At 37.1% G+C, this 72,089-nt stretch overlaps 2 protein-coding genes across 2 annotated transcripts; one reads left to right on the top strand and one right to left on the bottom strand.

The window, feature by feature from the left end:
• Positions 1-17,412: 17,412 nt before the first annotated feature.
• LOC114363163 (lysine-specific histone demethylase 1A-like) lies at positions 17,413-41,357 on the bottom strand. The gene is made up of 5 exons (XM_028318805.1): positions 41,213-41,357; positions 41,001-41,059; positions 40,442-40,666; positions 39,834-39,982; positions 17,413-17,486 (listed from the first exon to the last, which is right to left on the bottom strand). Exons 3-5 carry the CDS (start codon positions 40,663-40,665, stop codon positions 17,428-17,430), a joined length of 432 nt encoding a protein of 143 aa, XP_028174606.1. The 5' UTR covers position 40,666; positions 41,001-41,059; positions 41,213-41,357; the 3' UTR covers positions 17,413-17,427.
• A 1,351-nt stretch (positions 41,358-42,708) lies between these two features.
• LOC114363170 (uncharacterized) lies at positions 42,709-43,772 on the top strand. Its single transcript, XM_028318818.1, has 2 exons — positions 42,709-42,998; positions 43,237-43,772. Exons 1-2 carry the CDS (start codon positions 42,887-42,889, stop codon positions 43,695-43,697), a joined length of 573 nt encoding a protein of 190 aa, XP_028174619.1. The 5' UTR covers positions 42,709-42,886; the 3' UTR covers positions 43,698-43,772.
• Positions 43,773-72,089: the final 28,317 nt, after the last annotated feature.

Here is a 72,089-nt window from a genome sequence, read left to right on the forward strand (position 1 = left end):
GTTCGGAATCAATTTACGTTACATAACGATTAATGATTCGCAACTCTTAAATCCAGATGATGAACGATATCGCTTATTTGTACCCATCGGAAAGTAACTAGCGGAATGATTCAACGAAACGTATTTTAAAACGATAAAATATTAGGTGCGCCTTATTTATATGTTGGCTCGTTAAGTTAGATCGCCGAGGGGAGTGTCCATTTGTATCCCGTTGTGGATCCGTGTGTTTTTACACGGCAACGCGTGTTACAACAAATTCAACAAACGACCGGGCGTCATCTATCAAAAACGTTAACGAGCTGATGGCCGCGGCTATTTACAATCACTGCGCCCCAATAATACGCGATGATGCTGATGAAATAACGAAACCAGCCTCTAATTTAAACATGAGAGCGACATCAAAACACTGTCGCTTTATGCCGCAATTTGTCCAAGTATGGAAGCAATTTATTACTAACGTAAACAAATTATACTTCACAACACCGCACCTAGATAATTATGTATAAAAAATCTTGATCTCAGCTGCTAGTAGTGGTAATGTAACTATGTTTAGCCATTTATGCGAGCTCTACGGCCATTACGAATTACTATTTGCTAAACACATGAAGTTCCCAATGTGCCACTTAATCTTTAGCAAACTGACGAGGTAATTTGTAATTTCTTACTACAACAGGATTTCGTATAAGCTTTTTATGACAATTTTGAAATAAGTAATAATAAATTACATTACAGAATTAAATAACTGTTCGAATGCCTGCGTTATTGATTTTGTTAGTGAACTAATATTTCTTATTTAAAAAAGTTAAAAAACGCAAAGGACGGTAGAAAGCTTCTTCACATTTAATTATCCACATGACACGCATGTGTATATTCGACTTTTACTACAAAAAAATAATTACCGATACGCAGCTCTATTGAAAGGACACCATATGCTTCAGTCATTATTTGCCTTGAATGGAGAATTCGGTTTTGTAAAGGAAATTAAATTATTTGGCTGCCTCTGCAAGGGACTGTTAACTTTTTCCATTACTTTTTTAACACCTCACCCTCTCTTGGAGAGTTGGTAATTTTTTCATTTGCAGTTTACTCAACGGTACCACGAACACCCCCACTTTTTACGACTTTAGTTTTTATAAGTATAAAAAATTAATATCGTCAGTTTTTATTATGGCGCACTTTACGGTCCAATTTTTGTTGCTGCTTTCCTTAACGGAATTTTTAATTAACAAAAACAACGTGAATGAAAATAAAGGTATAATCGTATAATGGAAGTTCTTCTTCCTTTCTAGGTGTATGGAATTAAAATTGGAAGGATAAGTATGGAAGAACGCGGTACGAGTTGTGATGCGCAACTAGCTAAGGCTGTTTGGCGTGGAACAAACGAGTGTATCCGAGGAATCCAGCTAGTTAATTACGAACGGACAAGCGAATGGTAAGGATATTCTTTCTCATTACCGCAGCGGCGGCTCTCATTAAGCGCGTATATGTCACCGCGGCGTTTGTTGCGTCGGTGGGCGCTCGTTTGTCCCGCGTCGCCGCCTGCGCCCGACGTTTTTCAACGTGACGTAATATGTAGGTACGCGTCAACGCACCTGCTTTTGCGCTCATTGACAAATCACTAAAGCTAGTTATTGCAATGCGATTTTTATTTGCTAGCTTTGTAGCTGTCAGCTGGGGGCGCGGATTAATTGAATAAGTTTTGTCATTAGAACTCTATCCAACTATGTATAAAGGATGTCAAGAGATGATTAAAGCACAAATATAATATAACATTATATGGTTTGTAATACGAAACAACTCTCAATACTCGATTCAAGCTCAATTATAGATTGTATCCTCGGATTGTTCCAAATATTGAAAATTAACCAAAGCCTCAATACTTACATATGCTTGAAATCGAACGTTTAGAATATCTTTCGATGATAAAATTTACCTCGGTAGGTAGTCAGTATGAAATTTTTCTAGCAAGATGATAAATTATGGAGCTTACTGACAATGTTTTTATTTCCATAACAATACTTTAAAATCATTCATGTTTACAAGCAAAGTAACTTTTATTATTTACGAGAATACTTATTTCTAATCTACTTATTTCTAATCTGAAAGATGTCTCATGAAACAACTTAACCTCATTTGTACCCTTAGCTCAAAGTACACTTGGCGCTTCGTAACATAATTACATTGAACTGCTTTGAAAATATCATTACTCAAACGTCTCAAACACCGAAATTAGGAATATGAAGGGATTTCCTGTGATAATACTATGTAACTGTATTGACAGGGGCTTAAGTTTGTCTCCTCGCAAACTCTCGAAGCGTATCAAATTTCAATTTGCATAATGACATAAAAGCTCATACGTCGATGCCGGCTGAAGCATAGCCACATTAACAAGATTAAAGGTGCGTTCATACAACTGGATAGTCCTTGCTGTGGCATGAACATACAATACCATATAACAGCATTTTTGGTGTACATAATTACGAGTAGGTACAATAATATTGGTGGACGATTTTCAGTCCTCTAACTCCAACTGAAATGTCATGTAAAAAATGTAGAGCAGTATAATATAAATATGCTGAAAAAGTTCAAAACTAAAGTTAAAAGCTGCTCGAAAGTTATCAATTTACTCTTGCCTTAACCCGGCAAGTGCCATCAAAACCAGATAAACAAGACATTTTTTTTTTTTCAGGATTTGTCAGTCGCCTCTATCGATATGCTTGGTCTTTAAAATATAAACTTGCAAGACATCTGAAGCAGTCCTCGAAATGTGGCAGAAGTCAAAACACATAACAATGGAACCAATAGCAATAAATAAGGTTTACACTAAAATTAGGTACTATACTCCATGCCTACCCGCGGAATGTGTGCACGCGCCCTAAACCAACATTACGTGACGTATCTACGGCAAACTGTTTGCCGTTTGTCAAACCACGGCTATAGCGAGCATCGGTTGTTGCAGTAAATCCACTATTATCACTGAATATCTCACGTATAATGCACTGTTGTTTATAGACCACGGATTAGTTAGTAGCAGTTCTTGTCATTGTGCCAATAGGCCGAATTATTGAACTTGTACTTGTACTTGTACGTCCGTACATAATATTAAATCAATATGAATATCACGTTACAAAGAAATAACTTTTTTGCATAACAAATCGATACGATTTATAATAATATTATTTTTGCGAGCTAGTTATGATCACGTGGGTTTAAGCAATGCGAATTTTGATATGTCGCAGAGCATTGCGGGTGCCATTGAGTGAAGGTGAATAATACACCAATAAGTTGTGAGCTAGTGTTTTATAACAAAAGCACTCACGTCTGGGCGTACGAACGCGGGTGGTCTCAGCGGGGGCCCACTCCTCCGCTTACAATGCCCATAACTCAATGATTCGCGCGAATGTTAACTAACATCGCTTATCTGACGCGACATCCAATACCTCACCGGGAACGAGGAAGCACTAAAACAATCATAGTCAATTTTATCACTACATTATTTATACCGAGAAATATTAAATCTCACAATCAGATGCTAAACGCAAATGCACTTACGGATTATGTTAGTGTTAAGAATAATTTCACTATAATCAGAAGGCTCGAGATTGCGTGACGGCGAATTAAATGACTTTGCGGTTAGTTTCAATTTGCGGCCGCGTTGCTTGTTAGGAGCTGCCATAAAAACAGTTTATGACCAGACGCTTGTAAAATGACATAAAAATATATGATGACTAATAAATACTCTTGATTAAAGGCAGGCGAGTAGCGATGGTAAAAGTTGTCACATAAAACAGGGAAATAATTGTAAATTGATTTATGAAAAGGTGACAGCGCAATTAGTGCTTATAATGGAGTCACTTGTTGCATGTTAACTTAATGAGAACAGTAGGAAAGGCCGTTGGCCACCTACGGTGTGCGGGAGTTGACATAAGGAGTTAACGCCACTGTCTTTACGAGTTTTACGACACATCAATATTGCCCATTACGCACATATTTGTTATCATGATATTCAAATTCTTTTTACAGCTTGCTTGTGTATATTCCAATCATTCCCAAATAGTTATTTGAATTTTAGGGGCAAGTCAATGTGAACAAAATCGAAATATGTACTCATAAAGTACTTAAATAATAAATATAATTTAATAAACAAGTACCGTCGAAAGTCTCGAAAGGGTTAAACCAAATATTCACTAATGACTTCCCGTAGGGGAATTAATTTTAATAATGAGATTAGCGCCCATGTCCTGAGTGAATTACTCTAAATGTCCGATTAACCCGGAGCGGGCCGGCGCGTCCCTAAGCACTAACCGCAATGTAAGGGTTGAACCACTGGAAAACCTTACGCTAGGGATGCGACGAGGCTCCGTAAACGAAGCTGGAAACCATTTAAAATCTATATGATTGTGCCAAGGCACTAAATCTATGACCTGAAGGAGTGGTCTTCAAGGAGGACAAAAATAAATAACGGATAAGTTAAAAGCAAAGCTACGAGTAAACTAACCTGAATGAGCTTTTTTTTTATAACAAAAAAGTGCTTGATGACGGTAAGCTAAAATCTCAACAAGTAATATTGTTATAGTGGTCACTTCAAATATGTTTTGTTACCATTTCTTGACTGTGTAATGTTAATCCGCAAGTTCCTTTCATCATAAATAACTTTTGTCATTTAACCTTTCATTTTATTCCATTCCTAAACCGTATCCGTAACCTGATTAGATTCCAGCTCTACTTTATACTTGGCCATGACTTAGTCCTGTCCCTTTCTCTATAATCCCATAGAGGGCCGTAAATTTCAAGTACAAAACCTGATTTAAACTATACGTATGTTTGCTAACTACACGCATTGCGCTAGAGACATGGCCAAGTTACTAAAACTACGACCTAATAATTAATTTAAATCTGGGTACCGTGTAATTAAGGGCTTTAGAGTTGGGAGTCGATGCCGGGAGGTAGTTAAGTTACCCGTTTAATAAAGGATACAAGTCAAACTAGCTCCGAAGGCAGCCATCAGAGACTACCTCGGAAGCACAAAAGCACTTCGGTAGAAGCAGAGCGCCTACTCGCTAAGTAGTTGAGCTCATTCCGATGTGTAGTGCTGGCAGGTAATACACTTAGTGAGCGTGTTTGTTTAGAAGCAAATGCAGTTGTTGCGGCTCTTAGTGCCGCGGCTGCAACTATAACATCGGATTAAGAGGTTTATAAACTTGGATCGTGTGGCGTACACGGGAGAAACTGGGCGCAATAAGAAAGTCAATTTAGTTCGCTAACGAGATTGGATGAAAGGCGAGGAGGTTGATTAAGCTCTATTAGGAGTGGAGCGCGGCGACATTCCGCGGCGATCCGCGTCAGACCGCAGCGTCACGCGGAAACTGCCGATTGCCCGTTACTCCACCTCGACACTCGATTAACATTTACTAACGCTTATCCATACTGGGCCGATATCGATATTATAAAGAAGTAGACATTATGTAGTGCGTTTGTAATATTAAAACTGATTTTGTTTACAATGTTCTTGGTCTTTGATTCTGATTTGTTCTAGATTAATTACAAGTCAGTAAGGGAGAGTCCGCTAATTTGGACCAGTTTTTTTCAATCCCATTTTACACATAGTTTTCTTTTGGTTTTGCTAATGTTCATGGTATATAATTAAAGAGAAATTATTCAACTTACTATTTCGTAGGTATTAATCAACATAATTGTTGTATATTTAGCACAAATCAACAAAATACGAGTTCAGAGCTTCGGTCCAATTTAGCCAACCGGTTCGATAATTTGTACCACAGGGTTACTAAATTGGATTTCAATAAATTTCAAGCCTATAAAAAAACTATGGCAAAATATTATACGATACATTCTTAAAAAATTAGGTAACGAAAAGGAACAGTAGTTAATAACATAGACAATTGATATTGTTTTACACGTTATCACGATTTTGAGTAAAAGTTTTGTAATTCCAATTATCGTAACGCACACTTGTATCTAATCTACTTTGCCAGTCTTTTGCTTTCATTTATTGTTAGTCAAACATAACTACGCTATTATAACTTCAAAATATGATTTACTAAAAAAAATTTCAAAATCCTTTGGTAAAGTTCCATACAACTTGGTGTGGTACAATTTAGCCGACTAGGTGTTAGTGCTTTTAAAAAATCGGTAAAAAATATAGCTTATAAATACCGAAAAATGTTTCAAATAATTGTAATCCATACTAATTTACGCTTCTAAATAATATATTAGAAACACCCTGTGATTAAATTTAACAAAATTACAAACTAAACATGCATTGTCAAAAGTTACTTGAAAACAATGAAAAAATAATTTTCAAAATAAAACACACGTGTTCGTTGTCACGGCAAAAACCACATGGCCGATATTATTTGAATTTAGTTGTGTATCGCTGAGTGTTGCAATTACAGACATTCAATAAATACTTTACGAAATATGAGGGTGGTACAATTTACCCGACGGTACAATATACCGAACTCTCCCCTATATTATGAGCCGTCTAACAGAAAAATATGAAAGTAAAAAAATCTTATCGTATATTATAGATAATTTTGATTCAGCTCATATTTTATATTTTCATTACGATACAACATCAATGGAGAAACGATTAACGATAAAAACCACACGTTACATGAGGTTTCAAGTATTAACCCTATAGTGATGTCAGTAATAATCAAAATAAAAATAAACCATTCAATAACTTACAACGATACAAATATTACCAATGTAATACACCATTAAATTTAATTTAATTCANAAACATTATGTAGTGTGTTTGTAAAAATATTAAAACTGATTTTGTTTACAATGTTCTTGGTCTTTGATTCTGATTTGTTCTACATTAACTACAAGTCAGTATATTATGAGCAGTATAACAGAAAAATATGAAAGTAGTGCTAAAAAAATAGTATCGTATATTATAGATAATATTTTGATTCAGCTCATATTTTCATTACGATACAACACCAATGGAGATAATGATTAACGATAAAAACCATTTAATTCAATGCATTAAGTGCAGTATATCTTGTGTAAGATATTATCGCAGCTGACTAGCATATGCCATACAAGAATCCGAAAAACAAAACTTGTTATTACCATATGAAAATAAATTGCATTAAAAAGAGGTCCACAGCAGCCCGTTATCTCGGCATCAATATATTTACATCAATAGTGGTACTTAATTTAAATACACAAACTATGTAAAACACTGCATTTCATCAGCGTGCGAACGACTCCTGCGGCAATGATGGTCACGCAATCGGCAGGCGGCAATACAGCAGGGCAACCCCGAAACGCTATTCACATAGTCTCGAATCTATCTGTCACCGTCGCTCATGCTGGCATCTCGCTTTGCGTGAGAGTGATGGCAATATTCGAAACTTCGGATAACGTTTTTCGGAGTAACCCCGCTGATGCGTGGGGAACGGAGTTGCCATAAATAGGTGAGAAATTACTACTATGAATAAAATATTACATAATTTGTATATTTTTTCTTTATTATTAGAAGAGACTGCAAAATATTGTATGACAGCCATTAATTGAGTAATAATCATAATTTTTTATGAATGGCCTTTATTGTTATATAAGCAGAGCCAATCCTATTTAATAAATAGTAATAGTAATAGATACCTATAAGACGCTGGGGGCAGGTGTTATATTACTACGTTATGCCATATTATATTATTATGAAGCTAAACTTGTTACTATTCATATTTTGTTGTTATTAATTTCTAAATTTATTTTACTATAGTATTTAATTTAGTGCTCAACGATGCCGAGTACACAATAATATTGATAAATATTAACTTTTAATAATATAGGCATGTGAAGTCCCATATAAAAAAAACTCAACCGTCATAATGGTAACTCAATTGTAGGAGTATACATAATATTCAGATGTTAACCTGAAAATGTTAGATTTTATGTCGTGGTACTTTAATCCCAACCGCTGTGATAGTTTTCAGGTTGTTTCTAGATCGTGTAAATTATGGAAAAATGCTTTAAAAATTGACACTTATCAGGGCGTGGTGGTAGATGCCCACGGCAAAAATAAGTTGTCTGGTTCAGGTGTCGATGTTCCTCACTTCGAAACCATGTTTTGGTATGTTGTTTGCCGAATATTCATAATATTTATTTATTATTAAATGCGATATAATGCTAATAAAATATAAGCGAAGTTTGCGAAAAAAGAAAAAAGGCAAAACATGCCTTATTTATTATGTATCTCGAAGTTCATAATGTTAACAAACCTCGAGGATGTTTTACGCATAAAAAAACTTGAAAAGCTACGAAAATTGTAACAAAACGGTTGAACAGACGCATCGGGTGCTCGGGTGTACGAGATCGGCGTGTATTATAATTGTTTAATTTGCATCCATAATGGCGGCTAACAAGCGCCGATTGCGATCGGCTAGTTCGCGCCGCAACGACAAGTTGATTCGAACCGATCCGAATAGTGGCGCGACGCGGTATTGGTATCGATAAGGACAGCGATTATGATCATAATCGGTGAAGGAACGCGTGAATTAAGATTGCGATGAGTAAAACATGCGTTTTTTAATGAGCCGTTAGTTGGAAATATTATTATGTATGTGTAAATATTTTTATGCAGATTGTTATGTTAAATAGTGTGATGTTATCTTTTGTGCTTGTTTAATTCAACTTCCAGGTTTCACTGTTTTATATCATGAAGTCCATGAATAAATACCGGGGCTTTATACAGGGTGTATGTATAAAAGAGCCATGAACAGTACATGTAAATTTTCATCTAATATCAACGATATTATATTATTCGATCGATATTTATAGTCAATTTTACAGTGGACAGTAGAAATATATTTTATTATTGATATGCTTATCCAATAAACAGTTAGATTAGTTTTATTTTGAAGTAATGTAGAAATAACAAATCCCATGAACATCTTTAAAATTCAACTAGATCTTGATTTGTAATCTTTGTTTTGAGCAGAGAAAGGCCATAATAATATTTTAAATCAAAAGCTAATTGTCTATATGCATCACCACACGTGACACGAACTCAACCTGTTTTTGAGCTTTAATTGGAACTCTGTACTGTACCTACCTAAATAAATACTTTTACAATTACATCTGCAACAAACAACCCTCGTTTTATACAGTATTATTAATAACAAGTAACAACGTCGAAAGGAATAGATCATCGCGTAATGACTGATGACCAAAGGCATTTGCCATTTATCGATATCATATTTTAATTGGAAGATCGAGAGGCCAGCACTAATTGTAGCATCCAACGGGATGGCTGAGTTAATTACTGTTATTAGAGAAGTTGCTGAGCCCAGGAGCACGGACACCGATCTGGGACCACCACGCGAATCGCGCGACGTTATTCATTGCAACTTGTACGTACAAGAAACGTTTGAATACACATGAATAACGACGTCCAACAGCAATTAAACAGGGTTTATTCATAATTCATGTGTCGCATTTAATTTGCCGGTTAAGTCCACTAGGATTCCCAGCGATCTGATATCCCGCCGCGAGAGCCAAAAGAAATTGCGAGACAATAAGAGAAACGGTAATTATTCACATCTGCAAGTGCTATTTTAGTAGTAAACCTGTTGTGAATATGACACCTTGTTCGCTTGAGTTATAATGAGCAATGTTTATAAATAACAGAGACCAAGCAGTTTCATTTCTGTGTTAATAATTTTCACAATCGTAAACATACAGGATATGACAGAGTAAATCGAAATACAATGTGTAAATTTTGAAAAAACTTTCTATACTTAGTTTAACACTAGATTTTTTGTGCGATTGTTGTTTTTAATTTTAATTTGTATTTTATTAGATTGGCGGATATTTTTGAAATGGTGTTCTACTGTGACAATACAAAAGAGTCCACCAATGCCGTTAGCTTGCCCGGCTAAAGCTAACCACGTAGCTACTATGCCCTTTTGATTCCCGGGTGTAGGTTTTAACTTTAAAGAAACAACTATGTTCATTTTGATCAAAGAAATACATATAAGTAGGTATTTCGATATCGTTGAACAAGAATGTAATGTGAAATCTGTTGTTAACATTATTTAAAAACCATTTTCCAGCCGTTGTACTCATGATTTTTTCACGTGTAATATCATGTTTAACAATTAAAATATTCATTCTCTACGTAAGTTCTCACCTATAATATCTAAAATAATACAGTGAGTCATAAATAAATTAAGCGCTTAAAAGCGTTTCCTTGAACTATGTTTCAGAGCAGACTGTCGGGATACAATTCACAATGGTCCCTGGGATCAGGCTAACTACAATAACACCTACGTCCCACAGAACTTGGCGTATTCAAACACCGACCGAATAACTCCTTATTCCTCGTTTGTTAGAACTTATACTAATTTATTCACACGCTCAACTATACGTCTCTACTCTTTATAGCTGTCACAATATTGCATATTGGGATGACAGTTACACAATTTCCACAATGCGATTGGGACTGAATCGCTAAACGATTGTGCTTGTGCAGTGCAACATCCATTGGCTTCTTGTATGTCATTCTACATTTGTGACAACTTCTTCTTACTTATGTTATTTGTGTAAATTTTAACAGAACACCAAATTGTTACTTCGTATTATAACAATAAAAAATACTGTGGCTGTTAAAAGCTAAAATACTTATAATACAATTGCGCAACAGCTACGAAACAAAAGGTCCCGCGTGCGATACAAAAACCCTATGAAATGTTTTGCTGAAAATATGAAAACACGCATCGAGAGATACAATTGCACGTGTAGCAGATGTGTTTAATTACTGACCCGACAAAATCTCCGAAAGAGTTGAGCTTCATTACGTACACAATGGGCTCGGGCCGCCGGCGATAAAGTAAATAAAATATCAACACGGTGCTAACACCCGCACATAAAATGATAGGAGCCACGCTAATATTTGCTTTAATAAAGTTCGGACATTTTATAAAAACCCCCACAAAAATTAACTGCCAGCGTTAGGCCATTTAGCACCGCGGCAAGCGGTACCTCGCCGTAATATTATCCAAACAAGATCCCCAGAGTGAGAGGGTTAAAAAATACCGTAACACATGGCGACGTTAATTTTAAATTAAAGTAAGATTATTGCGCGGACCTCCGGTTATAATTAACCTAAATAATTCAAGCTGGGTGCTATACACTGCTACAAAATTACAACCGAGTTTTAATTCTGCAGCGCCGTAAAACCGCTTCAATTTAAAATCGCAGACCATTATCACCTGCAGAAAGCGATGTATTAACGGGATGATTTCGAAAAACGATACTTAAATGACCGGGTCGATTGTGGAGTGCGCATTAAGAATTGGTGTAACTTAATACGGGCGTGTTGGAAGAGATAAGGCAAGTGTTCGGGGAAGGTTACATGGAAGGTGCGAGCGAAAATTTTGAGAAACGTACGCGCCCGCGTGTCCCACGCGCGCCGCGTGGGCGAGTACGAATATTGATGCACCTCCGCGGGACCGCCTCGTTACGCCAAATCTAAAAGTTTGATTGAATTAACATATCGTTATTTTTATACATTGTATCGCAATGGCGTGATATTAAACGTTTCGCCGATAATGAGAAGACTCGTTGAATAAATTAAGTAAGTGAGTGACGGCGCACTAACAAGATGCTGATTTGACAAACCATTGTTATAAGTATGAATTATTATTTAGATATTCCGTTTGTGACTTTGATATATTGGAAGGGGAGCTCGCATGAATTAATATTCGTCGTATTGAGGCCGCAACTCGGTCCGTAGCATGGTCCTGAGCCCGGCAGTGCTGAAACTGTGTTCATGTTCGTCCGTGGAGATTTACGATGCGTGTGCGCACCGAACACGCACAGCGACATCGGCTCACTAGCATGCGTGTCGCGTTATCGCCGTAACGCGACCGCTCGCCAAATTAACCCACCTTATGAAGACATACTACGTCCTGTACACATTTGAAAGACGATTTATTGCATTCTGCCCAAAGATACTAAATATTCGTAACATTCATTAGCTGGTTCGAGAGAGGAAGGGATATTGACATTTTAATCCAAAATATGCAAGTTCCAGATATTAAAAGCACGTGTTTTAGTATTGGCGGTTCATAAATTCCAGTTGGTTCTGCGAAGAGACATCTCGAGTCCCGGACTCGACGTGATCCATTTCAACGCACAATGAATACGAAATAAGAAATCAGCGCAACCGCACTTTCCCTAAGCAATTTTCTTTCATAGCCAATATTTTAGCGGCTCCGCGAAAGAGGCGCTCCGTCTGAAATATGGACCGGCGCGTCGTTGAATTTTTGTTTAGTGTGCAATTTTGAACCCAACCAGACGTATATCACGTTTTTCGCAACTGGAAAGCAACCAAAATGGTGTAATAAATCTGAAAGTCTATTTTCATATAAAAGAAAACCGATTAAGGAGCTTTCCCGATAGCGATCGGTTGAATGAAGCTACATATATATTTTCATGATCGAGCGAATCCAAGATCACGGACGTCTGACGGCCGGTGCGTAAGGAAATTGAAAAAGGAACATTTCTTTTAATAGATGTCTCCCTGAATACATAATTGTTTATTTGAATTTTCCAGAAAGCTTTCAGCTCTGAGTGACAGCTCACCTATCCGCTAATCAAACTAACATGTTAATTCATTTATTCTGTGTGTAACGTAACGAATAAGCCCATCTTAATCGATGTTGACCCCAACTGCAATAAAATGAACAAATAAAATATAAATAAAGGCAATTATGTTTATGTTGGTGTGATTTTAAACTCCCCAACATTTTCATTGCTTTTATTGCAAGATCCGAGTAACTAGAAACTAGACATAGTATAAATCTGTTTCAACACCGTTTTCGCTGTGATAGTTCTAACGAAATCGCAATTTAATCTTATAACTGAAAAAGCTGTAGAAATCTAAATTCTACGAAGCAAATTCAGAATGTATAAAATTTTATTATCTACAGCTATTCCGTGTTGTAAAAGAATTCGATTCGATGGAAGGGAATAAATCGAGCTCGTAAATACCTCGTCAATCTATTTTGAAAGCTGTTGTTATGAGCGGATCAACAGGATATTCAGATGCAAAGATACTAACTAGGGGCGTATCGCAACTACGTTGAATCGTTTGTAGAGCAAATTGAACTGCAGCAAAGCTTACATCGTTGACTTTGCCAATAGCGAGACGTACTTTGATCAAACATCATCCGGTAAGGCTGTATTTAGACGCTCACTCGCACGGGAATCTGAGGGCAATACTGGGAATTTCTCTGAAGTTGAAAGTCTCAGATGTTGAATTAAGTGACGCGTCTGAGTTTTAAAGTGGATAAAAACATAAATGTTATTTAAAAAAGATTAGTCACACTATTTTAAATTATAAAATTCTAAATTTAAATTTTAAATAATAATAAACTATACAGTTATACTATTTTTTGACTGCAGCTGCGCCCGCGTTAACTTTGGTCAATAACATACGCGCGTCTACCCCTCTTGAAACTACCATAATATGTTTTTCCCTGATTCTCAAACTATTTAATTTTGTATTCTTAAATATTGCATCTACTTATATCAATATCATAAGAAGGCTCAAGGTCACCCTAAGGGCGATGGAGCGGGCTATGCTCGGAGTTTCCCTGCGTGATCGAATCAGAAATGAGGAGATCCGCAGGAGAACCAAAGTAACCGACATAGCTCGCAGAATTGCTAAAATCAAGTGGCAGTGGGCGGGGCACATAGCTCGTAGAGACGATGGCCGTTGGGGCAGGAAAGTTCTCGAGTGGCGACCACGGGCTGGAAGACGTAGCATGGGCAGGCCTCCTACTAGGTGGAACGACGATCTGGTAAAGGTCGCGGGAAGAGCCTGGATGCGGGCAGCGCAGGACCGTTCATTGTGGAAAACCTTGGGGGAGGCCTTTGTCCAGCAGTGGACGTCATTTGGCTGAAACGAGACTTATATCAGTTCCATGTAAACATTTTCAGCGTTGTGATTTTAAATTTTTTTGTGTACATTATTATACCACCGAAATATACATAATATCTACTCTCTCTCTCTCTCGTAGCATACACGGATATCTATAAGGTATTCTATCTATAGGCTAATTACCTGGTAACTTCAATAATCTTTAAAACATTATTTAAATTAAAATTAGTCCACCCACCACCGTACATCTAAACTCACCCTTAAAACAGCCTGCGGCAGACTATAATGAGCGATTAGGTTATACACGCTTTGTGCATATCATATTGCAATAACAAAGCTCGATATTTGCTATTTAATTAGTTGAAATAATCATTACTTAGGTAAATGAATTCTAATTTATACAATTCATATACCCACGCACTGTTTACCGAAATTAACATTTGCATAATAACTGTTTGAGAACCTGTTAACCTTATGTTTTAAGTTAAAACAGAGATGAACTGAATATTATTTGAATAGACGTAATATAAAGTCAGGTATCGCAACTAATAGTTTCGGTTTTATTGGTAGAGTCAAACTACCGTGAAAATTACAGGGTGAACTAACACCTTTTCGTGTTTTAGTTGGGCTGCACCCAGTGGTAGATAGTCAGTGATTGACGGACAATTTGTTTGTCACTCATCCCCGCGGTTATCCGACAGCATCGGGAGCGCGGCGTGCCTAACAAGCGTGCGGTTTTTAAACCGCGCGACAACCGTGCGACGGCGCCGTGCGTTTATCAGCTACCAATTGTGTGAAAGCACTCCTCAAAACATGAAGCCATCAACAATTTCCGAGAAAACGAAACGACCGGACGCAGTGACATGCGTCAACATGACAAAGAACGTCCAACCATACGAATAAAGCAATTTTGAGTTAAACGCAAAGAAATGCTTATTACTTAACAACATTTATTAATTTAGCGCAAAACACAAAGGCGATTATCTACAAAATGGCAGGCCAGTTTAAAACAGTTCTCACATGTCGAGTAATATCATGAAGTACCTAGGTGCAGTTTTCTGTTACCGTAGTGTAAATTAAATATATGAACTCATCGATTGTATCCTACATATCATATTAAGGGTAGAAAAAACAGAATAATTTATTGGACAAAAAACAACATACAATATCACACGAGTCGTTACACATTGATTGCGTAGATTAAACAAAGATGAAATTGACAAGCGAACGGACAGGGAGGCAATAAACGAGATTCCCGAAATATTTTGCTTCCATAAATACTCAATAAAGGCCCTTTTCCCACGCCAGTTTCGCGATCGACTCCGGGCTTGATCCGCGTTGCGCCACATTAAATTCTTCACGTTTAATCAATTCCGGAGGGCGGTAGTAAAAAATATCGGAGTGAAGTGTTTCCTTCCGTATCGACGGCGCCGAGAGAGACGCAGACGGCAAATATATCGTTGGCGAGGATTCAAAAAGCACCAAATCTCGGGGCAATTCCGCGGACACGCCTTTTATCTGTACGTCTGTCAAGAGACTTAGCGTCCCCCGAGCACGCAAATAAAAAGTAGTAAGAGAATAAATAATAAGCCACGAGAAACGAAAGGCGCGTGTTACGGTGAGAGATTAAAAAGTACGTACGCTCCGGATTCGGCTGACCTACTTCCGACGACCGACCACGACCATCATTACGATAAAAGCTCGCTTAATAAATTATCGCATGCCTAATGAATTATCATGGCAGAAATGATTACAATTAATGTGTAATATCTTTATCGGATAAAACGAATATTACAAAAGATCACAGACATAAATTAAATTGACAAACACGAATAATGCAGAAGTACCTCTACTCTTCTTTGATGTGAGCTTTATTAAAAAAGCTTTTTGCGTTTTCCTTAAGTTATATTCAGTTACCCGGCGCAAATTGTAGCGAATCAGCGAATATAACTTAGTTTACTGACGGCAAAGAGAGTTGTGAAGCACCACATAGTTCATCAAGTTGCACCGATAATGGCTTCGCGCTCCGAGCGCCAACTTACTTCACGGAGTGCATAAACATACTTAATAAAATCAAATGTTGAGTACCTATTTATACGAATCATAATACGTTTTTCGTCAGGCAAAATACGAGTGAACAAATGGGACGTGTTGACTCACGACTAATGATTCAAATTCAAAAGTCCATATCTCAAACTGTCTAAAAAATGAACGTCAAAGTTAACACATGGGCAGCACGCGCCCGCTCACTGGGCACGCTAACAAGAGGGATTAATAACTGAAACTCTCAATTAAAACGCACATACGTTATCCGCACAAAGCTGATCAAAAAAGTTTTGCAACAGCGTCATTCCTACAGCTAGCGAAATCGAAATTAAAGGGTTTTAAACAAACCATATTATCAAATTAGCCTTAAATGATAACTGTACAATCTGTAACATAAAGAGTAATCCGAGCGCTCTGTAAAAAAATTTGCAAGAGTAAATATGGCGGTCACGACGTCCGGCGTAGTAGTGCGAGGGGTGTTCGTTACGCTACTTTATGCAGGACGGTTGCAGCTATCGCCTCACAACAATGTGCCGGCGGAATCATAAATTCGAAACAATTAGACGATAAATTCCCACTTGAATTAGTATTTTTATTTGCACGTCACGTGCGCACGCCGGTCTTTCTAGCAATTTATGTAGGGAGGCGTCAAATTTAACAGCTCAAAGAAACTGATGGCGCAATCTCTACCTTCGGCGCGTACTCGTGATGCCCCGTAATTATGTGCACAATTTATTGCTGGCTAAACAATCAGCAATCGCTAAGTGGGATATTTCAGATAAACATACTGAAAAACCACGTTATTTACGAAATACTTGCTACAATTTTGTAACTCGTATGGAGAATGTGGACCTATTAGTGAGTAGCGTGTATGAAAGTAGCCGTATTCTAGAGACCCTAGCTGGGCCGATTTGCAACCATTACCGGCCACTGCACTGATCGGCGCCCTGATTAAGAAAAACGAATAAGAGCGAAAGCGTGACACAAAAGCAGAACGATAACAGAGGAGAAACGAGCAGCGAATCGCCTCCAAGCAGACGGTATCTTGGCCCGCCCGGGAGTTATTAAATATTAAAATAAACTCGCATTCCGACACGAGTCCTACGCGATACGCAAGATTATGGCCAACACAATGAGAGTACCGGCTCCGATCGCTCCCTCGCCTTATCATATCAAAGCACGAGCTTACATAATTCAGCTAAGGACGATATTCCCTGGAGCGATCCCTCGATGCTGATGAAAATTTAGCGCCTGTGTAAACAGACAACACTGAAAAAATCTTCGTGAGTAAAAACGAATCGAAACCTACTATAGCTATTGCTATTGATCACATTTTATATAACCTTTGACTGGCACTTTTAAAGGGCAAACATACACCGGTCGCGCCGGTTGTGAGACATCGGAGTCGATTCGACGATCCTAATGGCATAACTCACGAAGAAGGATTGCTTCATCGCGTCTCAAAAGTGTATCGGTGGTCGCATCACTGACTTGCTCAAGCTCCGCCACGCCCACTTACCTGAAACAATGCATCATTACAATATCACTTACTGAGGAGCAAGTAACATATTTACATCATATGCTAAATGACTTACAAGCAACAATCGCGTGATATAGGTCTAACTGTCTTAATCAAATTTATTCCTCTCGTTATTTTACTTAAGTTATTTGTAATAACATAAATACAAGAATAATGAGAGCATTTATTTCAAATGCATCATCATAATTTGCTGAAATGTCGGCAGTTATTAGACAAACGTTACGTTTGACATAGAAAGAAGCAATCGATCGTATTCGACTCGTGAATCCGATCAGCGGCACGCGGATGCCCTACTCGCAACCCTACAATCGTCCGTACTATGAATCGAAATGACATTTTACAAAGTTCATCTGGAATTTCATTAAATAATCTGTACCTGAGATTGGTCTAAATATGCAAACAATCATAGGCTTGTATCTACGTCCACCATCACACTTGAGCATGATGCAAGTTTTGAATGTTGATACTGTTTTCATTAAATTCAAGCTTGAGTGTTGATTCACACTTGACCGTGTTTTCAAAATACAAGCCTCAGTGCCAATAATTAAATCATTCACCTTCATTCGCTCTATCGACGTAGTTTATCGGTTCTCCCGTTTAGTTAAACTGTTGTTATTATTAACTTAGTTGGTGTTTACGCGGGAGAAGTTTGCCGATTGCTTCGTTCTACCACATCTCTTAATGTCAGCGTATTTTAATGTGTCTTAATGCTAGTGTTAATGCTTATGCTATGTCCTTATACGAGTATGGTTCATTCAGTATAGTTGTAAATACGTAACTAATTCACTCAATGGGCTTCGTTGGTTTGTTTGAAACCGCAGCACGCCAAAATGAATGATCTAATTCCAATTGAATTTGGAATGCAAATAATGGACGTAGAGTGAAAAAATGGTGAAAGAATATCAAGCTCTATCTATAGGATAGTAATAGAGTTACGAGTAGATAGCAAGTAGATATGAGTAAGTCGTGCAAAAACCGTATCATTGGCACGTTCTCGGTGAAAAAGCGAAGGAAATGCCTCACGTATTTAACTACCAAGTAAGCNTCTGTGGTTCTACCACATCTCTTAATGTCAGCGTAGTTTAATGTGTCTTTTCTCTAGTTAATGCTATGTCCTTATACGAGTATGGTTCAGTATAGTTGTAAATACGTAACTAATTCACTCAATGGGCATCGTTGGTTTGTAACCGCAACACGCCAAAACGAATGATCTAACTAATTTCGATTGAATTTGGAATGCAAATAACGGACGTAGAGTGAACAAATGGTGAAATAATATCACGCTCTATCTATAGGATAGTAGAGTTACGAGTAGATAGCAACAAGATACGAGTGAGTCGTGCAAAAACCGTATCATTGGCACGTTCTCGGTGAAAAAGCGAAGGAAATGCCACACGTTTTTAACTACTAAGTAAGCCCGTGAGAATATCGCATTCCATATAGCTAAGTACCTAGGTACACGCAGGTACATAAGGTGCAGGAGATGATAAAATTGTAGTTAAGCACATTAGCATTCGTGGCGACTTATCGAGTCGCCTCGCAGTAGTCGTACGCGCACCTGTAAACTTGCAGTGTTTGGAAAAGTGCTTTTAAATTCACTCTACGATTCCTTCATTCACATGTAAACAGCAAAGGTTAAGGAATTAAATTCGCATCGTCAACAATAGTTTAAAAGATATGGTCATAAGGAAGAATAATTGCAGTGGTACCTACTAACATCGGTTCTATGGTTTTTAATGGTAGCAGTTCCTGCAAAAAACTCAACTATACGTAATAGTACCACGGGAAACGTATGTTTACTTTGTTCATCACCTTCGTTCGTTATAGTTGATTTATGCTTCAACCACACCAATGCGTGCAGATCGCCATCGCCAACGCGATCACGGCGCGATCAAAGGCCAATGACAGGTCGCGTGAACTGTCACAGGTCTCGCGATCTGTCATCGCCGGCGATGGCGATATTCACGCGTTGGTGTGGTTGTAGCTTTACGAACACATAAAGATTCACCCTGTATCTACAGCCGGGGATGTTATTGATTAGTTCATTGCTGTAAGACTAAAGCGCATAACAATATGCAAAGCTGCAACCTTGCATCTAAATCCTAAACCGCTCGGGGCTTAGGGAAGATTGTTAACGAACCGTACTCACGCAGATATCTTCCGCGAGATCTCACATCGTGTGGAGGCGGCGGTGTCCACTGTTCTAGCTAATGTTGCTTAATTAACTCGTATTCATTATCAGGGAACACGGCCAATAGGCGCGTGCGTCGACGCAGGTGCAAGACCACCGCAACTTGTTATTTCAATAATTGTGTTCAACTTGCTATTTTGTATGTTAAATTAAGCGTGAAGCCACTATTTAAGCATCTCACCTACGAATTATTTTGGTATTTAATGAAAAGCATTCGAGCTGCCAAAGGTACTCGTTTTAAGTATGTAACATACTATTAAAGGCAAGCTGTTTTCATAAGATGGGTAGGTTTTTACCAATATTACAAAAATTTTATGTACTAATAATATTGTAATAAAGTGTATTATTTCTTGCAATATATTTATCGAAATTCGTTTATCTTGAATTTTATTTTACAAATGTAGTATCCTCCTAAAAACAAATCCATTGTTAGTTTGCATAACTACTTTCAAAGAGAAATTGTTAAAAGAAATGTGATCAGCATCAAAACAAATATTTACGAAATTAATGTAATGGATAAATAAACAAATGGTAGCTCTACATCTGACTAGACGTGAATTTACTAAAAATATTATATACTTACAAATACACTCATAAACGAAATTTGTTCTGAAACACACCTATGTCATATTTCCTAACAAAGTTTTCCGGTAAATAAACCACTCTCTTCCCCAAACAAAGTTTTCTGTATTGATATAACACAATGCCATCCATTTCAAAGGTATTACTCGTATACCTACATTGTACGTACACAATGCCATAGACTTTGTATATCCGTACATCGCCTTTAAGTTACGTAGTATTATTAATCCAGGCGTCAAGCAAGTTTCGTGTCGTCGGGTCGGTACAGTCGGAGAAATATTAGGGCTATTAATATTCGGAGGTTGCACACACGAGATAGCTTGCGCAGAGAGGTCAGGTGACCGTAATGCATGGCTCCGTACGCCTTGACGTATAGACCCATGGATGCAACGCAAACATTTAAATTATCATAATGACTTGACTTCACTAGCGTTACACGGATAACTAAGTGCGATTAGCAAGTTAATAACAGAACCGCACACCCACCCAGAGTCACATTCCGAGACTGAATCATGAAATGTGGTAATCTCAGAATACTTTGTAATCTAATAGGTATAGAAGTAGAGTCAAAACCAACCTAACCTACCCTATGTTTAAGTATAATTTTGAGTTGCAACATTTATACTCCTACCGACACGTTGACGATCGCGAAATGATATGGATAAAATTAGTTTAACGTAAATTAGGAAATTATTTTCGATCCAATTAGTGGCATGCACAAAACAACCTTAGGCGGGCAATCCACTAGAGCTGCTGCAGTAACGTCGCCCAAAGCGAGCGGCAGCGTCACGCAGACTCGCGCCGCCATTATGCAAAACACACACCGGATACGCGCGTGAGTTATCATTAAATACATAATAAGTTCTCATCTTGCTACTTATCGCCAGCCATTCCAGTGAGAACAAATTCACTCAAAGGCCCTTAGAATTTGCTCTACAGATAAATATGCAAATACTTCACAATTACATACCTTCTGTAAAGATATTACAGGCCGAACAGCGCCGAGTATCGAGTTCAAGCGCAGCGTTCGCGTGCTTTATGATTGTGGAGGACAAAATAAATTCTCATTACAAGCCCGTGGAAATAGAATGCTGCAGTGTGGTAATGAGATTACATTTACAGTTATTGCTACCATTAGGCAGTCTGTAGGTGTTCACCACAAATAGGAATAACAGAGACCTTGTACCATAAATTAGCTTACACAGCGAATAAAAATACGAATGTAGATGATGCCTTACATCACGAGAACCTTATCTTTTATTAATGTAAAATGTAAGGCTGTCGGGGAGCGGATTATGAAGTAAATGATTATCAGCATTTGTCGTAGATCAAGATTTGGATCTTTTATCTACATCTTTTAATGTCACAATTCTGAACGAACTCGAGACTGTATTAAAATTCAATTGTATTTATATAAATAAGGTAATCGAATTAAATCGACAAGGTTTGTTATATGCAAACAACGAATTTAAATCAGTCGTAAATGGCAAATAGGTGGTCGTAAAATTGAGTGCGGCGACAATAATAGTAGGGACTGACGCGAGCCTCTTCGCGCCGGCTCGTCGCGTTATCGCACGCCGCACTATGGAGCGAAATTGCGATTTATGGACATAGCGATTTTTTTCACAATTTCTATTAGAAAAAAATACCTATCGATAGGTTACGTTATTCTGATGAATAAATGATACACAAGTTTTTCTCTAAAACCAATAGTTTGACTGGAAAAAAATATTTTCCATTTTCGTTGTATGGAATGAAACATAAAGTGGTCGATTTCGACTAAGCCTTGACAGATTAATAAATCCCCCAATAATATAAATTCCTTTGTTTTTGGTGCAAATTTTAGTGTTTCGTAGCAGGTTTTTAAAATTTCTAAAGCTTATTGTATATCATCTAACAATGGATACTTTAGATAATACGTTTTCCTACATTCTGAATTATAATAACTATATCGAAGATGATGTGGTTCGCGCATTTCATGAAAAGTTACTTCGGTGCACATCATTTAGACCGCGTGAGCTAGAATTATTTCAACACCCTGAACTGATTGAACCTGTACCTAAAAATGAGACGCACCTTCAAGTAATTTATGACGGTGACGTGGGATTAGTGGGGCACTGGAGTTGTATTTATTACATTAATGGAATACTGCGTGTGTACGATAGTCTTGTTGGTGTTCTAGGAAAATCGCAAAAAATATATGTAAAAGCCTTGTTTCCGTATCTATCGGAGTCATGTATTCAGTTTCCAAGTGTTCAGCGACAACCGAATACTATTGATTGTGGTTTGTTTGCCATTGCTTTTGCCACCTCTTTAGCTCGGAATATTTATAAATACATATATAAAATTAATATTCATACATAAAAGTACAAGGCAAAATATCGGGAGAGTTTAGGCTCCATTCACCAGGTGTATAAATTGACATAATAAGTTTATTATATTTGCTGCTACGGAACCCTTTGTGCGCGAGCCCGACTCGCACTTGGCCGGTTTTTTAATGTAAAATGTAAGGCTGTCGGGGAGCGGATTATGAAGTAAATGATTATTATCACCATTTGTCGTAGATCAAGATTTGGATCTTTTATCTACATCTTTTAATGTCACAATTCTGAAACTCGAAAACTGTATTAAAATTCAATTGTATTTATATAAATAAGGTAATCGAATTAAATCGACAAGGCTTGTTATATGCAAACAACGAATTTAAATCAGTCGTAAATGGCAAATAGGTGGTCGTAAAATTGAGTGCGGCGACAATAATAGGGACTGACGCGAGCCACTTCTCGCCGGCTCGTCGCGTTATCGCACGCCGTGCCGAGATAAAGATCTCGGATGTAGTTTTGTGAGGAAATTTACAAGTTTGCTGGCTAATAACCGTATACATGCCAGCGATATGTCCGTCCGAGCGGCGACAACCGTCCGGACGCTTATGACCCCACTAGAGCTTCGATTTATGATCGCCTCATTTCGGACAAGGGTACATTTTACAACTTAATTTAAAGCAGGACGCTTTTTCTTATCGCGTAGGAGGCTGTTCTTTGCGTTGAATGAAACACTTATTATAAAAAATATTTTAGTCGGATAGTTTTATAGTCTCTCACTACGGATAATTTCATTGTATAGTGACTTAAACACGGAAACACCAATTTTATTAGCTAGTGAAAATAAACAATTGAAGTAACAATACATACTACACAATATTTAAATTTCCGTTAAAGTTAAAGGACGATCTTACAACGAAATGCCAGTCTATTAGAAAATTGTAATAACTATGCACAATGCTGTAACGCCTGACTGTGACATAAGAAGCATCAATCGTGACGTCTCAATATCTCGCGATCTTTTAACACGGAAAAGCTCAATTGAATAGGCGATAGGACACGTCGCGAGAGCAAAACGTCAATCACGAGTTGCGTAAGCGCAGAGAAAGTTGCACTCGACAAATGTCACGTGCACACGACTATGTCACTTACAGAATTTGTGTACCTACGTTTGAGATGCAGATTGTATTGATTATTGTTTATACCAAATTGGATGAGTCATCATCATCATAGAATCGATGATCAGTTCAATGTTATTAACTTTAAAGACGCTCTGCATGATGAGTAAGGATAAACCCATTAGCATACATATTCTGCAACACCTTATAAAAGCAATTTCAAAACTCACGCGACACACATTGTATATCGAAGCACGTACGTAACAGAGATGAATCAAAGCTGATGAACTTTATAAAGTACTTTAGATAGATTACTGTGATACGTCTTACAATATACGCATTGCTACACGTTGATCGACAGTATATGACTTTATTATTAGAATGTGGTATCTGATTACATAAAGGTCAAAGCGATAGACATCAGATAGGTAGGCCTTATAGCGCTCGGCTGTAAATATTCATAGGGCGAGATTGTCGTGGCTGCGTAGGCCCATACACGGGGGCGCGACGTGGCCGGGACACGCATTACAGACAATGAGATTTGCATAGCTGGGCGTTTTGCCTGTCAACCAGAACATTCACATTAACTAATCCGGACGCACTAATATATGCGAGAACGTTCCATAAGGCACACGCCGTTCAATTAATATACGAACCAGTATTGAAACATCATACAGCGACACTTGCAAATTGCACGGTGAACAAAATGCTGTCCTTATACGCCCTAGCCCTATATCACACACGATGAAATAACCCAAAATGGCTTTGATGGCTTAAATGACTGAAGGAAATTGTCTTAAGGAGCACTTCTGAAATCTACATCTTTATAACGCTTGCCCGTACCCGCGGTAACCCACTCTCTCGTATGGTAATTCCCTTCGAGGAAAGTGGGCCGCTTTTTCCAAATAAGGCTCAAAGAGCGGTGTTCATTTCGACTAGAAAAGCACTTATTCCATGAATACGTCCGCCCAGCAGCTTAGGGGGCATTGTACATTCGAGGAGCGTCGCTTCCTCACCACCAAACACCCGACGCCCCAACGCGCTTCGCAATAATGCGCTTACCACACTCAGTGGTTAGACGCCCTCATAATGCCACACTCCGCACAGCTCGACTTATACCTTAAGTCGAAACCCATGTTCCCCGTGACACTCCTATTACAATAGGTAGCTGACAATATATTCTTATCCCTTTCATAACGGAATTAGAACGTTAAAGTGCACATTTCTTCGCTCCTTTTCGATATGGAAAATTCTATATTCGGAGAACTTTATTCATGTCTTCAATAGCACCACATGCATCAACGAATTGTATTAAAAGCACAAGCCAGAGATGAGAAACGAAAGGAGGAACGTCTCTATTAGGTGCACAATAGCGTCAGTAAATCAGTTCCCGACACGGATAGTTTAGCAATTAAGGGAAGAATCCGACGGGCGCTATCTTTTCTACCATACCAACTAATGAGTGGAGACGACCGGCGGACGACGCCGCACACTCACAGACACTTATCTCCCTGATAAACAAGTACAAATGGGTTACACGTTGCTTCCAACCCCTAAGCGCTACGCCCCTCTATTTCTTCTTTAACGTCTTAAGTAACACCGTTGAACTTTTATCAGACAGACAAAGAGTTCGCTCCAAACTCATTAACTTAATGTGTTACCAATGAAACAAAGCACATTACGGAACAGTTTGGTGCTAGTGGGATTGGTTGAAAATAAAACAAAATTAATAAGGATAGAGGAAACAAAGGCAAAAGTCGTAAAGGGTGAGGGGAGAGCGGTTTATTGCACCTAATTGTCTGAAGGCTCGTGAAGACGACAAATTCTCAAGATGTTTATGAAGGTCCAGGGCTCGACCGAGATTTGGTACATAACAGGACGGTCGCAACACGTGGCCCTCTGACAATAAACGCTCCGTACAGCTTTTATTGCTACATATTTTAGAAATGCGTGGAAACGATGGTACGTTTACGATACATGGAAATAACATTGGGCTTTTTCTCAGAATCGTTAATGGAGTATAAAACTGTTAAACCTTGCATTGAATAATCGATAGTTTCAAGAGAAAACAGTATAAAATAAATAAAACAATCTTGGTTTAATCTCGCAGGTGTCGTACTCGTAAAAACGGAAATGGAAACTATAGGAACAGAACATTAAAGTAATGTATCAAAAGGGGTATTTGTTTACAAAATATCTTTAAATCAACTATCAATTGTTGAAGGACTCGTTCCTATCGATTTATAACCATAGAGTTTAATGCTTTAACCAGGCCTGTTCATCTCCGCGAGTTTACATCGAAAACAAAACATGCACGATGGCCCACCTACAGGATACTATTCGACAAGGCCTCACATACGAGCGAACATTGACTCACGCACGCACGCGTATTCTTGTGTATGATGGAAGAAAATAAAGAAAATTAACTGCCTAAATAATAATAAAACACAGAATGTACTTTTTTAAGTTGCCTAAAGACACTGAGAGGTAAATAAGTAGTTAATATTATTCATGTTAATTCATGCTAAATCATGTATTTCCTCCGCCATTTTCCGCAGTTTGGCACCTCACGTCACATCATTTTACCGAAGTCAGCCCTATAGCTTCGGCGCAGTGCCGATCACTGACGTTTGTCAACAAAATGGTGCTTGACTCTTGAGACAGGCTAAATTACACCATATTGTTAATGAAATTGAGCATACATTTTTTTAAATACCTTCGCGAAGTAAAACTTCTGTACGTAGTACTTATTATTATTCTGTGCTTTAACTCAGTAAAGCGCATTCTCTGAAGAATTTTGCGCACTAAGTGCAGCTCAAGACCTCATTATCCGAGGTGTTAAAATGCAAAAGCGGCGGAACCCCGGGGCAGCCGTCCGCCGCGGAAGCCCTTCCAGCACCACAATTCAATACGGCAGGAAAACCGCCGCTGCTATGCTGCGAAATGAGAAAGGGGTTTAATGAGACCCCTCATTAGATCCACTCTATTCTCTTACGTTAATCATACACGTATAGATAACACAGTATGTACCATATTTAAGGTAAGTAACAAAATTTGTGTCTAAAAGATATTTGACTAAAAAAGAACATCTGTCTTCCGACCTCTGCCTCCAAATTTTTGGGATACCCTATCCATTAATTGAGATTTTCAGCTCGACCGTGCTCATCTTCTGCTTAAATATGAACTTTAGAAACCGAAGCCACAATAAGTTTGCTGATCATCTCTGTAGGCACATATTTAAGTTTCTAATAGACCATTATTTAATGACTGGAGTCCACTTTGATAATAATAGTTATGTTGACGATAGTGTGATACCAGCCTTACAATACAATCCAACGGACGCAGTACTGAGAATCAGATTTTGCATAACCTATAAAAATATAGCGCAGTATACTTTACAACCGACGTAATTTAAACTCTATTGCATTTAGGCCTCTTATAGCACCCGCAATGGTATTTCCCTTTATGAAAAATACGACCACAGGCGGATAGCTTGTTATGTACGTATAGTATAGGAGCATAAATTCTCAGTTACGTGTAGGATATTATGTACATTTAAATTGGATATCGATAGTCACAGTAGCTGAAATAAAAAAGATTGATCTTTCATGTTATTTGCCAAGAAAGTTCAACGTCTAGATTCGTCAAAAGGACAATTGATACACTTACTAGCAAGCTATATCTCTGTCTATACTACAATACACGTAACAACGACCGTATACTGACATGACGAATCTGCTCAATAACACATTCCGGAGGCGGCGCGTAGAGCGATCGCCGCAGGTTCATTTTCACGCTCCAATAAAACTCCAAGTTTATCTGCTCGAGCATCGAAACTTTGACGCCTCGACTCGAAAAACAGGTTAACATGTAGCACCTCAATGAAATGTGAAAATAATGTGTGATATTATCGGTAGGTGGCGGCACACGGGTGTATTACTCTAAGTCGTGCGTTTCATTAACCGCCAATCCGGTTAATGATCGCCGAACTTTTTCGCTTAAATAAACATTAAGAAGAGAATGGACGGCGCTCCCGTCGAACCTTTTACCGGAATTACGCCGTGGTTAAGTGCTCGCTTTTAGGAATACACGCCGGAATGACGTTGCATACGTGGAAATGCGCCGATTGAGACTGTTGTCCGTATATGAAGCTGCTAGTGGTACTCGTCCGTTCTTAACACGTATCGTGCTTTTAATCTGAACGCAATGAGGCGCACAGTTCATCTACTCCACAGCATCTACTAAACTAGATAGCGCAGGTTATTAGTCTACATGCTTGGATACACTAGTAGCTAGTTGTTCCTACCACGGGCACAGTCATGATATGATCCGTCTTGTCCGTGTTTCTATTTTCACATAAAGTTGGGGTCTAAAATTCAAAAGCGTACATTTGCATTTGGTAAATCACATTCTTCTTCTTCTTAGTCATTACAATCTTAACAACCGGTTACCTACTACTAGGGATAAGTACATTTGATTTCTATTGCACTTTCAAACGGACAGTTTAGCCATAGCACAGCCATAGTCTGGTTTAGCGCAGGGTGCGTTTATCTCTACATACAAAATATATGTACTTTTAACTTTCTACAGTATGTTTTCCCTAGTAATGTATATTTGAAAATACTTGATAGCGTTATTAAAATTTCTTTAGCGATTAGAGTCGCTTCTCAATCTGTTCAAGTTGTTTATTTAAAACTTGGTAGCGTAAGTTTAAACAATAAAAGCTGTTAATATTTAAGCTAACGAATTAAGCACATTAAGGCGGTTGCAAAGGTATTCTGGTGAAGTAAATCCTACGTAAAGTAACTTACAGTCACGAAACAATGATAAAGCGAGTCAGTGCAAACTTTTAAAAGCGTAATTAAAACGTATTTTGAGTCACACAAGGTGTACTGTATCCACAAGCCGGGACGAGATTAAAACTTTACCACTTGAAAGTGCACTGGCCGCACAGTTGAAGAGAGAAATTTACTCGGAGCAAAAGTTAATATAAGCGAAATTTGTCCTGTGGCGAGCGGTTTGTGGGGTGCCCATCAACTCGCTGCCTCAGAACTAAGTCCAGCCGACCTGCCACCTGTGCTTGCTACTTTAACTCTTCCAGGTCTCTCACTTGTTTTATTATGATAAAACAAGATACAACTACTTCAGCCACTATCAAAATAAACGGTCTGACGTCTAATTAATGTTTGAAATAAGATTAAGTATCGTTTTAGCGGCTCACATGTGATGCTATCTCAACGTAGCAAGTATGAGGTAAAAAATTCTGAATTTAATTAAAAGTTACCCCGCGAGTTTTTTTAGTTTTCTTATCAGATGCGCGTCCAGACAAGCATCAGATGTAATTGCATCGCGAAGCTTTAAAATGTGCCGCCAAACGGACGTATGACTTGTCAGTACGCAATCAAATGAAAATTAGTCACATACTTAAGCATTCACTTAGCCGCAACATAATTAATTATTTCAGTCCGCGCCAAAAGTAATTATTTGATGAATAACTTAAGCTTCGATTAAACTAAATACATAAAGTTACCAAACAAACAAAAACTAAAAGTGTTTGCCAAACAGCCTATGTTTACCATTGCTAAAATACTATTCCCAGAATTTACTGGTGAATTGGTAAAAGTATAATAAAGATCCTCCAAAACAATGCAAGTCAAAAAATCCCTTTATAATTTAGTTACAAAGATAGACGTGTATAATTTCATAGTGATAAGAACACGGATAAGTGATAGTGTCCTAGAAATATTCTTAGAGTACCTAAAGCCATATATGAGAGAGCAGACATAATCGTAAACATTCGTTCAGTGCGACATAAAGTTTGTTTTAAAATGCAGAGAACAGCTTGTTCGCGCTCTCCGTAAACAGTAACAAAGCTGTGGTTGCAAATGAGGTCGGAGAGATAGTAAGCTCGGAAGTTAGTGTAAGCATAAATTAAAACAAGCGTTTCCATAAAAAGTTGATAAATGGCCTTCCACAGGCGGCACGACAAAAAAGGGAGCTGACGTCAGCCGAAGCGCTAACGTGTTTCATTTTGCGCTCCAGCAACATCTGGCCGCCCCAGCACGGGCGAGCAAGCATCAGCTGGACATACATTGTTCGCAAATCGCTAATTAAGCACTGGCCACCTCGATACAATGGTATCAATGCACGACACCACGATAGACAGATCGCTCACCTATTCTAGATTCAAACAATAGATAACCCAAACTAAGGAACCAGGTAATATAGCATGACAATATTGTATAATTAATTAATTATTGGCCCCGCTTGATAAAAGGTACCATTTTGTATGATGAAGACTCGAGTCTCAAAAGCACATCAGACTTATTTAATATCTTTGGTACAAAACAGCATCTATTACAACTATTCAAGATTTACGCATAGTTTACTTGTAGCAATAGCCTCTGTGGATAGTAAGAAAGAAAAATCAAGGGAATTAATCAAATTCAATCCAAAATTTAGATTTTTTGTTGGTTTCGATCAATTTCGTTGAAGCTTACGTAATGTAAAATGATAATACCATTAATAATGATAAGGTCTTAAAAGAGATAAAACAAAAATTAGTGTAGATACCTTTACATTGCAGATAGTTTGATTGAACCTATTTTTACCAAATCTCTAACCGCGCACTGCCACTTCCCATTACAGCAATGAAAATGTTTAAATTCCCAGACAGAATCTCGTTCATTTGCTTGCAGTCATCACTTTGCTTTGAAATCATTATTTTGCGCTTAGTGACAATTTGTTTTGTTGCGTCTGTCCGGTGAACAAAAAAGGGAATTAGAGCGAGCGGATGCTAGCAAAACTGGAATAGGGTTTCCGCAATTCACGCTGCACTGACTGCCAGGAGTGGCCTGCCCGACCGCACGAGGCGCGTCCCTAACGCCTCTGTGCACATGCCTACTCTATTCGCTGTTCGCACTCCCAACTCCTAACGAAATGCAAGCGAGAGATGCATGTTCTTTGTTCATTTGAAAATCCTTTGAATAATTTGCTAAGCCGGTCGTTCAACAAGCTAAGTTGTATAGTAGCATCAATTTGACCCAGTTTTCACAATAACTCCAGTGTGATTCTAAATAAAATAATATTTATGGATGAAATCTAAGTTACAATGAATACGAGACACATTTCTAATTCAGAACTTTAAGGCTGGGTTGCATCAACTTACTTTAACTTTGACAAACGTCAAAAATCTGTCAAACTCCATACAAAAAACACCGGTTAACATTATAGTTACGGTCAAAGATAGGTGGTGTAACTCAGCCTTAATTGTCAAATGTTTGAAATCTATAAATTCAACTGATTTGGCAAAAAGTGACTATCATAGCTTGTCTTTTGCTATACAAAAACTACGGGAGAGTCATGTTTTCACAGCTCATAAAAGTACATAATAATATTATGTCAATTGACTAGTGTCGACTGTCGACTATTGCTATTCTATTATCAAATTACATATTTTTCTCAAGATCAAGATTCCAAATAAGCGGATTTAGTAATGATTTAAGTACTTACTGAAACTAACATAAAACAAACAGTAGTAATAAATATTAGCGTGTGTTGTACAAGATGTTCCGGAATGTAGTATACAAGGCAACAACGTTAATAAAACCGCAATACGCCACCATTAGAGGCGACCGAGTCCGCGGGTGGAATGTTAAGCCATCTCCAAGGCACAATAAAGGGCCGTATGCACTACCGCACACAAGCGAATGTAAACACTAAACACCCTCTGTGTAGCCCACGCTTATATTACACCAAATATATCACACATCCAATCCTCACCCTGTTTAATTATAACCGATTCGGATGACAATAGGCACTTCGGCGTACTATTTCCATAAAGGATTAGATAAACGTTTAATTTCCCGTGTAGGCACAGGCAAAACCCACTAACTATTCGTGTACCGAAAGTTGAATAATCCACAAACGTTCCCTTTAATTGGTTTACCACAGACCTCTATTAACGAAATAAGATGGGAAATCAGAGTATTAGCATAACAGTGAATTCAATTAGGGTTCACAAAGAGGATTACAACTTTTACTATGAAAGGAAAGTTTAAGCGGAGGCCCGATTCGAACTAACACGGAATAATCAAAATTTAAATGAATATGATTTACTTAGTTGAAATTTAATTCGTATTCAACCTCATTCATTCTCTGAATTCTAATCCCCAGAACTATAATAGTACAGTGCTTTGCGTGGGTCTCGAGTGGTACATTGTCATGGATGATCTACGAAGCAGCAAATAATCTGACAGGATTTTTAGATTGCCTTTATAACTCACCAGAGCTGGCATTCAACCAGCAGTTTACTGTTTACCTAGTTTCTGAACATCAAACATGGACAGTGAATAGCAAAAATATGGCGAGATAACTCCGAAGAAACAATATATTAAACAGCATGACGGCTGAACGTGCAAATGCACCCCGATAATGGCCAATTGTTGGTAATAAAACTACTACTGTACACGATGCAAATTATATTATAGAGCCCAGTCGCCCAGAGGGCCCAACACTAATGCAAGGAACCAGATTAACGCAATTATCAAAAACAAGTTATCTCCAGACTACAAATAAGACTAGCACTCTTACATATTGCTTAATGGGATTTATTGGCGCAGTTATAAATAGCTTGCAATAGATAACTTGCTTGCCTTTCGATGAATATTAACTTGCATTACCGAAGCATCGGTACGGTGTCTGCGGCAAATGTAAGGAATGGAGACAATGAGTACACAGTCCTTGTTGGAATCAATACATAGCGAGTTGAAATTCGATGGTATCGCATCGAATCGAAACATGGTTTACAGTGTTTACTTACAACACCTTCGTTATCGTCGTTGTCAACAGACCCGGTAGTGATCCCAAAGATAGTTACATTTCTCATGTTGTCGCTGTCTGGCTCAGCATTGTAGCTACTACTGCGTTATGACTCATAGAGACACACTAATTCTAAATTAATTTCGCTAAATTATCTCTAATTTACAGTTTGTAATACCTATGTTAGGAGTCCATACTAAACACATACATAGGCAAATTCCCATGCATAGTTAATTCGGTTAACCGACCAATGGCAATAGTAATGCGTAATTTGAAAACATAAAAGTTTGTCATGCCATGGATATTTGAATTAATGATTACGACGTAATAAAAGTAGTAGTTCACAGTCTGTGTGTGCTATCTTATTTGCTCTCCGGGTATAATATGGAGTATTAAAGCATTAGTTCAGGGTGCCCCGACTTGTTAGCTAGGTGTGACGCTGGATCGCTTCCGAACACTTGTCAATTAGAAGCACAAAGTGCCGCCCAGCAACATAGCACCACATAAATCGTGCGACGACGGCCAACCCAGCAAAACAGTGTTGCGAGCACCTATCGCGATGAACTACTTCTACTATCGCTGTTAACCGTTATTTATTGTCCTAGCCGGCAATATTTTGTAATAATACCCATCTGTAGCACACGATGGACGATGCTTCACAAGAACTGACATTGACACATGCATTTTCACTTTCATATTTGTTGTTAATCAAACAACTCCGAACTATACTACGACAATCGGCCTACTAAAATTCTAGAGTTTTTCTTTTGCCTTTTTTACGTCAGGAAATCTAATGGTGGAAGAGCAGTGTGATGTTGGCCCCATTCTCGACAGTTTCTAGAGTAAGAGTATAAACTAGCTAAAAATTAGAGATGAAACGGATATCCGGTAACTATCCGGTAGGCCGGATATCCGGCCTAAATTTACTATCCGGCCGGATACCGGATAGTAACTCACTATCCGGCCGGATACCGGATATTAAAAAAACTACGACAATTTCCTATTAATAAAATGAAATACACTAATATTTGAGGTAAACATCAATAGAATGAATAGAATAGAATGGCTTATAATAATGACGGCTTTTATTTAAATTAAAAAAAAAAAAACATATGAAGGCCTTTAAAAAAACTAATTTCTTTTTCTGGGATAGCCCAGAGTGAATAGTCACTCTAATGACGAATACATCTGACGAATGTCTGTTAAGCCGAAATATTGCCAAATAAAATAGGCGATCTTTTTTTCACTGATGGTCTAATGTCATGATGCAGTTCAGTCAGATTACGCAGCAAGTAAACTAATTTAAGGCATCGTCCATTTTGATCCAAAATCAAAAGTGCCGGCCAAAAAATAAAAGTGCTGTATCCTGATAGAACACGCCCCGCCTTAGCATTTGTTACTATGGCCACAGAATAATAATAAGTACTACGTACAGAAGTTTAACTTCGCGAAGGTATTTAAAAAAATGTATGCTCAATGTCATTAACAATATGGTGTAATTTAGCCTGTCTCAAGAGTCAAGCACCATTTTGTTGACAAACGTCAGTGATCGGCACTGCGCCGAAGCTATAGGGCTGACTTCGGTAAAATGATGTGACGTGAGGTGCCAAACTGCGCAAAATAGCGGAGGAAATACATGATTTAGCATGAATTATCATGAATAATATTAACTATTTATTTACCTCTCAGTGTCTTGAGGCAACTTAAAAAAGTACATTCTGTGTTTTTATTATTATTTAGGCAGTTAAATACTGCACAGTATTTAGTACACCATTTTCTTTATTTTCTTCCATCATACACAAGAATACGCGTGCGCGTGCGTGAGTCAATGTTCGCTCGTATGTGAAGCCTTGTCGAATAGTATCCTGTAGGTGGGCCATCGCGCGTGTTTTGTTTTCGATGTAAACTCGCGGAGATGAACAGGCCTGCTATGGCACCAAAGCTGTAGCATAGCACGACTGTGCGTGCATCGTAGTATTCGAGTTCTAAAAGTCTGTCTTTTTAACATTTACAATTAAACTCCTACTAAAACAAATGAAGTATTGAGTGAATCTTGCCAAACATGGCATTTTTAAATGGCTTGGCATGGCTTTGGTTAGTGACAAATGCTAAGGCAAACGTGTTCTGTCAAAATACAGCATTATTTTTGTTGGCCGGCACTTTTGATTTTGGACCAAAAATATATGAAACGTGGATGACTTTAAGATCTCAAATACTACGACGCTCAGTAGTGCTACAGCTTTGGTGCCATAGTAACAAATGTTAAAGCGGACGTGTTCTGTCAGAATACGTCACTTTTTTTTGTTAGCCGGCACTTTTGATTTTGGACCAAAAATGTATGGATCGTGGATGATGTCCTTTTCGCTATTCAATCACACACTCATGATGGCAACCTAAATCGCCCGAATTGATCTGCCTCCTAGAAAAGTGGCAAAATCTGACATTCTATTCGGACTGAATCTATTTTCGAAAAATTTGACTAGTCTAGTCTACTAATAGACCCACTGATCGCGTTCGAAGCACCTAAATTCGTCACGACATGCAACGAGACAATGGGCCAACTATCCGGCCGCCGGATATCCGGCTATCCGGCCTAGCAGCTGGCCGGATATCCGGTATCCGGTATCCGGCCAAACAACTATCCGTTTCATCTCTACTAAAAATGCTACCGATGGTCACAGGCAGGATTTAAAAACAAACACTGTAAGCAGATTGCATATTACTTTAAAAAAAACATGCCTACAATACAACATATCTTTGAGCATAAATAAATTTCCACCAGTAATGCGGATAAAATTGTTTTATTGAATAAACAAGAATAGTCGACATTCCGAACACATTCACACGATGAGAAAATTTTGCTGCGAGTGTTTGTGTGCATTCGTGCTCTTTAAGGTTCGATAAATGCAAATTGCACTACATCTAACACCGAAAGCATTTAGGTCGTAAGCGTTTGTGACGTCATCGGCTCGTAGTGAAAGCCAAGAGACGCGAACAATACGTGTCTCTTGCGCAAGTCGAACGATCGCGGGGAACAATGGCGGGTTAATAGAGCCATTCGTCGGCTCATTGCTTATTCATCCACGCCCTCGGCACCTCCGCAGCGACGCCACCGTCGCGATTGATGTCCTGTGACTCAGGACACTCATCCAGCCGCGCCGGCACCCCGCCAAGCTGAGCGGAAATCTTAACGCGCCCGAAAACCTTTCCATAAAAACATCACGTCATATTTGAGTTATCTGACCCCCGATTTATTTTGGCGACCATCTCGTAACTTTGATCAAAAGATTATTTTGATCAAAATATCTTAAAAAGCATTCACGCCGCTCTTTGACCCCTCGAGATCTTTAAGTTAAGCAGTATTTTTACAGCTTTTCGTTATCCAACTCATTTGAAACAGACAATTTATGCACAAGATGCCGAAAAAAACAATGCCATTGCCACTATCTTCTCTATTAAAGCTAAGTCTTTATAGCGCTACAAACTTTTATTGGCTACCTTTAAACTTTAAATGGAGATTGACACCGAGATTGAAGTTTATGATGATATAAAATTTATTGCACTAGTTTTCTAAATGGATTTTTGTAAAGGCTGCGAGAAAATACCCAGCAGTACTGTCGCATCGGCCACAGCCAGAGCGGAGGTGAATACCTGCCGAGAGCAGAACCATTACTGGGGTTTAAGATTGCGATCGCAGCGGACCGCGAGTTCCCGGCACGACCAGGCTATCCCAAAGGCAGCGCGGCGAGATATTTTATTCATAGTCCGCGTGATAAATGAGGAAGGCCGTAGTTGTATCACATTCATTATTGCTTCACGCCACGCATGGCGTTATCAAAAACTTGTTGCCGCCCGCCTAGAGAACGATCGGTCGGCCCGGACGCCACCTCGGGGACTTGTTTCAGATGCCATTTGTTGTTAGTAAACAGCAAAACAGCTTATAATTTATCATGACCGTGGCTTTGTTACTTTTTATTTATGATATATGAATGCCTCGTAAGAGATAAATTATGGCTGTTGTAATTATTAACAGAATGTAATATCTGATAGTATATTCCTGCCTGTATTCCTGAACAAAACGCTCACGTTTCCAGTTTCTTATGTAAGTATCTAATACTCATCATGATATACGCCTACACTTTGTAAACTAAAGGTTCAGTAGATTTTATTAGTGTAGCCCGATAGAATTGACCCGAATACAATATAGGGGCGTTCCAGATAAAGTCCATTGTTTCAAGCACCCTGGGACCCCAGCAGAAAATGTATAACAGTCAAAATACGCAAGACATTTCACTTCTTACGTAAAGTACCGTATTCTAACAAAATACGTCTGTTCGGTAAATACAATAATTCCGTGACAAGTCACGATAGCAGCATTTTCATGGAACGGTTAACAATCGTTCAATTTGTAGGGCCGCGGGCCGCGAGGCAACAATGGCGGTGCACGCGACGACTCCGAGTCGACATTCTCATGAGTAGAATAACGCACAACAATCAAGATGTCATTTTTCAACTACCCACGCCGCGAACACTGAGCGAACGAACAGCGAGAAATATGGCCGGCAACGCACGCACTGCCCGAACGTACAAAAGAGGCGTCTTGGGGATGTCGCGATCCATATCTCCTGACTGAATAACAGCGCAACAGTTTCAACTCTTCACTTTTTATGCGTAACCGACGATATAAAGCAACAATAAATTCAACCGTGTTAAGAAATTGAAAGTTACATTGCATCTGCCAACGTTTGCTTGTACGTATACAGTTGGATGAATTTATAAAGCACGATAATTTGTGAATTATACTTCTAGACTTACCATAAAGTAACATCACAACAACGAACACAATGCACACATATCATTTTACAATGAAGAACGTACGGTTGAAATGGGTGCTGTCACAGAGATGGTTAACGACACTCCCACTTCATAATTAACTTCAAAGATGCGCTCAGCATCGTACACGATGTTAGTTCTACACGTGTGTAAAGTAGCTAAGTGCAGGGCTCGCGATTTCTGCCACGCTCATTATTACGATTCACAGAAGTCGGTGGGTAATTTATCGTCTGTAGAAGTTGGAAATTTGTAGGAAGAAATGATAGTAATTATTGACACGAACCACCGCTCGGGGCTGGAGTCCGCCATCCGCTGCGAAGATCACCACAACCGGCCACTAACTCGAAAATTCCACATACATAACGGAGCGAGCCCTAGGGCGTGAACGGAGGCTGCCCACAACCTCAATTCGCAAATCGCAATTGATGTCCACCGAGCGCCCGCGCAGTCGGCCCACCGAAATCAGAACTGTAGTACCGTTGGCAATTACTTGACACTATTATCCAATAATTTCATGATTCTTTAAATATTTTAATACTAGATTTCCGCCCGCGGCTTCGCCCGCGTGGAATTTTGTCTGTCACAGAAAAACTTTATCGCGCGCGTCCCTGTTTCAAAAACCGGGATAAAAACTATCCTATGTTCTTTCCCGGGACTCAAACTATCTCTATGCCAAATTTCATCAAAATCGGTTGCGAGGTTTAAGCGGGAAAGCGTAACAGACAGACAGACAGACAGACAGACAGAGTTACTTTCGCATTTATAATATTAGTTGGGATAGCTACTAGCCCTGAAAATCAAGTTGGTTTTCAATTTTCTGTGCATAATTCGATTTTTAATAGCTATACTAAATTATAAAGCTGAAGAGTTTGTTTGGGTGAACGCCCTAATCTCGGTAACTACCGACTCCGATTTGAATAATTATTTTTGTGCTAGATAGCCTTATTTATCAAGAAAGGCTATCACATTACGACCAATAGACCAGAGAATCAATGAAAAATGTTAACGGGAAAAACTATTCAAACTATTTTCATTCACGCGTACGAAATCGCAGGATATAGTTGTTGTATTAGAGCAGTAGAATAATCCTTTTGATCACTCAACAATGGGTCACCCTGTATATTCACATAACCAGATGCTAATATTTTAGTATTATGTTATCTGTGCTAATATGTAGTGATTGGGGCATGGATTTACGAAGAAAGTTTAAAGAAAATTAGTACTTTTAACATTTAAATCGAACTTTACGGAACTATTTTCACCCGACCCCAAGCACCGCTTCTACTTGACTGACAAAAACCTAACCAGTAAAAGCTAAGTTTGTGCCAGGGTAGAGGCGCAGACAGCCGGTTATTTGCATAATTCCTCTCCTACACTATACTATACCGACTATTTGCAATTTATACCGCTCCTACACTGTATTTTTAAAAAATCGTTTTCTGATCATTAGAAACGCCTGTCAAAATGGCAACGGCAATTAACATGTAATTGGAATTATTGCCTTTCTATACGTATATCTACGCGCGACTAGTGACGTGACAGGAACCGATCTAATGGAGCCTGCCGAATACTGCCGATACCAACCGTTTTGTCATCGATCAAGTGTGTCGTCAGCGATTGGTTGATGATTGATGACGCTCATGACGGACGAGCCATTTGCTCGCGTCGAAATGTCACAGGTAATTATAGGTGACGCCAGCATCCCACCGCATTGACTATAATAACTAGCTAATCGTACTCACATCTGTAATATTCACGTACTTTCATCATCATACTGTGATAAGATACAATAACATATCACAACAAGAGACGTATACATGGTTCGGCAATTTAAGCGATAAACGTTACAAGCAAACTGAGTACGTTCGTATTCGATAACGATGGTATAGATCTATAAACAAAACGTAACGTAGGTGGACTGACGATCTGTTGAAGGACGCGAGAAGCATCTGCATGCGAGCACCGCATGACCGTTCGATGTGGAAACCCTTGCAAAGCATTTTTCAGCACGTGTTGACGGACATTTGGGCGAACCATCATTTTCCTTTGGAATAGAACAACAACCATGAGCTGTCAAACGAAACCGATTTTGGATGATACTGGATGTCATTTGTGTGTCAGGATTATTACACTGTTTAACTGTTTTGTACAATAAATCAATCACTGAACCAGTAACCACGTTTCTGTAGCACTATTTCTCATAAACATCCACGATTTCACTCACGTAAAGTCTGAAAATATCTCAGAGATTAAATTTTCAGCGTGCCAATAAGTGCTAACGAGTTGTTGCAAAAAACGCTTCTGTTTGATGTGATGGTGACAGCATCACGCATCTCTTTTTATCACACAGTGTTGCTGCTAGTGACATATCTCGCTCACATACTTCTTTGTTGCTCTATTCCGCTAAATATATTAACTAACTTTATGGGGCGAACGGAACAAAAGTTTTAGAAAAACTTACCTGTCAAATGGTTGCCAGTGAACTCGAAGTCGTCGTCCTGGTCCCAATGTTTCAACGAGAGCGTGTTCAGTGGCGTTGCGTTTGCAAATTCCAAGTTGGCAAAGTGCCAATCCAAGATCTGTCTGTCTCTGACTGAGAGGTACACCGAGCTACAAAAACAAAATTGAACTTTAACAATATTCCCAAATAAAGTCAAACAAAACAAGTCAAAATTCACCTTTCAAGATAAACTGTAACATAATGATGTCACACTAAAAATTTGATTTACCATAAAGTCGATTCGTCACACATTTGTAGGTTAATGCTCATGGACGTACCCAGGGGGTTGGGGGGGCACGTCTTAAAATAAATAAATGGCTGACGAATTTGTTTTTTTTCTATAACGATTCTTCACTTTGCGTTTAACTTTACTAGAAGTGTTTCAGTAAGTAAATTGAAAAAATTTACTTTTAGTAAAAAAAAATTAAAAAAGTATAAAATTTTATTCTGGCGATCTCTGCACTAAGCAAGAAAGCTTGTATCGCAGCGGCCAATACGAACCATTACCTTAAATAATGACATCGGTCTCGATAGGCTTTAATTAAACCAAAATCATGCTAATAACGTACCTAGGTGGGTTAGTCTCAAGCTGCGTCAATTTCTCTTCAATGCCAGTATTCTGGGCGACCAAAGTGTCATACTCGTTGCACAGTAGGTTCATTTCTCTATTCAAGCGACGCAAATTGAACTCTTGCAAGACGCTTGCGTCTCCCGTTGCACCTTTCTGTCTATCCGCGATCAAAGACTCTTTCTCTGCTTTCATGGACCTTAATAACTCTTGGATGTCAGACATTCTGTTGACAACATAATAGTATTTATTTTTACAACAACTTCATTATAAATACCTATATGTATAAAAAATAGAGCAGTAGTCTCGTAACGCATGTAAAACATGATTACTATTGTACTGACAAAAAAGCCTAATACGCTTTGAGACAGACTATTGAAATTTCAGTGATTTTTTAAATTATCTTTCTCTTAGTCAATTTCCTGATAAATATTTATATATTTATTGTAGAGATGTAACGATACGATCCCTAATTCATTCCTTATCTTGAATTAAAATACTTAAATGTGTATTATTGTGTATCTAAAGGTTTATGTGTTAAAATAAATGCCAGTACTTACTTATTTACGTTCGTTTTGAGTTTTTCTTGCAAAGTAATCACAGCTTTTAGATGTTGAATCTGGAAGAAAAGCCTTTTAGTCCTCCCGAAAAATAAAAACAGTAACTTTGTACTGGTTGATGGATATACCAATAATATGTAATGAATATATTTTATATTTAAAACAATCACACAGGTACTAATTTTTATCACACTGCTCAAAAATAATTTCACCTGTTTATGCTTGACATTTTTCTGCTGAAGTTTAATGACCCACTCCAAAGCCTGGCCCAGAGAGACGGGTGTGTCGTTGTAATAGTTAAAGTCCACTTGGTGCGACAGATAAGAAGTAGCGTCCAGCAAGCGGTTGAATTCGCGCTCCACCTGGAAAGAGAGAAAAAAAAGTAAGTAGTCAATCTATTGACAACTCTAGTTGTAATTATATATAATTTACCATCACACAATAAGCCTAGGCGCAGACCATCGATTTTTCGTCAGCCGATAGTTTAGTCGGGCAGTTGATCAAATCCCACCACCACCCATGGCCATACCAACCTCGCGGTTATTGTGGCCGAATCTTGAGAGATGCGCGCGGAATTGCGGCTGCCTACGGCAGATTGCACTCCACCGCGCGCAATTCTTGNAAATAACAAAGACTACCAGCATAATGTTTGTTTAAATTCACAAAATGTCAAGATTCCTGATGTACTAGGTGACAAAAATGAAGAAAATGTTGGTTTACAAACTGGAGTATTAAAACCAGAAAACAGTTATACAGGGTGTTTCTTGTAAGGTGTCAAGCCGAAGGCAGGTGATAGGTGAGGACTAGACCTATCGATTTCACCCCCATGTATGTTTTACGAATTTTCATAGTTTAGAAGTTATCGTTAATTTTGTGATTTTTTCAAATTGTATGACCNTATGTCAAGGTAAAAAAAACATTGATCAAAAGACATCAAATAAGAAGAATTTGGATAACCTTGACGAAAGATATCTCAGATGTATATTTGGATGAGGAACAGAATTTACAGTTTAACACTGCAGTACACGCGCCCCTTTTTTTACACCAATACACGCGCGGCCTACTCTGGCCTAAGCTAATTTAAAATCACTTTAAATCAGTTTGTAAACAATTTATGAATAAAATTATTATGTAAATGATAAAAGTGTTTATTATAGTTCTTTTATAATCAAAGTTTCTTTGTATAACTATTTGGGATAAAACATTATAAACAGATTAAAAAGTTGTAAATTTTTTGGACCAAAATTGCACTCTGAGATCCATGTTAGCAAAAAAAAAAAATACTGAAAAATATGATTTGTTTTTTATCTGTCATAGTATTCAAGACTTTCTACTGCCTGGTACATAGGGTAAATCCATTTTTTGCAAGTCTTCCATAATTTTTTTCGTGAGTGATTTCGGGCTTTTGAGTAGACCCGCAGTTTTGACGGCCAATTTTAGAAAAGTGCGTAGACGCCTAGCGACCCAAGCTTTACTGGCTTATTGACAATTTAGTCAACGAGGCTTTCTTGGAATGCCAGCTCTCTGGCGCAAGTTCTTAAAAAGTTATAGCGTAAAATGTTACCCTGGTCTACTCTAGTAGGCCACGCGTGTACTCTAGTGTTAATGATTTTTACTTAGAAGAAATTTCTGAGGAAAGGAATAACACTGAACCTATGCCCAGCGGTTCGAATAAAACATTAGAGGAATTATTGGAAATATTGCTTGAGAGTAAACAAACTAAATCTGAAACTCAGAATTTAGGGAAAATTGCAAGAGACTTTACCATTGAAAAGTTCACTGGCAGAAACTTAAATCCCTACCAGTGGATTAAGAATTTTAATAAAGAATGTGAACGGTTTCAAATAAAAGAGGATAGGAAAAAGATTGAGATATTGAAGAATTTTATGGAAAATTCCAGCATAGATTGGTATAGCTGCATGATTATGAAATTTACAGTGGAATCAGAATGGGAACAATGGGAGAGAAATTTTTGTGAAACTTTTGCAAACAAAGGATATTCGCCTTTGTCTAAGTAGTGTAGTGTCGAAGTAAAGTCATGTCGATATTCAGTAGTGTCGGAGTAACGTAATGTCGAAATAACGTTTGTCGGAGTTCAGTTTTTGAGCCAGTAAAAATAGTATAGTCTATGGCAGCTATACTCAACCTGCGGCCCGCGGGCCGCATGTGGCCCGCCGGGCCTTTATCAGTGGCCCGCGTACACTCAGAGATAATTGTATAGGTACTATNCAAGGATGGTCACCCATTAGATATGCTTTCGCGTTTAAGTATCAAGCAGGTTCATTGCTTGATTATGCCTTGAAAAAAGAAAAACTGATACTGGAAGTAAGGAAAACTATTGATACTGGAACACTTATAGATCTTATAGCATTTGGTTTACCCAGTTATGTGGCGGACAAAATTGATAGAGGAACTTTAGTAAGTACGGAGGATCTTTACAATAATATTGGACAGTTGGAACATCTTGTCGGGAGAAATAAATTCGACAAAAAAAATACTACACAATATTCTGATACAAAACAAAGAAAAACTGAAGAGAAAAAACCATGCTCAATTTGTGTGAAAGAAAAGAAAGGGAAACGTTATCACTCTGAGGAAAATTGTTGGTTTAAGAATAAAAACCAAACATCAGTTGTGAAGACTGTAAATAACTCGGAATTAGAAGTAGAACTGAACGAGGAGAATCAAAAAAACTAGAGGTGCCACCATTAATAAAAGTAAAGTTACTATTAAATGACACTTTAAATGTTTCTGGAATCTATGACTCGGGTTCAAATGTGTCATTAACCCATTAACGCCCAAATGAAAACTACGCTTAATTTCACATAGCCAATGTTTATTTTCTTTATAAAAATACTTCAGAAATAATACTAAACAGAAAGAAAACCAAAAACAAAATCAGAAGTTAGGTTTTCAGGGGTGTACAAAGTTTAGTACAATGGGCGCTTATGAGTCATGTTGAGCAAAGCCTTCTCCATACTGGCTCAGTGTTTTCAGGCACTTGCCATAAGATGTTTTGACTCAATTGAAACACACAGTAATTTTAAGCTGTCAAATCAGCTTGTTTGCTGGTTTATTTTGATTATAATCATTATTTCATATTTCTTCTTCATCAACTAGAGCAAGATTACCTACAATTATTTATCTTTTATAGGTCAAATATGTGCGCTACTATAATATTTGCGGAATGCTAGCTGATCTAAGCGACTATATGAGTTTACTATGCAGTGCAGTCTGCATGCATTTGAAATTGTCATGTCCACCATATAAGCGAACAAGACCCATCCACCGCTTTTTTCCTTTTACCTCAGTTTGGTAAAGTTCCATAGACTGTCCATCTGATCTAACCCACTAATCTTTTTATTATACTGGAGCTGGACACCCAGTGGTGCCTAACTCTACTTTTTTTATCAAGAGACCCCATATAATGACCTTTCCCAATGGTTCTAAACCATCAAAATTTGTTCCAATAGTACCCACATTATTATCTTTCAATCAATACTAATAAAATTATGTTTGCCTTGTCGAATCTGTCTCTAGGCTTTTTGTGAAAATCTTTGTAAGTAATCAAAGGATACCATTTGGTTCTATTGTCACATATGGTTCCAAAAACTATGTAACTAAGTCTCTTTAGGTCTACAAGTCGTAATTGGGAAAACAAAATGTTTCTTTTTGTTGTCTGTAACCCCATAAATAAAGAGCCATGTTATTGGAAAAAGATAACATTGATTACATATAAGAACTATGAAGAAATAAGTAAACACTCTAATAATAATGCCATTATTTTACTATTTTACGTAACATGTCAAGCGCCCATTGTACTAAAGTTAGTACAGCATCACTTTGGGAGTTATAGCATAAAAAACTTTCCATGAAATGAATTTTTTTATGTATTTTATATTAGGATATGTTGCTAGCTAATACACTAACAACTTATTCGGTATTTTGTGTAACTTCAACCTTGTATAAAAAATTGTCAACTATCCACTAGGAGATACGAAAAAATTACTGAAACGAAATCGCAAAATACCCCCTTAAGATTTTATAATTATGTTCTGTTTCATCTCAGGATGTAATGCATAGACCTTTGTTTACCGATTGGAATTATTTCCAGAGTTAAAATACCCACTAAATCAGATTTATCGTAACTTAAAGTTGTGTACAATTTATAGTACGGCGGGCGTTAATGGGTTAAANACGAACTCTCTGGTTTTGCGGTAAATTTTATTGATGACATTTTGATTTTTTCTAAAACATTTGAAGATCACATACAGCATATATCAAGACTACTCGAGGCAATACTGAAGGAAGGCTTTAGATTGAAATTTTCTAAATGTACTTTTGCAAAAACACACGCAAAATATTTGGGTCACATAGTAGAAAACAATTCGGTCAGACCATTGAAAGATTATTTATCAGCTGTTAAGGACTTTCCAGTTCCTAAAACAAGGAAAAATGTGCGTCAGTTCCTGGGGAAAGTAAATTTTCATCATAAATTCATACCACGCAGTGCAATCATCTTGGACCCGTTACACAATTTGCTACGAAAAGACGTAAAATTCATATGGACGGCAGAATGCCAGAAATCATTTGATAAAATAAAAGAAATGCTATGTTCAAAACCAGTTCTAAATATCTTTGACCCTGAACTACCGATAAATATTTACACGGATGCTAGTATCGAGGGCGTAGGAGCGGTGTTGAAACAGAAGGATAAAAACGGGGATATGAAGCCAGTAGCTTATTTTTCAAAAAAATTAACAGAGTCCCAAAAAAGGAAGAAGGCAATATACCTGGAGTGTCTGGCAATAAAAGAAGCCCTAAAATACTGGCAGCACTGGCTTATGGGAAAAGAATTTATAGTATACTCAGATCATAAACCACTAGAAAATATGAATATCAAAGCAAGGACTGATGAAGAACTAGGGGATTTGATGTACTATTTATCCCAATATGATTTCAAAATAAAATATAATCCAGGGAAATCGAATCAGGAGGCAGACTGCTTGAGCAGACACCCAGTTCTAGAACCTTTTGAGAACACTGATGATTGTTTAAAAATAGTGAATTTAATAAATTTACAAGATATAAAAGATGACCAACACAGAAATCAAGAATTACAAAAAGGAGAAGTTATTAAAGAAAAAGGAATTTACTACAAAAAGACTAGAAAATGGAAAAAGATTATACTGTCGGAGGAACTAAGTAAAAATTTAATAAGGGATGTTCATGACTCTTATTGTCACATTGGCAGAACTCAGATGATAAATAAAATAACTAAATTTTACACAGCAAAGAATATCATCACAAATATAAAACGAATTTGTGATGAATGTGAGATATGTATTAAGAATAAATCAAGGAGAAAACCAAAATACGGTTTAATGTCTCATTTAGGTCCCGCAACACGACCATTTGAAATTGTATCTATTGATACTATTGGAGGCTTTGGAGGATCACGGTCAACAAAAAAATATCTACATCTTCTAGTAGATCACTATACAAGATATGCTTATATTTCTACATCAAAGAGTCAAAGCTCCGGTGATTTTATTAAGCTAATGAAGAAGGTAACACAAAGTTACAACATACATATGGTATTAACGGATCAATATCCTGGTATAAATTCCAAAGAATTTAAGGAATTTCTTAGGAAGGAAAATATAAAACTGATTTTTACGGCTGTGGACACACCATTTTCAAATGGACTCAATGAACGACTTAATCAAACTTTAGTCAATAAAATAAGATGTAAAATAAATGAAGGTGAGAAAATAGCATGGAGTACTATCGCACAAAAATGTGTGGATAAATACAATGAGACAGAACATACTGTCACAAGATTTGCTCCAAAATACCTTTTGGAAGGGGATAATGTGAACATTTTGCCTATGGAATTGAAATCGAAATGTACTAAAGAAGACCTGGAAAGAGATAGGAAGATAGCTCTGGAAAACACAATAAAATCTCACAATTATAATAAGAAGATATTCGACCAGCGTAGAGAAGACTATAAATTGGAAGAGGGAGATAGAGTCTACGTAGAGAACGGAAATCGATTGAATAGGAAGAAGATGGATGAATTGAGAATTGGTCCATACAAAATTTTAAAGAAGATATCAAATACAATCTATGAAGTAGATACCGGCCACCAGAAATCGGAATCAAATTTCTATCACATTACAAAACTATACCCAATGCATAATGAATGAACAATTACTTAAAATAATTGTTCTCTCCTAGGGGGGGAGATGTAAAGAAAACCTATTTTGAGGTTGTCTTTGGTTTATTTTTTCTTTAAGAGTAAAATGTCATGTCACACGAGCATGTCATGTGTCATGGAGATGTATTTTATAAATTACCGATAAAATGTTAATATTGTTTTAAATCGGTTAATGAGACGGAATAAGAGCTTTGAATGTTAATTCTGTTATTTATTTTCAGGTGAGCTAACATTTTATTTAATAGAAAATTGAATTTTGTTTTGAAAACTGTAAAGTTAGGTTTTGAGCAATAAATCTGTTATTTATTTTCAGAAACGCATAAATGCTTTTATTTCGAACAATATCATTATATATATAGTCATAAATTACCTTTAATTTACTTGGAGTGTTGTCTGCACTTCGTGATTTCATTGAGCTATCACCCAAAGCAGTATCTTTTCATGCACCCCACGAGCTATAAATTTACATGAACAACGAATTAATTACTGTGCTAATGACACGTGCCATCAATTGCTTCAGAAACAACTAGACCGCATTACCCGATTGACTTGTATAAACTTGGAAGATCCATTCTCAAGTCGGAGTAAATAGTTGTTGAATAACGTATGAGTCGACCGATGCTGCTCGGTCACATCCGATTCCGAGGGCAGGGATGTCAAAACGGGAATGTCGATTTGTTTTGAAGAAGCATTTTTGGCATTGTCGAACGAAAGTCGCGTAACAAAGTGCACTTTTATGCAGCACGACTGTGCAATAGCATTGTTTGTCAGAATTTCAGCTTTGAATTTTTAACGGCGCTCCGTTTTAGATCCTATTTCGGCCGGTATTAAATCATGCTCTGGGACTCTGCGCCCTGGAGTGGCTTTAAATCGAATTTTCTGTCGAAAATTGTCCTCTCTTCAAATCTAATACATAACTGGACACTTTTAAGTATTGATAAGAGGTACAGTTACACATGATCATAAAATGACATACTTATAAGCATGTTTGAAACAAGCGTGCTCGAACAATCCGGAATGAGCATGCTTATGTTCACACATGCTACTATAGTACATAATGCTTAATATTGGCATGCTTTCGTGCTGGTAATGAGCATGACGTGTATTAATTACCTTAAGAATTAAAGGCTTAAGGAACGTCAGCTGTGGTTGAATTAACTTCAAAATAAAAGTAGGGTTGATTAAGTTTACAGGCGAATGACAATAAAATGAACTGGAATCCTTAATAAATCACGCCACTCAGCTCTGGGCGATTGACTTAATTAGCATTTAACGGTGAATTTCAAGGCGGAATTGAAAATCTAAATTTTAATGGGGATATTGGGGAGGGTTAGCGCCACAATTCAATCACCAGTAACAGGCATTTCGCGCCTTAATTTACTTCGGAATTAACTACACTGGCTCATCCAGATTATCTGAAGCGACATCTATCTATTTAGGTGGGCATTTGAGCTTAAGCGACACAATATCAGCATAGCATTCTGGTACACTATTTCTTCTTTTTAAGTAGGAATAAATAAACATTTCTTAAAAACAATTAACATTTCTTACTTTAATATCAAAAAAGTATAATGTAGTTTTATCTAAAAAAAACTTTATTTATAAATTGGTATTTAATATTTAGTGAAAATTTTAAACAAAAAATACATTACAGGTATCATAATAATGTTAATTAAAATATAGTAAAGACCTACGACCCTAAAAAAAGCCTCACACTTCAAGAGTCAAGTCACAACGTAATTAATTATTTATTATCTTAATAATAACATATTAAATACATAACCTAGTTTAGTCTTACTAAATCAAGTACTTAATCGTTAACATCCAACACAAAGAAAATGCCAATTAAGTTTAATTTGAGCATAGCTGGTGCAGCACTAGTCAGTTAATACTCAGCGCTGTCGTTATGAAAACTTCCCGAAGTCAATCTGCATAAAAAATGAGGTGACAGCCCTCGGCCCGGCCCATTTTAGGGTCCCACAGACTAAATAATACCCTGTTGTGGCATCTGTCAAACATGCGTATACAATCGCATCATGAATAGCGTCTCTATCTATTCGTAATACTAATTAAATTAAAAGGTACCTACCTCAAATAATACCTTCTCACGTTCAGATTACGATACCGATTTTTGTTACTAAGAAAATAATATTTGATTTATGGAACCCTCCAACTAAGCTAAAATACTTAGGCAAGTAGGTATTTGTGTTAGGAGTGGATTCATATTGGCAGTTGTCTATTTCTCTAAATACCGTGATGTCAAATCGAATTTTAGTCGTCAATTAGATATTTTTTCATCAAAGCTATACTTAGCAGGTTAATTAGTACGTAACATTTACTACTTTTATTCAAATACGGAACCCGAGTATCGCAAACCCTAGCTCTGCATGACCAGTTTTTGAGTGGTTAATCCGCTTTACATGATAAATGCTGGAACGTAGCTGTTAACATTTCAACGGCAAATACGAGTATCTACCTAGCTTCGGAAGCCGCTGGTACGATTATACGTAATTAAATATTGTTAATCAGGTAAAGCTTTTGCATTGAACAAATATTTTGGAGAGCCAAAACAAAATTAAATGTCTGCGGTATCCAGTCGCAGCAATTCAAAAATTCAAAAAATATATTTGAACACTGGTGGACGGAGGCCTCCACCATAATCTTACTATAACTCTTGTTTTGCCCTGCCCGCATCTAGATGCATCTCTTGACATTCACTAGTTCGTCGGTCCACCGTCAGGCCTCTCAGGCCTACAGACACTAGTCCTTAACATTATTCAAACATAATAATATGTTTATTTACAACGTCTACAAGCAACTAACAAGCTATTTAAAGGCAAAGAATTTCGTCAAAGCTATCTTGATCAAACATGCCCGTCTAGAAATAAATTCCACTCGTCGCGATTCGCGAAGGCTAGACCTAAATTTGATCTAGGTCAAAGTCTGATTGGGTTTAAAATAAATATTATAGGTCATCTTTCTATAGCCTTACGACATTCACGAGTAGAAGATTCGAAAGAGATCTTTAAATATAATCGAATCTAGGCAGTTGGGGCAGCAAGGTGGAGGCCACACACCTACCGGAAAACGCAGCGTGGGACGTCCACTCACAAGGTGGACCGACGACTTCATAAAGGCAGCAGGAAGGCGTTGGATGCGGACCGCTACCAACCGGGCGATATGGAAAATGGAAATCATTGGGGGAGGCGTATATTCAGCAGTGGACGTCCTGTGTCTGAAATGATGATGATGATGAATCGAATCTATTATAATTATCTCACAGATAGTCTCTTAAAATTCCTAGTATCATTTAAGACAGTTTTATAAAGTATTATATTGATTAAATAATTCAAAAGACAGTTTCATCATACTTATTTACTCTTCTCTTATCATCGCAATTGTAAATAAATAAATATTTGCAACTAAGCTTTATAGCAATAAAGATGTGAATTTTAAAATCTTTGCACAGCAAAGCACTCGTTGCATCTCGGAAACTTCTTTATGCTTATTAATATTTCTATCATTTCAAATGCAATTGATATCGAGAACATTTTCCTCGTTTTCCGTATCTTTTCATTTTTGTCTCTTTATTTACGTTTCCCTGAATATAATTATTGTGCTTCTTTTGATGAAAAGATAATAAAATGCGGTTGCCTCTTTGTAATCATCATTCATTTAGGAAAAATATCTTACATGATACGCATTAACTAATACAAAGCATAATAAAGTAATGAGAAAGAATTTGTTTCAGAGTTATATACTCGAATTTTGTTTATTTTAAAAAAATATAACAATGAATTACTGGAGTGCACGCACAATACACTCTCGAGTAACTTTATCTGCTTTAATTCTTATAAATTGTAATAAATAAGAGGGTGACAAGCCGACTTTTTTCAGCCATTTGTTTTCTCAGCACTCAAGGTTCGGACAAACCAACGCGTGCAGCGATGACGATGGCGATGGCGACCACTGCGCGTGCAAAAGTTGTTTCACACTGCCGCGACCGCGATGGCGATTACTNGCTTTTATTTCGAACAATATCATTATATACATAATACAAATTAAAACATTTTACTTTCCACCTTTTGCAGGAAAAAAATACCAATTGATTGGACTATTAAGTTTAAAAAAATATGTCATAGCATGAAAAATGAGAAAACATCAATTAAATTAGCCTTTTTTTGACAAAACTCATTAAGTAGGTAGTCGTAGGGCGGCATAATCGGTTTTGCACGCGGGCGACGAAACAGCTAGCGGCGGGCCTGCTGGCACAGAACCGAAATACCTGTAAAATGCCTCCGTCGTTACCGGCATTAGTCATGACGTGTTCTTTCATCGTCGCTAACGAGCTGTCCCAACGCTGAACTAATTTGAAAATTTGAAGACCGTGTGAGGCCGTGACGACACAACGAAGCTTGGTTCAGTAGCTTAGCTTTATGTAAACTTTAGGGCCTAAAGGTTTTGTAGACTTTAGCCGAAACTTTAGGCTGAAGTCTATAAACCCAGTGTTTTCAGCATCGGACTATCGAGTCCAGAGAGCGCTAGTTCGAGCCCCTAATTTCTTGACTATTGGTGAAACCACTTTTATTTAACAAAAGCATATTTTAGCTTGGATAGAAGAAACATTAAATGCTATCAAAGACAGAAACGAAGTTGCAGGCGTAGAAGAAGCATGTAAATATAATAACCCTCCTTTTGCTTTGCCGTACCTAGTCGGGTAAAAATTGGAACTGTGGGGTTACTGTATCATTGTATTTTATAACGCGGAAGAGTTCACGTTTTTAAAATAGAGTTCTGGGTAGTAAAATATCAATTATTTCCACAAAGGGCTAAATAAACGTCTAAATTAGCGTTTAAGTAAATAATTGAACAAAGGGCAAGGAAGATAAAGTAAAGTAAAATCTTCTTGTTTTCTTCTCTCTTAACTTTACAAAGATACTTTTTACTGAAATTTCATCTGGCAGAAAAAAAAAAAGTTTATTTCAAAAGGTTTTATTTCCAAGGAGTTTACTTTAAACACGTCGCTACCGTAATATGTGACATTGTTTATGATACGGTTCAAATAACCCATACAAAACTCAAACAAATAGCAATATGATACCTTAAATTTCTTTCCACAACAATAAATAGGTAGTTGTGTGTTAACAAAAAAGTATCACTTTACTCCAGTATTTTAGCAGTTGGAAGTAGTTCAGCATACAATAGCAAACGTTGTAGCATAGAGCGCTGGTTCAAAGGAATACTTCCCGAGGTTCCATATTAAGACGTATCACGAGAGCACTAGGGTTGCCAGTATCTATTACTTAAGCACTATTTTCTTTATACCATGTTCTTACGCAAATAAAGTGTTAAATTAACCCTTCAAGTACCAGCAAATCGAGACATTATGAAATTGTATATTATGGATCATTATAAGCGCGAAAGTTTGAGATGTTTGTTGTTCCTTCATGCAAAAACTGCTGAAAAAAACAGATTTAAATAAAAGTTTCCAATTTTGTAGATAGCTCTAACTAGTTAAACTGTTACTGTACTGTTATTGTAACTAATTAACTATCTGTACCTGTATGTATTATAGATTTTTCTTAAAAGAATGAATGACCTGAAAATAAAGCTTTTTGAGTGAAGCCTATCATTTGCCTTGTTATTTGACAAAAACATTGAATAAATTATTTTTTACTACTGAGGAGGGAAGGAATTTTGTTGCTGTCCTAATAAGTTTGGTGTCGGTAATTAGATGTCAAGTAATTATTTTTGTTTCTTTCTTAAATACTAACCCCTTGGGCGGCCTTGGGGCAACCCTAACGCCGGTGACTCACGCGCAAAGGTGGGAGCGAAAAGCGCGCAGCTCGCGCACCGGTATTGTTTTGTTTTGCCGTTGAATGGTTACTCGATGATATCATGCTCTTGAGGGGTTAATTTATATTTTATAGGGAAAAGCAGGGTTTTAGAGATATAAGTCAATAATTATAATTTAATCAGAAAAAAATTACTTGGAAGATGTTTGTTGGAGGACTGCAAAAGAGCATTTCTGGAATTTTATGGACATGATAAAGAAAGAAAATCACTAGTGTTTTTTTCTATATGTATTCAGAAAATTTAAATGAACAGTAGTAAGTAACTATTATAATAGGTAAAGTGATTAAAAACCTGGATAAAGTAACATTCGTGAACGAAAAACTTTATGGAACGAAGTGACATCCAAAAAAATGCCGCTGCGAAGCGATTTCGGAATTACAACTGACAAGATCGCAACTTTGTCTAGGATCGTCTTTACATTATTGAAAATTTCAAGAAAAACTTACTTAATTAAGTTATCATCATGTAACGTCAAGCGTCTCTACATATCCCTAAACAACTATAAAACATGTTACAATGTATTGATTGCCCCCTAATAGAATTGTAGCCGATAACTAATTACCATATCAAATCAAATGGCTCTATGTCCCAGCCAGGGCCGTAACTAGCAATATGTGTATCACATTGTTTAACAATATGTGTATCACATTGTTTAACAACCTTCCAGACAATTTAAAAACTTTGGACTGTAAGCTATTTAAAATAAAATTGAATGAATGGTTATTTGAGTACTGTTTTTACAGCGTGAATGAATTTATGGATTATAAAAATATGACAATGTAAATGTAGATAAATAATAAATTGACTAAAGTAATGTAATGATATAATTGAATGTAATGTTAATAAGAGTGATCCTACTGACTTACCACTTGACAAAATGTATTTGCACACCTGCATGCAGGTTGAATACTTGTACTAAAAATTTTTTGTAAGAACCTTATAACCTGTATTCTGGCAAATAAACGCTTCTTATTCTTATTCTTAGGAGCATTGTGGATTTGAACCAAACCTAAATAAATAAAAAAAGACATTTGACATTTGTGGTGACATTTAATGTTAAGGTAGGGCAATTAAAAGACATTTAATTGCCCTACCTTAACATCTATGTATTTTTTTATACATATTAACTACTGATTGTTTTTACGATTTTTTAATATAATTGAAAAAAAGCAACTTCATGTAATCTTTATGTACAAATGGCGCACAATTAAGTAGGTACAATTTTTTTTTCTACTTCCCCTATCGGGTAAGTACCGCTGACCTACCTCAAAATCTGGGTTATTCCATGGGTTATCTCTGGCTCCGGCCCTGAACCCCGGCTGATGTGCAAGCGCATAGAGAAAGCGCCCGAGGGGTGTGCTCCGTGACATTTGTCTGACAGGTCGGAAAGCGCGGGAAAACGCGCCACGAAGCGATCGTTACATGCAGATTTTGAAGATAACACCGGCGCCGCTTTAAACTTTCACGTGAGCAAAACGAATGACAAACGAAAGCTGATTTGTTGGGAACGCGGCGTTTGCGAACAATAGTTTGCAATTTGAACCAGAACACGTGTTATAGCTTGATAATAAACTTTAAATAATAACTCTATCCTACTTAAATACTAGCTTTCATAGCCTAGAAATAAGGAACTCATAAATATCGGATTTCATCCACAGATCTAAAAACAAACAACAACAAATAAATACAGTGATAAGTTATATGGAGTCTGTCATCTCTCAGTTTAGATTAGATTTACCATTGCAGACTGAAACCCCAAATAGGTACATGAAAATTATAAATAGTTTCATTATTTTTAGGGCTCGCAAAGTTTGACCACAAAAGAACACCAAAGTCCTATTGAACATTATTAAAACTTTAGTGATTATTAAATCGGTAATTATACCGAACCACGGTAATGAACTATAACGTAACAAAGTTCTCCTACTTAACTAATGGTTGATTCAAGGGCTTCATGCTTCAATAACATTAGTGTATTGCTGTGAGTAAAACCAAATAAAACTGATTCACCTTGGGAAACGCCATTATCTAACTACCGTCTTGTCCTAATCAGAATAAACAAACATTAGTCGGATACTATTTAAAGAAGTCCTTACATCCGTGTTTGTTTGTGTATAACAATTACTAATTTTCAATCCAGTTTGATTATTTATTTATCTGTATTTCCAGGTTCAGCAGAGTAGAATATGACCTCGCCAACTCTTCCCGTGGCCGCGTGGGTGTCGTAAGAGGTGAAAATGGAGAAATATGCGAATATCAGACCTTCCAAACCCATCTGGCCAGCGTGGGAAAGTATAAGCCAAAACCTACATTATTTGAATGTTATTAATAGATTAAAGAGGTTCCTCTTGTGGAGACTAAACTCAGGGTGATAATCAGACAACTTTTGTTTCCAAAATAAAAAGTATTATAACTAGGTACATAAGATGCTTACATGTGGCTTGAAGTGCCATCATCCGTACAGCCGAACTGAAACGCAATGGTCCATTTCCATTCCCGCGGTTTCCCGCGTCCCGCCGACGCCATTTTCGGTCGGCGCTCGCGCATATATGGCGCTTGTTTTCAACTAGTGTCTGAATGCATTTGTCTGTTCGCTATTTGAATGCCGAATGACGTAAAAGAAATAATAAAATGTGAGGTTATCTATGTAGCAAACAATCTACGAAACGGGGTAAAAGTGACATGTTTCTTTTTAATCTAAGACCCTTTATTTATACTTTACTGCGTCCATCCCTGCAAAAAAGTGTATGATGGGCCGTAAATCCGTAATTCTCAATTTGTGCACTTTGTCTTCTAAAAATAATTTGCGAATCTATTCAAGTCTTGTGGCAGCCCTACACCACAGACACCACAGTATATTTATCTACTGTGCCTACACGATATAACGAGAAAACTCGAAAGCTCGGAAGAAAAGCTGTAAAAAGCACGTTGCAAATTTTTCTTTACGACATGTGTAAAGTACAGTCAGTCTTTTAAATATTAGTTTGTAAGTATACAAAGCTTGAATCACTTAATCCTAGGTTATATTACCAAATAGGACACAAAAAAAATTGTTCATTTTTATTAATTCCCAGTTTAGTCTGGAGTTCTGGAATCTAGTCATAATAACATTCGAATTAGATAACTTGACTGTCTGAAGTCTCGCTGTCGTTTTGACATAACAACCTTTTTATCAAAATACTTTAAAACCACAATAGCCTGTAAACTTAAAAATAAAGTTTGATCAATTCCACAGTCAACTGTACCCCAAGACTTGAAACATTTTCCAATAATTAAGTTTTTGTAGCGCCCGTGTGATTAGCGCTCGTTCCGCATGCGCTATAAAAACTGGCCCTTAGTAAGGAAAAGGCCCTTAGAACTGCCTTAACAACACTCATTAAGAGATTGATTTAGATAGGTACGAGAAGTTTAGCAAGAAGTAAGTTTCATCGGGTGTTCCTATAATAGTTATAGGGTGTTCCAAAATTAGTAAGTTACACTAACACTAAGAAAAATACGTGTTCACTTTTTACCCGACTGCACCAGAAGGAGGGTTATTTGATAAACGTAACCACACGTTTCTTTAATTTAGAAGTTGATAGCTAATTTGACCAAGACAAAGCAAAAAATCTTTGAGCTGGATTCATTATGACGTGTGGAGCGAGGTTACTCCTAATTTCGAATTTCGAATGTTGCCATCCCTCTTACGCAAAGCCAGATTCCAGCATGAGCGACATTCCTGCAGGACTCTCAAGTGCTCAAAGTCTCAAACCAGCCAGGTATCGGTCAATGTGAAAATACTTACTGCATGCACACACACATAGTTTACTGTTAGATTACTCGAACTCGGTATGCCTTTGCCTGATGAAGCCGCTTTTGTAAAAAAGTTTCACTAGACATCAGGCCAATGGCCTCCGACCGACATCTATGCGATTTTCTTGGAAGTTTTCTTTATCTATTTTGCTACCAAATAAGGATATCATTGCTCCAAATATACAGTTAAACCAGTCTAAAACAAGTCAACTACATTATTACGGAACCTATAAATAACATTAGCAATTCCATCTACTTGACAATGGGCTCACGTCACAGTGGCGCCATAGTGTACGTTACGAGCAATTAAATATAAACAAGAGCTTTCAATTTTGAACCCTATAACAATGTTATAAGACTGCAACACCTGTACACACGTGTTCCCGCGAAAATCCCACGAAGAATGACATTTCTAATCCTAGGCGGCATTCCGGTAATTCCAGTATCTTGCGAAGATACAATCTCTAACTTATCAGAAGACTAGGCTCTATGGCTTTAGATGTCTTTGCTTGTCTTTTTTTTAAAACGTTAAACTTACGGTTATTCTGTGCATTTTAAGCAGTATTCGCACACAAGGGCATACAAATGGCCAGTACTTATTCCTGTTTCTATGTTTGCGAAGACAACAATCAACCATAAGCTTCTCCCTGACCTCGGAAATAGGTGATATGCGCTTGCTTACATATACAGTTAAAAACTTAATTTAGGTAGGTATTTTATAGGCTTTTTACTTTTTAGGGTTCCCTAGTCCTGACAAGGAACCCTTACAGTTTCGATATGTCTTATAAAATTTCTTAACCAGTAAAAATTCCTTAGAATAAAATATGAAGTGACTTTAGATGAAGTAATTGCTTGCTTCTGAAATATATTGTGTAACGACGCACATCTACGGAACTGCGCGTGGCACGACATGACACGCACTTGGCCAATTTTTTTTCTTTCTTGACCTAAAGCCAGCTTTGACAAAAATAAACGGTTTTTTTTTTAATCTTAATCTAAATTAGATAATCTACATCAGAAAAAAAAAATAACCAAAACGCAGTAAGAAGGTAAATACTTTTTTCTTGATTTTTCCCTTTTACAAAATCCGATATTTAATTCATCTCAAGTATGTCAAAGGGCATCAGCTGTATTATGCCATTCGCATTGGAAACTAATAAAATGCAAGAGCTTTATTACTTTATGATGCAAGCCACCGAAAGAACATGCTTCAACAAATTAATGCATTTAAGGCAATATTCTTTGGCACGACTGGCGTTTGAAGTTTATCATAGGTNTTAATGTATTATTATAAAATTTATTCTCTAATAAAAACTACTTGTTAATTTATTAATTCCCAGTTTAAGGTGAATCAACCTGATTGTCTGAAGCACAAAAGTCTCACTGTCGTTTTGACGTAACGAAACACCTTCCTTAACATTTTTTTTTCTCAGTTATGCGCTACAAACGCGCCTATAATAAATATACAAGCTGTATCAATTCCACAGCTAACTGTACCCTAAGACTTTAAACATTTTCCAATAATTAAGTTTTTGTAGCGCCCGTGTGATTAGCCCTCGTTCCGCATGCGCTATAAAAACTGGCCCTTAGTAAGGAAAAGGCCCTTAGAACTGCCTTAACAACACTCATTAAGAGATTGATTTAGATACGAGAAGTTTAGCAAGAAATAAGTTTCAACGGGTGTTCCTATAATTAGTTATAGGATGTTCCAAAATTAGCACGTCACACTAAAACCGGGAGATAGATGTGCCTAATGGCCGGTTTCACCATAAATCCCTAATTTATAAGTGACCCCTATCTATGGTAATACGTAACAGGAATTTTGTTTTCATAGGGGTCACTAAAAATTAGGGATTGATCGTGAAAAGGGTCATAAGACGCGTCAAAACAAGCCTAATGTGTCCTAAGAAAAATACGTGTTCACTTTTTACCCGACTGAGCCAGAAGGAGGGTTATTTGATAAACAGAACCACACGTTTCTTTAATTTAGAAGTTGATCGCTAATTTAACTAGACTACCAAGACAAAGCAAAAAATCTTTGAGCTGGATTCATTATGACGTGTGGAGCGAGGTTACTCCTAATTTCGAATTTCGAATGTTGCCATCCCTCTTACGCAAAGCCAGATTCCAGCATGAGCGACATTCCTGCAGGACTCTCAAGTGCTCAAAGTCTCAAACCAGCCAGGTATCGGTCAATGTGATAAATACCTACTGCATGCACACACACATAGTTTACTGTTAGATTACTCGAACTCGGTATGCCTTTGCCTGATGAAGCCGCTTTTGTAAAAAAGTTTCACTAGAGATCAGGCCAATGGCCTCCGACCGACATCTATGCGATTTTCTTGGAAGTTTTCTTTATCTATTTTGCTACCAAATAAGGATATCATTGTTCCAATTATACAGTTAAACCAGTCTAAAACAAGTCAACCACATTATTACGGAACCTATAAATAACATTAGCAATTCCATCTACTTGACAATGGGCTCACGTCACAGTGGCGCCATAGTGTACGTTACGAGCAATTAAATATAAACAAGAGCTTTCAATTTTGAACCCTATAACAATGATATAAGACTGCAACACCTGTACACACGTGTTCCCGCGAAAATCCCACGAAGAATGACATTTCTAATCCTAGGCGGCATTCCGGTAATTCCAGTATCTTGCGAAGATACAATCTCTAACTTAACCTATCAGAAGACTAGGCTCTATGGCTTTAGATGTCTTTGCTTGTCTTTTTTTTTTAAACGTTAAACTTACGGTTATTCTATGCATTTTAAACGGTATTCGCACACAAGGGCATATAAATGGCTAGTAATAATTCCTGTTTCTATGTTTGCGAAGACAACAATCAACCATAATCTTCTCCCTGACCTCGAAAATAGGTGATATGCGCTTGCTTACATATACAGTTAAAAACTTAATTTAGGTAGGTATTTTATAGGTTTTTTTACTTTTTTAGGGTTCCCTAGTCCTGACAAGGAACCCTTATAGTTTCGATATGTCTTATAAAATTTATTAACCAGTAAAAATTCCTTAGAATAAAATATGAAAAGTGACTTTAGATGAAGTAATTGATTGCTTTTTTATCTTAATCTAAATTAGACTTAATCTTAATTATACCTACATCAGAAAAAGAAAATATTATCTAAAACGCAGTAAGAAGGTAAAAGGGAAATACCTTTTCCTTGATTTTCCCTTTACACAATCCGATATTTAATACATCTCAAGTATGTCCAAGGGCATCGAAGGGATGCGAATGGCATAAATACAGCTGATGAGCTGTATTATGCCATTCGCATTGGAAACTAATAAAATGCAAGAGCTTTATTACTTTATGATGCAAGCCACCGAAAGAACATGCTTCAACAAATTAATGCATTTAAGGCAATATTCTTTGGCACGACTGGCGTTTGAAGTTTATCATAGGTACCTATCTATCCAAATATGTGTAGATGAAGACGTCAAGTGCGATCAAAAAGCGATTATCAAAACAAGATTTTTTCCATATTTTGTAGACACTAGAAACCACTGACGTCACTATGCACCAACTAAACCCTTGAAAAAGTGTTAATTTGAGACTTATTTCAAATCTAATTTTGCGTTTCAGGGCTGAAACGAAGTATTAGTTACATAATGAAACATAGAACAAATAATTTCGAGCATAATTGAAGCGAATAATTGATTTAAATAACCGACTTCAAAAAAGGAGGTTCTCACTTCAGTTTGTATTTTTTCAATATGTATTTACGATATTGATCACTCGGTAGAATCTATGACTAAGATTGAATCTAGTCTTCAGCGTTGTTTAAACTTACTTTTCAGTGCTGAAATGAAATATAGAGAAGTCGTTGGGATTGTTCGATAAAGAGTATTCCTTTAAAACCTAAAACTTCCCCTTAACCAAAGTTTTGAAATGAAACCAAATCGGTGTTTATGTATATTAACATTGCAGCCATATACCGCCCACGCTGCCTCTTGTAATTATTACCTACCACTCGAAAAGCAAGACTACTGACGTTTCGGCTCTATCTGTCACCTTCGCTCATGCTGGCAGCTCGCTTTGCGTGAGAGGGATGGCAACATTCGAAACTTCGGGTAACGTTTTTCGGAATAGCCCCGCTGGTTGCACAGACAAGCGAAACACTGTGCACCTTGTGTATTTGTAATAAAATCAATTTTACAACTAAAATGTAAAGCCGATGAGCTCGACTGTATCTTATTTCAACTCAATGGGATATCATTACAGATTTGATACCGTTAAATGTCAGATGGATAATAAATAATGAAAGTTTTTTTGTTGAAATATGTATCAAAATCAACCTTTTCAATGAAAAGGTAATGAGACGAGAGTAAGGAGGCACGAATCCTCTTTTAACCGTTACAAAATCTCCCTCAATATTCCTATGTAAAAGTCAAATACCTTTTTTTACTCATCATGCTACTTTCAAACTTCTTTAGCAGATCTTTGTTGAGGATTCCAAGAAAGCAACTCTGCCTACACTATTTAAGTTTCTTTCACATTGATCTGTCTGTGCTTAGAGTAGGTACCTACATTAAAAAATAACAAAACATAACTTTAATTTTAACTGGAAAGGACTCCAGAAACAAAATCACATAATTTATTGTTCTCAATTAAATGACTTCACTGGATCAATGTTAATGTGGGTTTTACAATTGTATAACTGCATTAAATACTATTACTATACTTAATTATAATTTGTTTTAACCGCAAGGATGCTTACGTAACTTCAGTAATTTCCTTGAAGGAAAACCGACTTCAGGAAATCCTATTCCACTTTAGCGACTTGGAGAACTAGACCACCTGGCGTCCGATAAGCCTATGTATGTTTATATTGTAACAATATCAACATAGGCAATTATGACTTCCGATGGGGCAGCAAGGTTCTGGAGTGGAGGCCACGTACACAAGGTGCACTGACGACCTCATAAAGGTAGCGGGATGGCGCTGGATGCAGGCCGCCACCAACCGGCCATTGTGGAAATCATTGGGGGAGGCCTATGTTCAGCAGTGGACGTCCTATTGCTGAAATGATGATGATGATGATCATAGGTAAATCCATAAATTCAAATTCATTTATTTTGCTTGTTGAATAAGGTTATGTTGTCACCTTTTGGCCACTTTGAGTGTAACGAACTAATTATTTGACACGGACTGTACTACCAGTCATGCGCGTATAATTATTATGTATAACCCCCAGAATGGTCTAGTGCAGCGGTTCCCGAATGGTGGTCCGCGGAACCCTGGGGTTCCGTGGAAAGGCCGCAAGGGTTCCGTAAAAAATATTAATCCACGTTTCGTGACCGACGTTGTTCGCGCGCACCGACTTGTTTACGCACAAGGGAGGGGCAGGGCGTGCGGGCGGAGTAGTACGGGGGTTCCGCTAGGAAAAGTATAATCAATTAGGGTTCCTTGGCAAAGAAAAATTGGGAAACCCTGGTCCAGTGTCCCAAACAACATGGCATATCAAGGACCAGGCACCCCCCGAAAAAGAACCCTAGATACGCCAATGTCACTAGTATGGCACGGCCAAGGAGAAGAGAGATGTGTTAGACCTACGAATTTTTCTAGAGTATTTGACAGCAGCGGGCGCGGTGCAGAACTGCGGAGCTGTGCGAAAAGGAAAGAAAATGATGAAATAAATGAAATCTGCTTGGTTATTCAAAACACTTCTTCACTCCGCCTTGGTGGAAGAAACGGGGCCTAACACAATACACTCGAGTGCATTGTGCCTGTCAAATACTCCTGTCAAAAACAAGTCGTGACATGGAAAGGTCATCCACATAACCGTTGCAAAACGATCGGTGATCTAATCCGACACTTGTCTGAGATGGAAGGATAAACACGAAATAACAAATCGCCATGTTTGTTTTGATTGTACATCGGCTAATGCAATGTCGGTTATCGAACAGTAAGGCTAGGTGCACACGAGACGTGATCTCTTGGTGTAAAACCAAAATAAATCATCACCGATTTGCATTTTTAGGAATAAAGGTATGATGAATGGCGGCACATCAAGTTAATGAATGTAGAGCTGAAGTAATGTTTATTAACAATACTAATTATCTTTTTTTCGCATGTTTTAAACTCTTTTTCGACCATGTGAGCTTAATAAATCTCCTTCAGTTAATGCCTTTTGTACAGTCTTTAATATTTTAAGAGAACAGTAGAGTTTTAGTAGATCGAAGTTGTCCTAGCCTTTAATATTCTTATTATGTTTAAGTGATACGTGTTACCTTTAGATTCTACATGATAAGAAAACGCTTATACATATACAGTACAAAAGACGATCTTAATATCGAACTAACCTCGTACCCGTACCGTATGCCTGCTCATACCAAGATGGCAAAATTAGTATCAATTCTTTCGTGTGTTCACAGCTTTAGCCAAAGCTCACGCATCAGCTAGGCTGTTCACCTTTGGCAAAACATGAAAAATTTTAGACTCTGGCCCAAAATAGCAATGTTGATCGAAAGATAAGGCGCCGAATTAAATTGCAGCAATAATATTGGGCAAGGATCAAGCAAGATGAGACATGTGAAGGTAATTTTTGCGAGAGCCTAGTTTAATTTGTAGAGAAAGTGTTATTTTGTAATTTAGTAGCATTTCTGCTATTTCACTCATGTGAAATTGGTCTGTTAGACTATAACAGTCTTAATAAGAAGAAAAAACACTTTTTTTTCTTATCAAAAGCATACGTTTTAATATTAGAGTTCCATTAACATCCCTAGCAGAATCAAGGGTCAAATTGAAGCCCTTTCAAGAAAATTTTTGTAGCTCAGAGACTAAAGCCACCATCTTCTCCTAGTTTTTCATCCATCAAAAATTGTTCTACGGTTTAGCCTTGAAAGCGTAATAAATAAACACGTTAACAAACAGATAGGTATACTTTCTTATTTATTACATTAGTGAAGATGAAAGGTCACAGCTTACATTACAAGTACCTATTAGCAAATGGAAATGATCCCTGACTTCGATAACAGAGTTCAATTCTCACTACAGACTGTGTGGCGTACGTACCTATACACAATACTCAACATTTTATTGCATCCATTATTGCTTTATTATACAGGGTGTTTGGCGGAAGGTTAGACAAGCTTCGTGGGTGTATAGGTAAGGTCATTTTAAGAATACTAGTTCGCCCATTGGACCTTAAGTGAGCTACTTTTTTTAATGGATATTTTTGTTTTTATTTATTTTTTTTCGTTTATTTGGTATTAATATCGAATACTTATGTCATTTTTAGTTAAAAAAAAAGTCAAATGGGCTTAGGGTCAAATGGACGAACTTGTATTCTTAAAATGACCATACCTATAGACCCACGAAGTTTGTCAAACCTTCCACCAAACATCCTGTATTATTTTGTTATTAGTATTGCTATTTATTTTTATTTTATTTTTTTTTATTTATCTTTATTAAAGAAACATACTTATTTGACACATGCAGCTTAAAATTAAGTGGGTTATACATTGGCCTTTAAAGCTATGCTATTGATAACAGCTTTTTTCTTGATAGCATCCTCTGAAGTATCGCAGAATGAGCTTTCGGAACTGTCACCTTTATTTGTAAAGCAATAAGGTTGAAATCGAAACATCAAATGGTTTTTAAGCTGAGTTCACGTCGCGCGTAACATTCGGCATGAAATGTCATAAAAAAATATTAATGTTGTCAATCATATATTTTATGACGGAAATATTTGCAAAATAATGTTAATAAAATAAAACATTGTGTTCATTAGCACATTGAAATACCTATTTGTTTATTTATTGAGTAACAATTTTTCTTTTATAATATGTACTTTTCTTTGTACACATTGTTCACATGTAATTATTTAATTTAATTGGTAGGTATTTGTTATTATGTTAACACTTATTTATAATTAACTAGCTCAGTAATAATACGTTATGAATAACACACAACACAAATAATATTATGATAATGTTTATTTTACCAGCTGATTTTTTTTCAATTAATGTAAAATAAACTCAATTAACTTTAACGCCGTTGTTAATTCGTACATTTTATTCCTTAATTATTTTGATTAGTAGTCAGCATAAAAATATTTTAGTACTTACTATTTTTATATTTATGTATCAATAGACCGTAAATGTGTGACGTCACAATTTTAACTATACTGGATCCGCGTCTAAAAATCCTTGTAGGTATAATCCTTAACTTTAACTTTGGAGAAAATCAGAAAATCAGTAATTTTACTTACTGCGTTTATAAATAGTGCACTATGCTTCACGTGAACACACCTTTAGAATACATTCTGAGCTTTAATGTCATCGTACGATAGCGCTGTATTGCGATTTTACAGCTTCCTTTACGGCTGGAGTGAATTATACGCTCGCTTGTAGCGGGTTGCGTTTGTCATTTGACAGCCTTGACTCGTGATAAGAATTCTAGATTTACTACATTTTTATAGAAAAATATCACATACAAACATAAAATGCTGTAAGTCGATGTTGATGTACCGTTTTGTGCGTACCGTGATTTTTACGAAGTTTTTTAGTCATTAAAGTTACTTTTTTTTTTGTTTTGAGCGACTAAAATTAATAGTCCAGTCAATGAATGCCTTAACGACGGTGTAGAGAGAAATCCGTGGAACACAATTTCTGACCTCGGGACTTTATTTAGCCTAGTTAGGTGGTGAACATAGCAAAAGTCCCCGTCCTTAGCCCTTGAGCGGGGAGAGGGGGTTTAAAGGTACCACTTTTCGGTTTTTCGCCTTTTAAACCCCCCTCTCCCCGCCGGCTCAAGGCATAGTCATAGTTGATGAAAACTAACGATATTTTTAGGTCTTTTTAAGAAGTTATCCCTTGGACTTATTGTGAATTCAACTTCCTAGTTTATTAGAATTGAATGAAGCTCTAAACAAGGATAACAACAGAGTTCAGAAAACAAACAACAACAATTACAGGGCTTGCACAACATGGCGGTTCCCGCGTGACGTAACCGGCCCTCGGGGAGCTTTGGGTGGTCTGTGGTCTACCATGCTAGGGCTGGAGCTTTGAGCATTACATTTGAGTCCCATTACTAAATAACTAATGTCTGTAAGGGACAATAGACCAACGGTGGAATGCTGATTCAAGGGCTAGTGCTCATTCCTTACGCGTTTAGCTTAGCTGGAGGTAGTGTCAGAAAACTGAAAGTATTTTATAAGACCGTTTTTTTTTAATGTCGTAAAAAGTCTTCGCAGGTTGTTTCGATACGCCTAGATAAAATGTATAGTGTGCTATAATGAGTAATTTTTAAACATTTTTTAAAGGATGTCTGGGAATTGAACCCACGTCCTTTCGCTTTCGCGACTGGTCTGACCGCTGAGCTACGGAATACGGACACATCATTAGTTAAACGACCTAAACATCCTATTACAGTTACGTTTTTATACACTAAACTATAAATCTTCAACAAAATCGACAGTAAAGTATCTCCACATTTTATTAAAAGCAGTATCACGTGTGCAAAACCTCGGTCTCATAATTTAATTAAACAATAATGTTCCATTACTTATTTTGTCATACATAAAATATCATTTTATTATGCCGCTGTAATATCGGTTGAGGCAAACGCGGTTACTACATACAACTTTTACTTTATTTAGGTCTAAAATAATAACATAAAAATGTCATAAACCATTAATTTTGAGGTGGCTGGCAATATTTGTTCTTTTTAATTTAACCAAAAATATTCGCAACAACATTGTAGCTCAGAGGGCTTAGTGTGAGTTAATTTTATATCAAACGTCCTCACTAGTGAGCGCGTTAAAAAATATATGAAAATTTTAGTTCTTGAAAGTTTCCGTTAGGGGCGCTGTACAATCCGTCATACATTTAATGTCATTTTTTTAAGCGCTTAATAGTGACGACGTTTGATGTAAACTCACATTTAGCCCTCATAGACTCTGGTGTCGACTCTACATTATGCAGTCAATAGGTGTTGTTACTTTCTTATTAAGTTAAAAAACATCGCACTAACTTCAGAATTCAATTAACTCTCATTACTGGCTAGTCAATTTAAAAAACAATCGGTTTGCGAAAAGATTTACGAGTAACTGTTAAATAAATACAGTTACAAGAAGTTTCCTACTTACAGGTTATTTCTCCGAGTTTTCCTTGCAAAAATAACAATGGAACTGACACAGATTAAAAACAAGCTACATTACATTGACAGTGTTTGTTTGACAAAAACTTGTTACGTCGTCCTAAACCTGCGTCTACACTAGCCAAAACAAAACAAAACAATTGCATAAAAATGTCTACATGATCCAAAACAATTGCATAAATACATTGTAAACAATTACATAAATTGTTACATTGTTTGAAAAAAACAATAAACATAATTGTTTGAGTTTTATAATGACGTTGACGTCATCCAAAGACCTTTCCCATACATCTGGGTGAGATTAGTTTATTTAGTGTGAATGAGTCATCGCCCTTTCTTAGAAGTTAATTTCAATGGGGCAACAAAATCGAAACGTTTTTCGATTGCTTTATTTCTATTTGAGTACGGAATGTGTATTACTCATAGTTAAACACTGGAATTTGTGGTTATTACTTATTTTACAATAATAATAATACGGGACACAATGAGCCCTATTTTCAAGCATTTATTTTTACAGCCTTTTTTCACTCTTTGAAACGTGATACACCGATTTTACTTGGTATTTGTGGTACTTTCAGTCGTTTTCTGAATTGAGATTTAAAACCGGTGGAGGGTTTATCTGGGACTTGGTAGTGAAGGCTTTGTACATAACCCCACAGTTCCTTCCCACTTCAGGCGAATGGTGGAGCATCTGGGTTGTTTTAGTGAGTACGCCTTGTCCTTCTGCTGACCTGTTGACCCCCACAAAACCTATCCTGCTCCCGCAGGGTAGGCAATTTCATGCTTTTTCTCCGACAAAGAAAAAGGGGGGACTGAAATGAAGTAAAACTGCAATGTGTACTCGGCCTAACACATAATACACTCGACATCAAATAAATCGCACCTCCCGCGACAAGCATTTATGCAACCCCACTTCCCACCAATATTGGCACCATTTAAAAGCCTAGTTCTAACCTTCATTTCATTAAAGGAAAGGTAAAGAAAAGAAAATGTGTCTTTAGAAGGATCCAAAGTCACTTCTTCAAAAAATAGGTAGTTACGCTAAAGCCAACTTTTATGGCTATAAAACTGTTAAGTTGGGATAAATCGCTATCCATCTGTTAAAAAGGACACGTGAGATCATTATTTGGTTTTATAACCATAAAAATTGGTCTAATTGATCCCATAGGTGGGCCGTAAGTGAGGTATTTTTTCAAGTCACATTTATGGTATATGTTAATCATTTATTAAGAAATTAAATGTGTTTTTCTTTAAGGATAATTATTGGGCTTTCAAATAACACCAATATTGTTGGGGCACCATGATTGTGTCAGAAGAAAATCGTTAAAGTTCGCGTCGCACTATGGAGCGAAATTGCGATTTATGGACATAGCGATTTTTTTCACAATTTCTATTTGAAAAAAATACCTATCGATAGGTTACGTTATTCTGATGAATAAATGCTGAATAAGTTTTTCTCTAAAACCAATAGTTTGACTGGAAAAAAATATTTTCATTATTAACGTATAAAATCTTTATATTTTTGTTAAATCTTTAAAGATATTCCAAATAAAAGTCACTTTTACTTAATTTTTTTTAATTTTTCAGAACCTCATAACTTGTGAACGGGCAACTTTGGATGCGCGCTGATAGCGTAGGATTACAGTCAACAAGCCATAGAACAAGGCTCAAGTAGTTTCAAAGCAAGATCTGTCAAGGCTTAGTCGAAATCGACCACTTTATGTTTCATTCCATACAACGAAAATGGAAAATATTTTATTCCAGTCAAACTATTGGTTTTAGAGAAAAACTTGTGCAGCATTTATTCATCAGAATAACGTAACCTATCGATAGGTATTTTTTTCAAATAGAAATTGTGAAAAAAATCGCTATGTCCATAAATCTCAATTTCGCTCCATAGTGCGTCGCGGAAGGTGCGGTTTATTTGATGTTGAGTATATGTGCTAACTCTAAGCGCTTGACCGCACGCACACTTCCTGACGCTCAAGTTCAAGAACTACCTATGTAGGTACCTGCGTGGTGACGTCATGTATCACCGCTATATTTACTTTGTTTGTGGTTCTGTGTTTCCCATTGATGATTCTATTTATTTACGTGTTTGTTGTAACAAAGTCGAGGAACAATTCCAGATCGTCAAAGAATGATAACAGTGTACGAGTTTATTTGGAATTAATGTATGTATAGTTTTTTTATTGATCCCATGCTTCAGGAGGCACATCTGGCTGGCAAACCAATGGATATGGGAGACCATCTCTAGTGTGGGAAATGATTACATGAAGAATCATATTAATGCTTTTGATATGTCCCTATTTCCGTATCTATAGATGACATAGATGCGATGAAAAGTGATAAAAACTTTCTGGGATAGAATCGTGGGCGAATTTGCGAGCGCAGTAGCTAGCTACTGCGTTTCTCATCATCTACCGATCCTGACCATAAGAATCCATCATCATCATTTGCATTCGAGAATAATAGAGATTCTAGCGTCCGAGGATAATCCATCCTGTAAGTGTGATCCTGTGATTAGTTCAATCAACATAACTTCACCATATTTACCCCTTTTATCTGTAGGGTGACGCGACGCGACAATCTTCCTCTACATGGGAATTTGTTATGGCGGGTCTAGTTCCAGTCACTCTGCATAGTAGTTATATCAAAATAACAATATAAGTAGAGCTTTTAATTTAGAATAAGTGCAATATACCTATTTAGGTAATAGTAATTATGAAACTGTGCTAGATCCTCATTATCATAGAGTCAATAGTTTGAAATGATGTCGTTGACCAATTAGGCCAAATGCGTCCGGTGTTTTAGGTGTCTGAATTGTTTAATGTTAGACACCTGAATATAAGAACCTACCACTTTATGATATTTTAAAGAACCTACTTTTGTAATAAATATGTACTATAAATATGACTCTATCCCTATGTTTGTTTAATAGGTTTTCACGCTAAGTAGACCAAATTTTGGAAAATGTTGGTAGAGATAGATTGCATTACCTATCGGAAAAGAACAAGAAGACACATTGTTGAAAAATAGATCAGAGGATTGAAAATATTTTCGTATTAAGTAATAAATTAAGTGATTTGGTCGAAAGAAAAATATACTAGCATTAACAACTAATTCTGGTTTGCCGATGATTTTACGCTGTAATATGATCTGAGAATCGAGATGACCTAGATTGGTGCCTGCGTTAATTTCTACCTAGACTGATGTGATGACTAGTCTAGTATTAACTAAGAAAACGACAGTTTAATAGCGCACTGAATTAACTTTAGCCAAAGTTTATGAATAAACCACTTATTTTAATATGTAAAAGACTCTACATTATGTAGAATCAAAGTACGTCAACCAGTCCCCTAATAAATATCTAATTCTGTTAAGTGAAAACTTCATTAAAATAAAATAAAGCAAATACCAAACTGGTTGCACTCAAGATGATTCATTTCAAACATTTAAAACACATTTATAAATCGCACAGCGAGTATTTCTAAGACGCAAGGCCGCGGTGATCTTACCTTAATAACTTTAAACTGTAGTTAAATATTGTGTATTTATGTTCACTAACACAAAATTAAATTTATCACTACACCACACACAACACTTGTGATCTAAATGCTCGGCTCAAAACGGAGTAGCCCAGACCGCGCACATGTGAACTTTTAAAAAGATAAAAAAAACAAAATGGGCGCGTCTGTCATCGCCCGCGGTACGACACTAACTGACTATTGAGTATGAATCACGAACAAGGCAAAATACTGCCAATTAAACTATCGTGTAGTGGGATAATAATATTCGTCAACAAACCATACGAACAACGTACATCCAACTCTATACCAGCGCGTTAAAGTTGAGTTTGGTTTATCATGTAGAGCTGCGCGGGAGACGTTTTTACGGTGACGTATCAGTTTGTGAATGAACGACGTATACTATGAACCCAATTCCTTACAACCTATAGCATGTTTCGTAATAAAAATAAAACATAAATATAGGTAGGTACTGGGAAGATTTTTCACGTGTGCGTCAATTTCTATAGCTAAAAATCAACACGTTGGTCTAGTTTTAGCAATATTATGATATCTCTAGAATATGCCCTAGAATTTACTATTGAGTTATGTAGTTAAAGATAGGGTGTACTATTAACATTAAATTCTAAAGTTTATTACGGAAATTGCTTATTAGTTTGTATTGTATCATAAATTAGTATTAATTTATTTCCACCTACGCCATTGTATAATGTACACCTGTATATAATTTACTATTTATTTGTTATCTACGCAAAACAATAACAAACGTGATTTACAATCGTTGACATAATAAGTAATTGCATAGTGTAATAAATGTTACCTATAATAAAAGTTACATTATTTTTTATTTTCGTGACATTTATTATTTCATTGTTGAACACAAAAAAAACAACTCACTTGAGTAAACAAAATAAAAAATGTATCAGGATTAGGAACAGTAGAGTCCTGTAGAGTCAAAAAGCCACAGAGCAGAATAAGACCACGTTCACTCTTGCCTTGGATATCCTTAAAAGTAACAAAGAGTCAATTAAAAATGTATATGCCAACATCAGGCCTCCTCAACCCGTCTGGCCAGATCCAGAGAGGGTGGTCAAATTCTCTGATTACCTCTAGTACATTAGAGAGGGTTTTGCATTGCATTTGATCCAAAAATATATCTTAGGACTAAATATGATTCTCTATCTAGCGACAGCCTCCATTAAATCCTCTTTAATCGCTTACTTTAAAAACCTTCAAGGCTTTCAAAGCTATTCAAAGCGACAGTTTCAAAAAACAAAATAAGTAGGTATTTATACAAATTGATCAGCTGCAGAGCCTGAGATAAACATTTTAAGAGACCTCAAGGATGGCTGACTGTCAAAACAGCGGCATCACCATTCGTCTTAATGGACGGAACTGGAACAGTCAGTTACAGAAGCTGTAGTGATACAACACAAGATGGAGAAGGTTATTATTTTAGGGAGATAGTCAATGGATTCTATTTCCAAGAGCTCATGGCTCATGTTCCAATTGGATGATTACAACTCCAACAGCAGGACATAAATCCCGCTGGGCACAA

Source organism: Ostrinia furnacalis, unplaced genomic scaffold (genome assembly GCF_004193835.3).
Source record: "Ostrinia furnacalis isolate ACB-3 unplaced genomic scaffold, ASM419383v2 OfSCF7013, whole genome shotgun sequence".
Classification (NCBI taxonomy): domain Eukaryota; kingdom Metazoa; phylum Arthropoda; class Insecta; order Lepidoptera; family Crambidae; genus Ostrinia; species Ostrinia furnacalis.

What these genes read in the sequence shown, in the direction of transcription:
- LOC114363170 (XM_028318818.1), top strand. Translation starts at nt 42,887, where the DNA reads ATGGAAAATTCCAGCATAGATTGGTATAGCTGCATGATTATGAAATTT.
- LOC114363163 (XM_028318805.1), bottom strand. Translation starts at nt 40,665, where the DNA reads ATGTCTGACATCCAAGAGTTATTAAGGTCCATGAAAGCAGAGAAAGAG. An exon ending in CTTGAGACTAACCCACCTAG is followed by an intron (nt 39,983 to 40,441) that starts GTACGTTATTAG and finishes TTGTTTTTGTAG; the next exon opens with CTCGGTGTACCTCTCAGTCA. An exon ending in CACTGGCAACCATTTGACAG is followed by an intron (nt 17,487 to 39,833) that starts GTAAGTTTTTCT and finishes GCATTGTTTCAG; the next exon opens with GTAAGTGGGCGTGGCGGAGC.